General features: G+C 46.5%; 1 protein-coding gene across 1 annotated transcript; it reads left to right on the forward strand.

Annotated features, from left to right (window-relative positions):
* The first annotated feature begins 35486 nt into the window (after positions 1 to 35486).
* Izumo1r (IZUMO1 receptor, JUNO) lies at positions 35487 to 40476 on the forward strand. Its single transcript, XM_048433761.3, has 5 exons — positions 35487 to 35873; positions 36896 to 37039; positions 37647 to 37835; positions 38574 to 38709; positions 38845 to 40476. The coding sequence occupies exons 2-5, from the start codon at positions 36902 to 36904 to the stop codon at positions 39111 to 39113; spliced, it is 732 nt and encodes a 243-aa protein (XP_048289718.3). The 5' UTR covers positions 35487 to 35873; positions 36896 to 36901; the 3' UTR covers positions 39114 to 40476.
* The last annotated feature ends 23517 nt before the right edge of the window (positions 40477 to 63993 follow it).

The raw sequence follows: 63993 nt of genomic DNA on the forward strand, positions 1-63993 counted from the left end.
AGCCCCTGACTGGTCGTTGACTTGGACATGCAGCTAGCTTCCCAGAGATCTCTCTTCTCCTTCTTAGGTGTGGTTTTCCTTTCACTGACATGCAAGGATCCTCAGATCAGACAGTTGCCGTACGGTTTAGATAGCAGAGGCTTTCAAAAATGGGGTGATTACATGTGAGCTATAAGTTGGTAGTTAAGTCATCTCTCCCATGCACCGTGCTTCTGGTAGAGCAGGGGTAGGGCTGAGTGGATGAGCCCTCGGTGGGGCGCCCCTTGTCTTCGCTGCCTTCTACAGTCACTCAACAGTGGTCATTTTGCCCTTGACAGGATGGTCATAGCACCGTGACCTGGGAACTCATCACAGAGATTTGTATGAACTTAATCCTTTGTGAATCAGTCTAGTGGCAGAGGGCAACAGCAATCAGCAGTACTGAGCAGAAGCGGAGAGCGTTCATGAGCTGCGGAGAAGCCAAAATGTGAACGTCTCCACCGTGCCGATTGGATGGCATGAAAGCGTCAGATAAACACCTGGTCAGAGATTAGAAACCTGGTGCCGGAGAGGTGGCTCCGCAGTTTAGAGCACTGTACGCTCTTTCAGAAGATCTGGGTTCAATTCCCAACACCCATATAGGGGATAACTGTCTGTAACTCCAGTTCCAGAGGATCTGACATCTTCTCATCTCTGTGGGCACCACATGTGTGTAGTACACAGACAAACACGGGTAGGCAGACACACATAAAATAATAATAAATTTTAAAAACTAAGAAGTTAAAAATCATCTAGAGCAATGGTTCTCAGCCTGTGGGTTGCGTCCCTTTGGGGAGTCACGTATCAGATACCTTGCATATCAGATATTTACATAATGACTGATAACAGCAGCAAAATTATAGTTATGGAGTAGCAATGAAATAATTTTATGGTTGGGGTCACAACATCATGAGGAACTGCATTTAAGGGTCCCAGCATTAGGAAGGTTGAGAAGCACTGTGCTAGAGGGAACCAACAAACATGAAGAGGAGACACAGAGCACAGCTGAATGAAGAAGGAGGTTCCAATCACTGGACATTGGAGACACAGAATGCTGCTGAATGAAGACGGAGGTTCCAATCACTGGGGGTGTTTATCCTTAGAGGAAAGATGAATCTGGGTACAGGTATGACTTCCCTGTGACAGATGAGTAGAGTCATCACACGGGCTTCCAGAGGCAGAGACTGGCATCAACTGGCTGTTATAAGGAAGATGTTTCTAGCTCAGTAGATGGAAAGATGCTCCGACAACTCAGGATTGATAATCTCACACCATCAGCTGCTTACTGAGCAGCTCTGACGCTGTGGACACTGAATGAAGAGTTTTATGTGTTTTATTAAATCTGCACTTTTCGTCAGGACAGCAAACAGCTCTCACACGAAGCCCACTGGGATAACAGGAAGAAATCATCAAATGAAATCCATTTACAATACCCTGAGGGCCACAGGGTCCAGGGCTGTGTGAGTAAACAGGGAGTAGATTTCCAGGGCACACCGGGCAGGCAGGTGCAGTCCCAGAACAGAGCGCTCAGCCAGAAGAGCATCCTTCAGGGAGAGCGGCTTCAGAGGCGGGAGTTGTACCCTGCATGGGGACTCAGAATTAGCAGGAAAGAGATTAGATTAGGAGAGAGGTGTAGCCTATTCACTGAACAACCCAGCCACTTGCTCAAGCACATTTCTGTCCCCTGGATCTTCGGGGACAAGTCAGCTCCCGGCAGCCATGGACCTCAGTTTTGGGTTTTGCGGCTGATCACAGTGAAGCTCCTATCTTATAAAGAGAGCCCTGGTGTTCTTGTCTGGGCTCTACACACCGTATGTGGTCACCTTTCACCTAACATACTGTGTACATAGCAAACAGCTCCCAGCCAACCCTGTTCATGGGGACAATCACCTTGCTGGAGAAATGATGGAGGACTCATGTCAATTGTCCCCCCAAACAGCCCTCTCCTTTCTTTCTTAATGTATCAGGATCATAAGCATTTTGAGAAACAATACCTGATTGGTAGAAAAAGGACTAAGATCACAAAACAAAATCGAGAATGAACCAAAGGGGCTGGAGAGATGCCTGCAGGCATGTGGGACTGAGTTCAATACTCAGAACCCATGCCCAGAAAAACCAGGCTTGGTGAGGCAGAGACAGGCAGATCCCCGGGGGTTGCTGACCAGCCATCATAGTCTACATGAGCTTCTGGCCAGTGAGAGACCGTGTGTCAAAGCTAAGGTGCATGGTACCTGAGGAATGACAACCGAAGTTGTCCTGTGGTTTCTATGTGATTGCACACATGCATATAAATACATACATGCACACCAAAACAAAAGAACTGTTCAAAGTTTGGAATAAAAGCTTAAAAAGAAAATCTAGTATCAGAAGAAACATATGTAGGATGAGATAAAAGCACTTAAAACCACTTTTATTAAGAATCTCACAAATCTGAAGTGAGATTTCTGTCTGTGGAACATGAGCAGGCTGTATTAAAAATAGGATATTCAGAAAATAATTGCTTTGGATTTAGAAATGTAATTTCTGCTATAAAAATTTAATAGCTGCACTAGATAATAGAATTAAGGAAAACTGTCAAAAGCCTGAGCAAAAGAAAAGAGTTATAGAGAGAAGACACAACAGGCCAAATGGGGTCTCAACATCCGCCTAGAAAAGCAGTCTAGGGAATAAAAAGAGCAGGCATCAAGGTGAGGAGAAAAGAACAGAGAAACGGACTGGTATCTGTGGTATAAAGTATCTCTATCAGAAGCTACACAAATGGGGGTCTGTAGGCAGCTTGGTGGGCAAAGTGCTTGCTCTCCGAGCATGTGGACCAGAGTCGAGATTCACACCCTCCACCAAGAGTAACCCAACACTGGGTGGGCAGGCTGGGTCTCACTGGCTAACCCATCTAGACAAAAATGACAAGACCCAGGTTCAGTGAGAGACCATATGTGAACATAGGTAGAGCGATGGAGGGAGGCATTCAGCATGAGCCTCAGCCCTCCCTGTGCATAGTCATGTGCGCATGAGTGTACTTCTTTCACATGTATATAGCACACATGTGCACATACACATCTGTGAAAATAAATGAAACGTAGACAGATTCAACTAAGTAAATTTTCCCTGTTCCTCTACTTCCACAAGACAAAACAAAAGCTTCCATAAACTCATGCAGAATGGCCCTCCTTCAGAAGAGCAAGCCTTAAGCTGGTGGGACATTGGAGCCGGTGATGGAACCAGCTGGAAGTAGTGAGAGAATGGCCTGAGCTGCTGCCTTCCCAGTGCTAAGACTGCCCCCACATGTGCTTAGAGATGAGCTGGAGACACACGGAGCGTCTAAGTCCTCCATAGCTAAAAGCTACAGCTGACCAAATAAAGAGGCCCAGATGGAGCCAAGGCCTAGAGCACGCTCAGGCAGAACACAACTCCGGGGAACTGCTGTCCCTGGCTCGGGTAGCACTACATTCCAGAAGGCTCTGCTGATGCCTTTGTCCTCTTCCTTTCCCTAGTGCCTTTCCCAGAAGCCTACTCAGAACAAAGGAATGGTTGTAAGTACAGCATGTTCCAGAATGTTTCCTGAAGGGCTGGGTGAACCTGAGCCGAGGTTCCCATGAGTGCCCTCTCTCCAACGTGTGCACAGCTTCTTCCCTGAGCCAGCTCTGCCTCAGACAGCAAGATAAGAGCTTGTTTGAAGATGTTCAGGTGTCAGGGATGAGCTCCCGTGGTCTTTCCAAAACAAAACAAAATGAATTTGGGATTTACTTGGAAATTGAACATTGAAGCTCAAAAAGAATGTAATGAAAAAAGATAGAATTATTCCAAGAAAGCAATAAAAAAGCCAACTAGAAGACGATGCACGGGAAGCTTTTGAACAGTTGGTTCAAGTGAGAATTGAAATAAAAAGACTCCCAGAAACAAGTGGTCTGAAGCCTTGGAAACATGTAGTCATTTATTAAGGAAGCCCCGTTTTTCTCTCGACAAGAGAAAAAGGAAGAACCTTTCAAAACCAAGGAAAACACAAAAGAAAGACCCACACAAAGGAGCAGCAAAGAAAACAGCATGCTTCTGACCAGGTGGGATTCAACAGAGTCCATTAGGCTAGTGGTATGGGATTTCCTAAGTATTTGGCTTATAATAAGCTTTATGTAACTATAATATTGGCCGAGATATTTTGCTTTTGGAACAAATCTGCAGAAAAAACAGGAGAGACTTAGTTCTAAGTGTAGATAGAGGTTGAAGAGAAGTCAGCACGTAAAGTGCCTGCTGCCTGCTTCACAAAGTTTGCATTAGAAACTCAGGAGGGCGTGGTAGCAGCCTGTAACCCCAGCAGTTAGGCAGAGACAAGAAATTACCCAGAGCAAGACAGCTCACCAGACCAGCTCAAAGGAGGAGTGAGAGACCCTGTCTCAATACATAATCTGGAGCGTGACAAGGAAGACACCTAGGGCAACCTCAGGACACATAGCATCATGTGTGATACACTACACACACAGATATACACACAAAGCTATAGTAAAAGTACAAATAGAATTCAAGTGGTACAATCTTATGAAAAAGGATTCCCTACAATTGACAAGGGTGGAGGCAGGAGATGGGCCACTGGGGGGCCCTGAAGTCCTGCTTCCCCAGGACCTGCCGTCTTATCTCAGGTGCACTGGTGCAGAGCTAAGATCTGAGCATGCTGGTTTAGTCTGCGGTGACTCAACAGTGTACCGCACACTCTCACCTGTGAGTCAGGCCCCACCAGCACAAGCTCGTAGGATCTCAATGGGAACAGTACCAGAGGCCAAAGCTCACCCTCTGGCAGAAGGAAGCCATGGGCTTCTAACTACAACAGGAAGAGCCACAGAGAGAGCTAAGACAAGAAGTGGTATCAGAAATTCTGGAAAGTTCTTGCTACCAGGAAGCTTAGTGAATGGTTCAATGAAAAACATTTAAGATTTAAGTCCCTTATCTATATCACACCCCACACCCTCCAAAGGCTCAGGGCCCATTGCCAGAGAGGGGTAAAAAAATTTAAGAGCCAGAGGTCAGGGAGGACCATGACAAAGCCGTGCCTACTGGACATGACAGGACCTCTGCATTCATGAACACACAGCCGGTTGACAGTCCAGCATGGGGTACGGAGGATCTCAAGAGCCTCCATCCCTCGCTGAGGAGCTATTGATGGTTGATGGCCTCTAGAGGAGGGAAAGTCAGATTTCTTCAAGGTCGTGGTCCCTGGTAAATGGGCCATACTCTGGGGGATGACCCTACACCCCCAGGTGAGCATATGAGCTGAGTACAAGCAGGTCTTGGTGAAGTTTTCTAAAAGAAAGGAGGGCTGGAAAGACGGCTCAGCAGTTTAGAACTCTGGATGTCCTTCCAGAGACCCAGGTTTAATTCTTAGTGCTCACATGTTGTCTTATCACCATCCACGACTCTAGTCCCAGGGGATTCAACATTCACTTCAGGACTCTATGGGCACCAGGTATTCACGTGGTGGACATACATACATGCTTACAGGCAAGGCATTCGAATACATAAAATGAAAAAATATTTTGAAGAGGATGTGAATTTGGGAGGGGATTGAGGGTGGATTTAGGATTTAGGAAAAGTGATGGGAGGTGAATGTGATCAAGGTATACTGTGTATACACACGGCATTCTCAAAAAACAAAATATGCTGTGTGTACACATGGCAGTCTCAAAAAACAAAATATACTGTATACCCATGACATTCTCAAAAAACAAAATATACTGTATGTATGCATGCATTATCAAAAAAATAGGCTAGAATGTCTTAAAACAAATGTAGTTTCTTAGCCTGTCATGTCCAGATCACGGGGTCCCCCAAAACCACCAAAGAGTCTGAACTCACACACAAAAACCAAGAGCCTATATTCAAGCTTGAGCTGGCCCCTCCGCGTGTCTGATCCAGCAGTGCCAAACCGGGGCGGGATGGGTTTTTTCTTTTTCTTTCTTTTTTTTTTTTTAATCATAATAGAGGTATGATAGGTGATAGGTGAGCAGATTTTAAAAGTTTAGGATTCCATATTGGCTGGCACGTGTCTAGGGGTGTCCTGGTGAAAGGGGATGGGTGTGTGTTGGGTTAAGGCAACTAGTGATCCTGTCTACAACGTTTGGAACACTAGGTATTTCCTTTCCTTTGGATCAGTAGGTATGTTCCCCTGAATGTAGAGTGGCCTGCTCCTGGGTGGTCTCAGTTGGTGGTCTCTCCTGGAACCACATGTTGCCTCAGGGTAGACTGAAACTCAGCCCTTCTCTTTGACTGGCTTCTGTTGAGCCTGTCATGGCAACAGTGTAGCCAAGCTACCCTGGGCCCTACAAGTCCAGTTTATAGAGTTATGAACTTTTCCAGGGGTCAAGCAGAGGGCCCAAGGGTTTACACAGAGCCAGTTTCAGGGAGATCAGTGTGGAGGGACCTGGAAGTCCTGAGGTGGGTCAGCAGTGGACCAGGAGTGAGGGTCAGGCTGAACAGAACAGAGGGACAGCTTCAAAGGCCAGCTTGGTACAGTGTAAAGCCAAAGGAGTCTCAGTGAAGGGTTTTAAAGTTAGGCTGGTCCTGGCCATGTCTGTGAGGAATCTTCTTAATTGGTCTGAATGCAGGAGGAAGACCCACTCTGAATGTGGTCAGCACCATTGCACAGGCCAGAGCCTGGACAGAACAAAAGGAGAAAGCCAGATGAGGACTAGCATTTGCAGGTTAATTCATTGCTCTCTTCTCTTGGGCAATACAACCTGTTCTCTCAGGCTCCTGCCTCTGTCATTTCCTGCCACGAAGGGCTGGAATTGCAGCTTTTGTCCAGGAACGTTTTGTAGCAATAAGATCCCCTAGCAGGGAAATGAAGGTCATGAGGTGGCTGCCACAGGTTGAGGGCAGATGTTACAGCAGCATTACAGAGAGATTTGGGGGCTGAGGGGGCTCCCCTTCGTAGTCCGTGGAGCATGCAGAACCTGACCTGTGACCAGGAAACTGACTGCTCGGTTGAGCTACCTAAGTCTTGGAAACCTCTGCTGCCTGTCATCTTTCTAGCCGGGACACTCCAGGGGTCATTTCTGCCCTTAGGGGCAGCTCTGGTTCACAGCTCCTGCAAACTGAAGGGAAAAGGTTTCTCAGACTTACCCACCAGAAGCAGGAACCTTGCCACTCCCTCAGAGAGCCTCTGAGGTGCCATAGGGGCCCGTATCTGCAATCCTGGCTGACTGTTAGGAGGTGGAGGCAGGAGGATCAGGATTTCAAGGCATGCTCTGCTACACAGCAAGTTCGAAGCCAGCCTAGACTACACAAGACTGAAACCAGCAAAACGAAGGAGTCTAACTGTTAGAGTCCTCCCACACTGGCCTCTCCCTCCCCGTGCTCGCTGACACGCTGCATGAAGGCCTGGGTTCCATTCCTAGCAGTGGATAAACCAAGAGCTGTACCTGTAGAGGAGAAAAAACAATTAACAAGAATATTAGCAAGCCCCTCAGTGGGTTGTAATGAGGAATTATGACGCTTATGACGCAGAAAGTGCCTGACTCAGCGTGGGATACATGGTACAGAAGGTCGCGTTTCCCAGGAGACGCACAGCTGCAGTTGGGTGAAACAGTCTTGCCTTTGTTTCCCAGTTAAAAAAAAAAATGATGAAACTCCAAAAACCAGCTGTCTGCACGGTCTAGTCCAGGCAAGCGTCTTGTCAACAGCTGTGTGTGTGCAGTGGGCAGAGGCTTTCAGGCAGCTGACTCTCCTGTCTGTTACATGTTAATCTGTTCCAAGAACTTGAAGTCCCTTGGGGGTTCCTCTTCTATCCTCCTTGATTGTCCTGTTCATGTCTCTGTGCAGGCAGATGCCCAGAGACCACTAGGTCCAGAATATGGTGGTTTTCTATCTAGCTCCAGTACTTCCCCGCACTACTTCATAAGCTCTCACCAATTCAGCAGAACCTGCAACCACGCCCCCCCCCACGTGCAAACAAAAGCTCGAGCTGCTGCTTCTGCTCTGGAGTCACCTGTGTCCCCCCACCCCCACCCCAGACTTGCAAAGACTTCCCCATGTGTGAGAGCAGAGAAAGCCAGAGCTCCTCCCCAGGGAGATGCCTGGGAGAGAAGACCCTGCGGGAAGTCTGCTTCTTTCTTTCTCTCTATTCTTGTGGCAGTCTATTTTTAGAGATGCCAGGATTTCAAACACATGCTTTGGCTAATAATGCTGACAGTTTAAATACTGCACAGTGCTTAAGGCAAGATATGAATTTATATAGAACTTGATATCCGTTTGGTTCTACAATTTATCAGTTGTGTGACCCCAGCTACTTAAATCTGTCTCATCTAAAGTTTGCCAGTTACGTTACATCTGAAAATAGGTAATCAATGTTGTTGGCATAGGTTGTATTAACTATTAAATGTAATGATATTTGTGACATTTCTAGCAAAATAATAGGCTTTAGTGTTTGATAAACTGTAGTTATTATTAGCAGTGAAATTTATACATTTCCAAGTTGTTTGTATCCTATCCTACACGAAATTATTTTTAATGCCGTGCTGTCAAATATAAAACTCTTATTTCCACTAGACCTGGTTTGCTTCCACAGCACAATTATTCTTATATTACCAACTGTGTACCAAGGCACAGAGCTAAGCCTCCTCTGTGACCACAGGGGCATCTCAGATCACAGAGATTTCATTTATGGCCACGTCCCCGCTGAAAGGAGCCTCAGTCCAACCTTACAGAGCGGTAGAAATACATGAGTCTTCTTCTTATACCCAGAAGCCAGGAGAGCAGTTTTAACTTGCTGAGAACTCCTCAGTAAACTACACTCTGACTCACAACCTCATTGAGGGGTTCTGAGATCGTCCAGCTGGGAAGCAAATGAAAGTTCAAAAGAGCCTCTAGAGAACTCTCCCCAAAACTCACACCTCCTGGGAGGCACCAGACAGACAGTCCCCTTGATGCGGTCATCAGAGGTTAGCAGAGTGGTGGCTGGTGAAGGCTGCCCTGCCCTGCTGAGCAGGGCACAGAGCAAGGGGAAAACTGTCAGACACAGCTTCATTGTGAGCAGCACAGACGCCCCGGAACCAGGCATCGTCAACTTCAACGACTTCTAAAGTGCTGCTGCTGCTGCTGCTGCTGCAGGGCAGCAGGAATGAGAGAAAAGTGCACAAAGATTATCACAAGAAGGAGGACAGAAGACTGGAAGCCTGCAGGAGAAAAGCCCTCTATACAACCAGCGTGGGAGAAGCAGGCACCAGGCATAGGTTGATCAAGGGCTAGACTAGCTGTGTGGCTGGATCTTTCTATACTCTGTCCTCAGTTTATTAGGCACTCCCATGCTTAGGCACGCTTTTCTCTTCCTAGTTGACTCTCTGACTTCTAACCATGGTGCGCTCTTTTGTTATGTGACGTGAGAGCCAAGAATGAGATGCTCTCTGAATGTGGTCTCCAGCTCAGCACTAAGCTCTTTTCCTTTCTTTCTCGGGATACTGGCACAAACCTGCGCGGACTTTCCTAGACACACCGACCCTTTTCAGGGTTTCTCCGACCCCCTGCTTCACAGAAGAGGCAGGACTTTTCCCTCCATCTCTGCTCCTCTAGTTCCTTTCAGGGGTTTTTGACTTGCCTTGTTATTGTTTTCCTCTCAAACTTTGATAAAACTGTTCTTGAGTTTCCATCTGAGTTTACTTTTTAAGTTCTTTTTATTAATAATGGAAAAGCAGTCTGTGTGCAGCACCAGGCAGTCTCTACACATCATTCCATTTATTCCCTGTCGACTGCTGTCTGGAATGTGGGTATTGCCACCAATTTACAGATGGAAATTTGAAGCCCAGAAGGGTAACTTATCAACAGTCAGACAGTCAAGGGCAAACCCACAGCTAGAACTTCAGCACCCAACTTCTGATCCCACATGCTTCCTCCTTGGCTAGGTGATCCATTACTACCAGCAGTCGTTGAAATAACCCAACAAGGATGAGCTTTTCACGCATCCTAAACACACATATTGTAGAGAAATAGACCACGTCTCTATATAAGACTGTCTGCCGAGCTGATGCAGTTTTTATGATTGCATGTGGAGAAGCCACCAAAGCTCTTCATATCCCTGCTACAATTACACAGTCATTTCTTCCTTAGTCCCCCCAACTCTCAACTGTCATTGACATTCCTGGCTGCCTTTTGCCAAGGGAGAGGAAGCCATTAGAGATGGTATTAAAACCAATGACTAAAATGTTACAAAGAATCACCAGGTTTGCAGGGCTACTTCCCCACTGCAACTTTCTTCACAAGGACAGATTATTAAAACACGGAAGATATCATAATGAGTATTATGGAGGGGTGTGGAAAGCAAGATGCTAACTGTGCGACATCCCTGCAAGCCTCATGGCCTGCAGGGAAATGACATGGGGAGGTTGAAACTCGGGTCAGCAAAGCAGTCAGTTCCAGGGTTAAAACTTCCGGAGTCTGACACCAAGTTATTTATTTCTCACACATTTAAACTGTAAAACTTGGGGAAAACGTTTCCACGTGACGATAATCACATCAAAGCTTTAGGCATGACTGCACCAAAACACCCACGCAAAACACATCTCTTTAGCAAAGGACCTGTTTCCTTCCCACAAGAATGGACGCTATTGACTGAGAAACAGTGCTCAGGAGTCTGCGCCTAGGGAGGAAGGGTTTGTAATAAGCATAATAGCAAATTCTTTGCAAAGTACATGAGACCTCTTTCATGGAGATGAGCTCCATTGATTGCGAGATAATGCTCAGGATTCTGGGGCATTCAGTGAAGTCTGGCTTTACAGAATTGCATAGATTACCAGGTATTAACATATCCATTTCCAGACTTCTAGGAAAACAGGTGTCAATTTCTTCTGTCAAAGAGAAGAGCCTTCATGTTTAATGATTCTGGTTTCTAGTGCTATCTGTAAACTCGTGCCCTCTACAGGAAACTGTGATGAGTCAGCATCCTAAGTCACACACAAAAAGAATCAAGACGAGGCACACCCAGATCTCTTTCGCTTCCCCCACGCACCCTTTCACAGGGGTCATGAAGCAAGAGTGTCTGTCTCTTGTGAGCCTCAGAGGGTTAGAGGAACTGTGAGCTGTGGGGAAAGGAACAGAAAGAAAGTCATTGTTTGCTAAGGTTCCAGGCCCACAATAAGCATTAATTTATTGAATCCTTAAATGATCTTTTTAAAATTACACATATCAGTGTCTCTGTGCGTCTTTTTGCATGTCTATGTATGTGTCTATATCTATGTGTATGTGTGAGTGTGTGTGTGTGTGTATATATCTGTGAGTATATATCTATCTATGTGTGTTTGAGGTTGTCTCTGCATGTGTGTGTGTTTGTGTCTCTGTATGTGTGTGTATGTCTGTGTGTGTATATGTCTGTGTATATGTGTGCATCTATTTGTGTGTATATGTGCTTGTGTGTCTGTGTGCCTGTGTGTGTGTGTATACCCATGTGTAAGTGTGTACATACCACAGCACACACATGGAAGTCAGAGGGTAACCTTCGGAAGCCACACCTCCTGTTCTCCCATGTGGGCCCTGGGGATCCAACTCAAGCTGTCAAACTGATGGCAGGTGTCCTTGCGGACTAAACCAAATCCCTGGCCCTTAATGTTATTAAGGAGACTTTTAAAGCCAGTATAATTAACCAGACACTATAGGCGAGGACAGCAAGCTCAAAGAGCTCTAATCAGTTTCCCAATACCACATGTGACACAAGCGGAATCCAAATCCAGTTGGTGAAACCAACACAGCTCAGGATGGTGCCACCCGTGGAGCTGACATGGGCTGAAGGCGGGGCTTACACTGAGCAGTATTTGTTTTCTTAGAATGGAGTCCGTGCATCGGGTCAATGGCTGGACTAGCCAGCCATGCAGGCCGTTCTCTGTACTAGAACTCACCACCTGCAGAGTTTATAACCCAGGGCCGCTGAGGTCACCCAACAGCAAAGCACTTGGTGGCTGTTGCTGCACTCCTATGTCTGCTGTTGGCAACCTTTCCTTCATCCCTTGTGCTGTGTGCCTGTCACTTCCTCCTTGGCGGCTGAGAGCCGGGAGGAAATGTATTTAAGTCTAGCAATAACTTGCTGCAGCTGTTTCAACTCAAATCCACCATGTTCTCTTCCCAGCTGACCCGTGCCCTCCTACTCCAGGCTGCTCAGATTGGGGCATAGCTTCCTTCCACTTTCGGCCCGTCAGAGAGGCAGATGAGGCCTCTGGACCATGGTGCCACTCCTCGTGTGTGGGAAGCTGGATCCTGCACACAATCTCACCACACCCAAAGCTGTGCCACAACAGACAGCTTATGTCGGAGTAGAAGTCAACACCAGAGCCCAGGAGGTCTGCTTTCTCCATCCCCTCCTGGGGATTACCTTCCTCTTGAAGCACAGCCCAAGCATGTCCACCAAGAACATTAAGTCCCCAGTCCATGAACGTTCTACTCCATGACAGCCCTCCAGGCTTTCTGGAAAGCAGAGCCGAGCATTGTCACAGTTGCTTCTCCCTAGGACACTGCCAGGGCCTGCTTTGTCTGTGTCGGGCAGGTTCAGGTGCCTGCTATGCCTTCATGGAAATGTGAGGCAGCCATGGAGCAAGCTTGTGGACACGTGGCTTTAGGAAAACTCCCAGAGCATCCCTGAAGCACATTCGGGGTGTGTGGGGCAAAGACGGTGAAAGGCTGGGACAGCACCTGCAGACCTTTGTGGTGCCCGTGTGGCTGAAGAAGGACAAACAGTGGCCAGCATAGGGCGGCTTAGCCTGCCCAAGCCCCTGCAGTCTGCCTGACTGCTCACTCACTAACTATGGCTTCTTCTGTGAGCTCCACCCCGACCACAACACCCACCCATCCTTTCCTTCATTTTTATCTCTAGAGAGAATTTGGGGAAGACCCATCACAGGCTTATCTGTTCCTAGTGAGTGCTAAGGAATTCATGAAAGCCATATCTTCTAGCGGCTCCCTTCTTTTCTTTCCTATATAAATCCAGCAAGTGTTCAGCTTATAACTTGCCTGAGCTTCGCATCTCCCTATTCAGAGTCCCTGTGAAGTGATGATGGTCACTGATAACACTAACTGGGCCCTTCAAGTGCTAAGTAGTGCCTGCTCTCTTAAGTCATTTTACTTCTGTCTTATATGAATGTGGGCAGATAGGCCCAGTCAATGCCCTCTGTTTTTCAGATAAGAAATCTTAGCTATAGGGGCTTCTGCAAGCCGCCTGACATCGCATCACTGTTGAGAGAGGCTTGAGACTTGGATGCAGGTCTGAGGACCCAAAGCCCCCTTCTTAGCCACTGCACCATCTACATAATGAGGAAGCGGTGGCCATAGAGAACATGCGAATGTGGACGATGTTCTTTCTGCTCTAATGATGGGATTGTAAGCCTCCTAGAGCTGTCTCTAATGGAAACCGTTGAAGTTATTCATTCCTCACTGTACTCATTAGCGGCCATTCTCCAAGTCAGCTCGGCTCAGTCTCTGTGAAAGGGAAAAAACACACTTTTTCCAGAGGAGATGAAGGCGGAATCCAATGAGAACAGTGGGAAATTGAATGTTCTGGGAATAAAATCCCTTTTATTTTCTGGTAGCTTTTGTAAGGAGAGGGAGGGCTGAGCCAGTGCTCAGAGAGGAGCTCGGATTTGCAGAAATGGAGGAGATGCTGAACAAGAGGGCTGAGAAAAAGCAGTCAGAGAAACAAAAAGAAAACACAACTGTCAAGGGGTGAAAGAGGGTGGGGACTGCTGTGTACATGGCCTGAGAGGAAAGAAGAAGAGGCAAACAGCTAAAGTTGATGTGGAACAAGAAGCAAGGCTTCAACTACAGGGCTGGGAAGAAAGAGAAGCATATGGAGCTGTTCAAATCCCACCCCGTCCTCCTCTTCTTCCTCCTCCTCCTTCTCTTCCTCTTCCTCCTCCTTCTCCTCTTCCTCCTCCTTCTTTTTCTCTTCCTCCTCCTCCTTCTTCTCCTCTTCCTCCTCCTCCTCTTTCTCCTCCTCTTCTTCCTCCTCCTTCTCCTCCTCCTCCTCTTTCTCCTTCTCCTCCTCCTCCTCTTTCTCCTTCTCCTCCTCCTCCTCTTCCTCCTCTTCCTCTTCCTCCTCCTCTTCCTCCTCTTCCTCTTCCTCCTTCTCCTCCTCCTCCTCTTTCTCCTCCTTCTCCTTCTCCTCTTTCTCCTCCTTCTCCTCCTCCTCTTCCTCTTCCTCCTCTTCCTCTTCCTCCTTCTCTTCCTCCTCCTCTTTCTCCTCCTTCTCCTTCTCCTCTTTCTCCTCCTTCTCCTCCTCCTCCTCTTCCTCCTCCCCCTCTACCTCCTCCTCCTCTTTCTCCTCCTCTTTTCCCTTCTCCTCCTCCTCTTCCTCTTCCTCCTCCTCTTTCACCTTTTTCTCATTTTCTCTCACTCATTCTTTGACCTCTCTTCTCTCTCTTCTCCTTCCTTTCTCTGTACTGGACACATTTAAAACATGATCTTACTCTGAAACACATTGTAGTTTGAAGAGTAGCATAATAAATAGAGAAGCAAACATATCTCAACTGTGTACTGTCAAGGGGGATTAAGAGCCCCTGGGTACTATAAATGCATCCCCTCTTATGACAGGGAGGGTTATGAAATGTATTGCCGTCTATATGTCTAGGCAGAGCAACTGAAACCCAGGGTGAAGAGAGGAAGAGAAGAGAAGGAGAGAAGGGTAAATGTTTTAGTTACTGTTCTATTGCTGTGCAGAAAGATCATGACCAAGGCAACTATTATAAGAGAAAAACAGTTAATTGGGGCTGGCTTACAGTTTCAGAAGTTTAGTCCATTGTCATCATGGAAGAAAACATGGTAGCAAGCAGGCAGACACTGGAGCAGTAGCTGAGAACTACATTCTGATCTTAGGCAGAGAGAGAGAGAAAGAGACTCTAGGTTTGGGTTTCAAAGTCCATTCTCAGGGATACACTTCCTCCAACAAGGCCACACCTCTTTATCCTTCTAATCCTTTCAAATAGTGCCACTCCCTAGTGACTAACCATTCAAATGCATGAGCCTATGGGGCCATTCTTATTCAACCCACCCAAAAAAGAAGAAGGAATGGACAGAAAGGAGATTTAAATACCATAGCTGATAAGTCACTGAAGCCAATTTTAAATACAGCATATAGCATACCAACCTGAAAAGCATTTATAAACGGGTCACTCACTAAATATAGTTAAACCACCACAAGTCGGAATGGCATGCCTGTCTAACCCAAAGTTAATGCTAACAATTAAGTTGTGCATTGCCATGGTATTGGGTATTGTGAAGGGAAAAGCCACATGGCTGCCTAAAGGAGTGGAGCCCTGGGGCTTCCACTCTAACCAGAGCATCTCTGGTTAGATGCTCTAACTCAGAGCATCTCTATGTGCTAAGCTTTGGGTTTCAGCGGGGATTTCATGTGAAGAACAGGGAGGCCTCTTAGAGAGTGCTTTTCTCCTCTTGCTCCTCTTGTTACCACATTGACCCCTAAGTTAGTCTCTGTAAAATTTACAAGCTACTTAATAATCAATAGACATATTAAAATGAATTGGATTGATATTATGTGTCTGAATCCCAGGAACAGTCCACATTGCCTAGAAAGACACAGTGCTCTGTGCTGGTGAATGCTGGGTTAACAGTGTAGTAGTTAGCTTATGTTCTCTACACGTCCCCCTCATCCACACAGTGTGATGCTCCTCATTCCCTCGGTGAGAACCAGCTTACTATCCCAGATGCACTGTTTCCTTAATCCTGTGCTTTTTGTTCATGTCTGGCTTCCTACTCAGAGTGGTCATTCCAGTTTGCATCTTCACAAATGTCCTGCACTCAACAAATGTGGATCTGGATGACACAGTAGGACCTGTATCCCCTGGCCTGCCATTCTGGTGGCTTTGCTGGATTATGCTGCCAACTCCTGTGTCATAATTCTGTATGAGATGCAACTCTGAGTCTCTGTTCATGGTTTTGAATCAACAAAGCCCCACAATGACTTTAGATCACACTTGGAAAGTAGAACAAGGACTATCTCAAAATTCAAATATCTGATCCCATCATCCTCTCTGGTTCTTTGTTGCTTCTGAGAAAGGGACCTATAGGTCCTCAAAAAGGGAAAATGGGGACATGTCATCTCCTTGTCCAACCCACATACGCATTTGTGTCTCCTTTATCTCTCCCCCACACCCAGCATGCACATGCAGCTACATGTTTTGAATGTATGCACATGCATGTGGATGTCAGAAGACAACCTTAGCTCTCATTCTTCCATCCCCACCTTCTTGTTTGAAGCAGGGTATCTCAATGACCTAGAACTTACCAAGAGGGCTAGACTAGGTGAGCTCCAAGGGTAAGCCAGCCTCTACCCCACACCGATTATGATTGCTGAGATCATAAGTGCATGCCACCTCGTAGATTACAGAGATCCTAATTTGGGTCCTCATGCGAGCAATTTACATCTAAGCCATCTCCCCAGTCTGTGTGTCTCTCTTCTCCCTGATGGCCCTAGAGTGTTAGGTCATGGCTTCTCATCACTCTGGTGAGGGATTGTGCTTCAGCTTTCCCAGCTTTCTGGTTTTTAATATACTGGACACAGGGTTATGGATGTAGTTGATTCTAGAATGGTCTTCTCTTAGACCATAACAGAGCTCAGTCCTGTTGATCATTATGGGTAGATATCTCCTCCCCAGAAAGACCTTGTAATCCTCAAATGGAATCAGTTGCAACACAAGGAAGCTATCATGATATCTATGTCTTAGTTAGGGTTTCTACTGCTGTGAAAAGACGCCATGACCATGGAAGCTCTTATAAAGGAATACATTTATTGAGGTAGTTTACAGTTCAGAGATTTAGTCCATTATCACTATGGTTGGGTACATGGTAGCAGGCAGGCAGACATTGTAATTTTTTTAGCCACCCGTAAGGCTGCACTTCCAGGTTCTGAAGCTGGTGCATGTACCTTCTGTGTGTGCATGCGTGGGTCGCCCGCCATCAGCATCATCAGCGTCTGATGCAAAAGCCCCCCCATGCAGGTGCAATGCATAGAGTTGCCCATCATCAACGTCTGACATAGGCACGTCTTTCCCCACTTGCACATGTGCTAGGAAGCTTTTAAAAGCTGGACTTGCCATTTCTACCTCCTCCTTTCTGTCCACACCATTTCCCCCCGAGCTCGTGAGCACAAAACCCTCTTAATAAACTCCTACGTGGGTTCGTTCGCATCTTGTATCCTCTTTTCATTTCCGCCGGACATCTTTAGACATGGTGTTGGAACAGTAGCTGAGAGTTCTACATCGTGCACAGGCAACAGGAAGTGAACTGAGTCGCTGCATGTAGCTTGGGCATATATGAGACTTCTCAGCCCACCCCCACAGTGACACAGTTCCTCCTACAATGCCATACCTTCTCCAACAAAGTCACACCTCCTAGAAGTGCCACTCCTTATGAGCTTATGGGGACAAATTATATTCAAACTATCATAATAAACTATTTGATCTGTTATTTTTTGGTTCTGAGAGTTGAACCCAGAGTCTGGTACATATGAGGCAAGCTCTGTACCACTGAGCCACATTCCCGCCTTTCAACTGCCTAACATGCTACAACTTATTATTGTTTTTCTGTTTTTTTTTTTTTGTAATTTTATTAAATTATAAACAGTTTCCATTTACGCCCCTCCTCCCAACGCCCTCCCACTCCCCCCCTCCCTCTCCTCCTCCCTCTTTGTCCCCAAGGGAAGTCAGGGTCTCCTGCCCTGTGGGAAGTCCAAGTTCCTCCCCCCTCACTCCAGGTCCAGGAAGGTGAGCATCCAAACAGACTTGATCCCAAAAATCCAGTATATGCAGAGGAAACCAGTCCCAGTGTCATTGTCAATGGCTTCTCGGAAAGACTGCAGGCCAGCCACATTCAGAAAAACCAGCCACATTCAGAGAATCTGGTTGGATCACATGCTCGTTCAGTCACGGTCCATCTGGCCTTGGAAAACTCTCATTAGATCCGACCCCTTGTATCAGTGGGTGATAGTATCCCTCGCAGTCCTTCGTCATTTTCTTCCTCCTTTTGCTCCTCGTTTGGATCTTGGGGGGCTCAGTTCGGTGCTCCAACGCGGGCCTCCATCTGTTTCGTCATCCAATGCCAGATGAGGGATCTATGGTGATAAGCAAAATATTCATCAGTATGGTCACGGGCCAAGGCCGGTTCAGGCACCCCCTCCTCTGTCCAGAGAACAATCTGGGGAACTCTCCTTGGACCTGGGATCCCATATATAATCAAGTTTCCTGTAAGCTCTAATATGACTCCCTTAGTTGAGATATATTCTTCCCTGATCCCACATTCATCCTTCCTCCCTTCCCCCCATCCCGGTCAACCGAGCTTTCTCCATTCCTCCCCTACTCCCTTCTCTCTAACCCTCTCCCCTTCCAACAACCCTCCCACCCCCCCCCATGCACCCAAGATTACCTGGGACTCTTGACTATTTCCTACCTCCTGGCGGATAGGTAAATAATCTTCATCAGGTTCGTCTTCTTATTTAGCTTCTCTAGGATCACGAATAATAGGCTCAAAGACCTTTAATTATGGTTAGAATCCACTTATGAGTGAATACATACCGTGTTCCTCTTTTTGGGTCTGGCTTACCTCACTCAGTAAAGCGTTTTCTATTTCCATCCATTTGCATGCAAAATTCAAGATGTCATTGTTTTTTACCGCTGAGTAAAACTCTAATGTGTATATGTTCCACACCTTTTTTAACCATTCTTCTATTGAGGGGCACCTAGGCTGTTTCCAGGTTCTGGCTATTACAAATAGTGCTGCTATGAACATAGTAGAACAAATGCTTTTGTAGTATGATCGGGAATCTTTAGGGTATATTCCCAAGAGTGGAATTGCTGGGTCCTGAGGGAGGTTGACTCCCAGTTTCCTGAGAAACCGCCACACTGATTTCCACAGTGGCTGCACGAGTTTGCATTCCCACCAACAATGGATGAGTGTTCCCCTCACCCCACATCCTCTCCAGCATAGGATATCATTGGTGTTTTTGACTTTAGCTATTCTGACAGGTGTAAGATGGTATCTCAAAGTGGTTTTGATTTGCATTTCCCTGATCGCTAAGGAGGTTGAGCATGACCTTAAGTGTCTTCTGGCCATTCGAAGTTCATCTGTTGTGAATTCTCTGTTAAGTTCAGTACCCCATTTTTTAATTGGGTTAATTAGAGTTTTAGTGCCTAGTTTCTTGAGTTCTTTGTATATTTTGGAGATCAGACCTTTGTCTGATGAGGGGTTGGTGAAGATCTTCTCCCAGTCAGAAGGCAGCCTTTTTGTCCTACTGACAGTGTCCTTTGCTTTACAGAAGCTTCCCAGTTTCAGTAGATCCCATTTATTCATTGTTTCTCTTATTGTCTGTGCTGCTGGGGTCCTGCTTAGGAAGAGGCCTCCTGTGCCTAAATCTTGTAGACTACTTCCCACTTTCTCTTCTATCAGGTTCAAAGTGGACGGATTAATGTTGATGTCTTTAATCCATTTGGACTTGATTTTTGTGCATGGTGATAGATATGGATCTACTTTCATTTTTTTACAGGTTGACATCCAGTTATGCCAGCACCATTTGTTAAAGATGCTTTCCTTCTTCCATTGTATACCTTTAGCTCCCTTGTCGAAAATTAGGTGTTCATATGTTTGTGGGTTAATATCTGGGTCTTCTATTTGATTCCATAGGTCGACTTCTCTGTTCTTATGCCAATACCAAGCTGTTTTCAATACTGTAGCTCTATAATAGAGTTTGAAGTCAGGGATGGTAATGCCTCCAGAAGTTCTTTTATTATATAAGATTGTTTTGGCTATCCTGGGTTTTTTGTTTTGCCATATAAACTTGATTATTGTTCTCTCAAGGTCTGTGAAGAAGTTTGATGGGATTTTGATGGGGATTGCATTGAATCTATAGATTGCTTTTGGTAGAATTGCCATTTTTACTATGTTGATTCTCCCAATCCAAGAGCAGGGGAGGTCTTTCCATTTTCTGGTATCCTCCTCAATTTCTTTCTTCAAAGACTTAAAGTTTTTGTCAAATAGGTCTTTCACTTCCTTGGTTAGAGTAACCCCAAGATATTTTATGCTATTTGTGGCTATCATGAAAGGTGATGCTTCTCTGATTTCCCTCTCTGCTTCTTTATCCTTTGTGTATAGGAGGGCCACTGATTTTTTGGAGTTGATCTTGTATCCTGCCACGTTACTAAAGGTGTTTATCAGCTGCGGGAGTTTTTTGGTAGAGTTTTTGGGGTCACTTATGTAAACTATCATATCGTCAGCAAATAACGAAAGTTTAACTTCATCCTTTCCAATTCGAATCCCCTTGATCTCCTTATGTTGTCTTATTGCTATTGCTAGAACTTCAAGCACTATATTGAAGAGGTATGGAGAGAGTGGACAGCCTTGTCGCGTTCCTGATTTTAGTGGAAAGGCTTTGAGTTTCTCTCCATTCAGTTTGATGTTAGCTGTCGGCTTGCTGTATATTGCTTTTATTATATTTAGATATGATCCTTGTATCCCCAGTCTCTCTAACACCTTTATCATAAATGGGTGTTGAATTTTGTCAAATGCTTTTTCAGCATCTAGTGAGATGATCATATGGTTTTTTTCTTTCAGTTTATTTATATGATGGATTACATTGATAGATTTGCGTATGTTGAACCAGCCCTGCATCTCTGGAATGAAGCCGACTTGATCATAATGGATAATTTTTCTAATGTGCTCTTGGATTCGGTTTGCCAGTATTTTATTGAGAATTTTCGCGTCGATGTTCATGAGTGAGATTGGCCTGTAATTCTCTTTCTTGGTTGTGTCTTTGTGTGGTTTTGGTATTAGGGTAACTGTAGCTTCATAAAAGGAGTTAGGCAATGACTCTTCTGTTTCTATATTGTGGAATACGTTAAGGAGTATAGGTATTAGCTCTTCCTGGAAGTTCTGGTAGAATTCTGCATTGAAACCATCTGGTCCTGGGCTTTTTTTGGTAGGGAGATTTTTGATAACAGCTTCTAATTCTTCGCGACTAACAGGTCTATTTAGATTGTTCACCTGTTCTTGGTTCAACTTTGGTATATGGTACTTATCTAAAAAAATGTCCATTTCTTTTACATTTTCCAACTTTGTGGCATATAAACTTTCATAGTAAGATCTAATGATTCTCTGAATTTCCTCTGTGTCTGTGGTTATGTCCCCCTTTTCATTTCTGATCTTATTAATTTGCATGTTCTCTCTCTGCCGTTTGATTAACTTGGCTAGGGGTTTGTCAATCTTGTTGATTTTCTCCAAGAACCAGCTTTTTGATTCATTGATTCTTTGGATTGTTTTCTCTGTTTCTATTTTGTTGATTTCAGCCCTCAGTTTGATTATTTTCAGTCTTCTAGACTGCCTGGGTGAATCAGCTTCTTTTTTTTCTAGATCTTTCAATTGTGCTGTTAATTCTCCAATGTGTGCTTTCTCTGCTTTCTTTAATTGGGCACTTAGTGCTATGAACTTTCCTCTTAGCACTGCTTTCATAGTGTCCCATAGGTTTGAGTATGTTGTGTCTTTGTTTTCATTAAATTCAAGGAAGAGTTTAATTTCTTTCTTTATTTCTTCCTTGACCCAGGGGTGATTTAGTAGTTGACTGTTCAGTTTCCATGAGTTTGTGGGTTTCCTGGGGGGAGCATTGTTGTTGAATTCTAATTTTAGTCCATGGTGATCTGACAAGACACAGGTAGTTACTAATATTTTTTTGTATCTGTGGAAGTTTACTTTGTTACCGAGTATGTGGTCAATTTTCGAGAAGGTTCCATGAGCTGCAGAGAAAAAGGTATATTCTTTCCTATTTGGGTGGAGTGTTCTATAGATGTCTGTTAAGTCCATTTGATTCAATACCTCCAATAGGTCTCTCAATTCTCTGTTTGGTTTCTGTCTGATTGACCTGTCCATTGGTGAGAGAGGAGTGTTGAAGTCTCCTACTATTAGTGTGTGTGGTTTGATGACCGCCTTGAGTTCTAGAAGAGTTTCTTTTACATATGTGGGTGCCTTTATATTAGGAGCATAGATATTCAGGATTGAGACTTCCTCCTGATGAATTGTTCCAGTTATGAGTATGAAATGTCCATCTCCATTTCTTCTGATTGATTTTAGTTTGAAGTCGATTTTGTTAGATATTAGAATGGCCACGCCTGCTTGTTTCTTAGGTCCATTTGCTTGGAAAACCTTTTCCCAACCCTTTACTCTGAGTAGGTGTCTGTCTTTGTGGTTGAGGTGTGTTTCTTGTAAACAGCAGAATGTTGGATCCTGTTTTCGTATCCAATCTCTAAGTCTGTGCCTCTTTATAGGTGAATTGAGTCCATTGATATTAAGTGATATTAATGACCAGTGGTTGTTGACTCCGGTCATTTTTTTTTTTTTAGGTAGTAGAGTGTATGTGTTTTTCTTCTTTGCTTTGTGTTTGTGAATGGTCGCTAGATGTTCGAGTTATTGTAGGCCGTGTTGGGAATGTTGGATTCCTTCGGTAGTGATTTTCCTTCTAATATTCTCTGTAAGGCTGGATTAGTAGCTACGTATTGTTTAAATTTGTTTTTATCCTGGAATATTTTGTTTTCTCCGTTGATAGTGAACAGTAGCTTGGCAGGGTATATTAGTCTGGGTTTGCATCCATGGTCTCTTAGTTTCTGCAGTACCTCTATCCAGGATCTTCTGGCTTTCATGGTTTCCATAGAGAAATCCGGTGTAAGCCTGATAGGTTTACCTTTATAAGTTACTTGACCTTTATCCTTTGCAGCTCTTAAAATTTTTTCTTTAATATTTATGTTTTGTGTTTTGATTATTATATGACGCGGGGATGTTTTTTTCTGATCTAATCTATTCGGTGTTCTGTATGCTTCTTGAACCTTCATAGGAATATCGTTCTTTAGGTTGGGAAAGTTTTCTTCTATAATTTTGTTGAATATATTTTCTGGGCCTTTGATCTGCAGTTCTTCTCCTTCTTCAATCCCTATTATTCTTAGATTTGGTTTTTTTATTGTGTCCCAGATTTCCTGAATGTTTTGTGAAGAGAATTTGTTGGATTTGCCATTTTCTCTGACCAGAGCATTTATTTTCTCTATGGTATCTTCAGAATCTGAGATTCGTTCTTCTATCTCTTGTATTCTATTGGTTATGCTTGATTCTGTAGTCTCCGCTCGTTTACCTAGGTTTTCCATATCCAGCCGGTTCTCGTTTTGTGTTTTCTTCATTGCCTCCATTTCAGTTTTCAATTCTTGGACTGTTTCCTTTACTTGTTTGATTGTTTTTTCTTGGTTTCTCAGGGTATCACTCACGGATTTACTTATTTCTTCAAACTTTTTGTTATATTTCTCATCCATTTCTATACTCATTTCTTCAAACTTTTTGTTATACTTCTCAACCAGTTCCTTAAGGGAGTTATTCATATCCTGTTTAAGGGACTCTATTGCTTTCATAATGGCACTTTTTTCCACTTCATCTGGGTTAAAGTGTTCAAATCCTTCTGTTGTAGGGTCGTTGGGATCTGATATTTTCATGTTGTTTTTCAGATTGTTGGAGGAGGTCTTGCCTTGGCGTCTGCCCATCTCTTCGATCCAATGCTCTCTATTGGAACTTCTGGTATCGGGTCAGGTTCCCTTGTTGGGCAGGGAGTTCACTGATAGAATGCCTACCTTTCCCCAGGCAGGGTATTGAAGCACAGGCACTCCCTCTTTCCGGGATGCCCCTACAGAGCAGGCCCAGTGTGCAAGGCAGCTGAACTGGGGAACTTTTATGGCCTCAGTGGGAGGGGAGAAATATAGAAATTTGTACCTGGATGGAAGCTGGGATGGCAGGCGGGAGAGCCTAGCAGTGTGGACACAGCACTGCAGGCTGACCTGGGAGTCTATGGGGTCGGGGAAAGTCCTAGCTCCTCATCGCTGGGCCCCTGCCGCGGGCCCGAATCAACTCACCACTCCGAAGGCCCTCTGGATGGAAGCTGGGATGGCTGGCGGGAAGCTAGCAGGGTGGAGCAGGTAGAGCAGGCTGACCTGGGGGTCTATGGGGTCGGGGAAAGTCCTAGCTCCCCCTCGCCGGGCCCCTGCCGTGGCCCGAATCAACTCACCACTCGGGAAGGCCCTCTGGATGGAAGCTGGGATGGCTGGCAGGAAGCTAGCAGGGTGGAGCCAGCAGGGCAGGCTGACCTGGGAGTCTATGGGGTCGGGGAAAGTCCTAGGTCCCCCTCGCCGGGGCCCCTGCCGTGGCCCGAATCAACTCACCACTCGGAAGGCCCTCTGGATGGAAGCTGGGATCTGTTTTTCTGTTTATGGCAGATACCCTAGCTTATTTGAAACTCATCCACCAGAATGCACATGCAGTGGGTGAAGGCAGTTTGTTACCCAGTCCCCTCCCTTGTATTTAGTGCCTAAGGCAACACTTGCTACATGGATAGAATTTATGCAGTTTTAATAATAAACAATCCATGAGACAACTGCGATCTGCCTTTTTTTCCCTGCTTCTTCTGGAGAAAAATGAGAAGATGGGTTGGGCAGGGGGAGAGAAGCAGAGGCACCGTAATTACAGAAAGATAGGGCTGAAGTCTCTGTTGACAGCGCCAGTCAGTCCTGAAAGCAGCACTAGTACACTGGGCCCTGCTGCATTTGACTCTCTCTGGAGGAGTTCTGAGTGCTAATGAATAGGCAGGCTTCTTATGGAGTAGGTGTGTCTTTGGGCCAAGGGAAAATAACTCTACCATTCATATACACCCACAAAGACCTGGCTTAGGACAAAGGCCTGGAGTTCTGATAGGTAACCCCCTCACACTTGTTCAGCTGGAAAGTTCAGTCTGTAAAGCTGGGAGGGGGATGTATTCTAAAGAAAGTGTGTCCCAGGAAGTGAGGGGGAAAGAAGGCTCATTTCCAATGAAAATGAAATTTATGCCCTGGCAATGCTGAAGCATGCATGGGCAGCCTGTATATGGCTGTTCTGTTGAACTTGTCCATATTGGGTTTCATGGTCTAAGTAGATAAGGGTGACTCTTCCTCGGAAGGGCACCAGATCTCAACACAGATGGTTGTGAGCCACCATGTGGTTGCTGGGAACTGATCTCAGGACCTCTGGAAGGCAGCGCTCTTAACTGCTGAGCCATCTCTCTCATTTCTAATACCTGAACTCAAATGAAGGCCTGGGCCAGGAAAAGTGACAGTGATGTCTACAGAGAACTCCAGTGACTCAGTGGTCTCATTCTTCATCTGTCCCACTGTGGGGGCTGCTTGCCACTGGATCCTATTACTATTCAGATTAGGAAGGCAGATGCTGAGAATTACCAGAGAAACAGGATTATCTGCTGCTTTTAGCTCAGAACCAGCAGAAAATTACTTTAAGAAAATAAGCAGAAAAGAAAAAGTTACCAAACAAAAAGTCTACTAGGACTGAAATGATGAGTCTTTGGGTCTTCAGAACAGGGAGCAGAGTTAAAGAAGCTTCTTACAAAGGAGGAGAAGGACTGGCGGGGACAAAGACCAACAACTGTTTTTTCTAAGCATTTGCTTCATTGAAATATTGAACAAAGCCTTCAGCGAGTTTATTTTGAGACTGTGCCATCCACCTTACATAGCTTTGTTTCCTTGGGTGAGATTCCAAAACTAAATGGAGGCAGTTGAGCTACAGAAATGCTGCAGAGGAAGGAGCATTGTGGGAGACTCAGCCAGAGCAGAGTGTGTGATAATGGGCTTCACAAATACTACTTAAGGAAAATCTTTCTCTAGCTAAAAATTCTACTTTGAGTTCAGACAATTTATTTTTCTTTCTCCTCTTTATCTTGATTCTTTCTTCTTGATTTCCTTAGCTCTACAGAGCAACAGTTCCAGCCAACAGAGGTGCCGCCCCTTCAGGTGCAAAGGATCTCATGCGGGGCCCTTCAACAAGCCCTGTAACAGAGAGCTCTCACTGCTCTTGCCAGTGGTGGCCTGCACTCTAAATTTCACAGACAACTGTACTACCAGGGAGAGAAAGAAAAGAAAGAAAGTTTGCCTGTTAGTAAGCCTTTGAATACAAGTGGCAGAAATCCAACTCGGAATATAGTAGCCTCTGCCCCCCAATGAATCTTTGCAGTATTGGATGTCCCATAAGAGGGTTGGGAAATCTGAGGTGCTTCTGGGTGTTGGGAAGTGATACCAGAAGCCAACTGCTGTCAGAATCACGTTTTCCTGTACCTGATCTTTCTCTTGCAATCATTCTCTCTCTTGCATATTTTTTTGATACTAGGCAGACATGAACATAGTTTTATGAAAGGTAAAGTCAGTCAGGCAGTCAGTATCAGCCAATGATAGTGTCAGTCAGTCACTGTCAGTCACTGTCAGTCATTGTCAATCATTGTCAGTCAGTGTCAGTCATTGTCAGTTAGTCAGTGTCAATCATTGTCAGTCAGTGTCAATCATTGTCAGTCAGTGTCAATCATTGTCAGTCAGTGTCAATCATTGTCAGAAAGTGTCAGTCATTGTCAGTAGGTCAGTGTCAGTCACTGTCAGTCACTATCAGTCATTGTCAATCAGTGCCAGTCATTATCAGTCATTGTCAGTCAGTGCCAGTCATTGTCAGTCAGTCATTGTCAGTCAGTGTCAGTCAGTGTCAGTCAGTGTCAGTCAGTCAATGTCAGTCATTGTCAGTCATTGTCAGTCAGTGTCAGTCAGTGTCAGTCAATGTCAGTGTCAGTCAGTGTCAGTCAGTGTCTGTCAGTGTCAGTCAGTGTCAGTCAGTGTCAGTCAATGTCAGCCAGTGTCAGTCAGTGTCAGTCAGTGTCAGTCAGTCAGTGTCAGTCATTATTAGTCATTGTCAGTCATTGTCAGTCATTGTTAGTCATTGTCAGTCATTGTCAGTCATTGTCAGTCAGTGTCTGTCAGTGTCAGTCAGTGTCAGTCAGTGTCTGTCAGTGTCAGTCAGTCAGTGTCAGTCAATATCAATCAGGCAGTCAATGTTAGTCAGAGTCATTGTCAGTATCAATCAATGTCAGCCAGGCAGTCAGTGCTAGTCAATGATAGTGTCAGTCAGCATCTGTCAGTGTTACTCAGGTGTTAGTGTTAGTTATATATTGTCAGTTATTGTCAGTCAGTCAGTGTCATCAGGCAGTGTCAGTTGGTCAGTGTCAATCATTGTTGGTCAGTCAGTGTCAGTCAGGCAGTCAGTATTAGTCAGTATCAGTCAGGATCAGTCAGTGTCTGTCATTGTCAATATCTTTCAGTGTCAGTCAGACAGTTGTGTTAGTTGGTCATTGCCAGTTAGTGTTAGTGATGGTCAGTCATTGTCAGCCTGACAGTCAGTGTTAGTCAGTCAGTGTTATCAGTCACTATTAATCAGGGTCAGTCAGGGTCAGACGTTAGTCAGAGTCAGTCAGGGTCAGTCAGGATCAGTCAGTCAGGGTCAGTCAGGGTCAATCAAGCAGTTGGTGTTAGTCAGTCAGGGTCAGTTGAAATAATAACTGGGCTCTAACTATGGAGGTGATGAAAATAAATACAAAGGAGGGAAGAGGGTGAAGCAGCAGAAAGGATGCCTGACAATGTCCTAAGGAATCACACTAATAGCTGGTTATCCAAATGATTAACCATTTGGAATTAACCTTGAAAACATACACTCAAGTAATATACCGACTGGGGAGCTTATACTTATGTATTAGCAATATCTATATCTGTATCAACTTTTGTAGATATATACATAAATGTATAAATATGTATGCATAAAAAACAATTAATGAAAAAGAGACTGTGAATCTTAAAAGAGCAGGATGTGTATACTGAAGGGTTTGGGGGAGAAAAACGAAAGTGACAATGATGTAATTACTTTAGTTTCAAAAATAAAAAAAAGTCTTAAATGCTAAAGGAGAATTCAATGCACCTTTCCCCCTTTTAATAAGAATAAGAAGTACATGAGTTTTACAAAGAGATTTGGACCAAATGGAACATTCCATTGTTCATGACTAAATTAACAACACACAAAATATCTCATGGTAACATCTACAATACTGTTTGAGTTTAAAATGGAACAAAAGCCTAGACAAATGGATCCACAAATCATCAGAGCACACATTTCTCCTTAAGCCATATTTAATATCCAAATAAAGACAACCAAGGGATATTTCCAGTTAGGATGACACAGTGACCCAGTGGACACCTGGGAATGCACTGGCCCTTCCCAGGGAAGAAATACAGACCCACGAGTAGCAATCAGCCTTTCCTCTGATGTCTGCTAGCGCAAACACTGTGATATCAACTAAACCATTATAACAGTTTGGTGGTAAACTTTGGTGGACACAAAACTAAGCATCTTGTTTCACCTCTCCAAGTCCTCCTGTAAACTGGATTTATAGTTTCTTTTGTTAACACATCCATTCATCCAGCAACCATGGTGCCAATCAGTACTGTGTTGTACACACCACATGTCGTTCATGTATGACCCAATCTTTACCCCTCAGGAGCAGACAGGCAACGACATGAGACTTGTTCAAGGTTTGGTCCAGGACCTAGAACTGGATAGATACATGAGGCTTCACAGCCACCTCCCCTTTGTGCCTGACGTGGGTAAGGCAAGGGTGCTTGGACAGACACAGCCCTGCTCCTTCCAAAGGACACATTCACCCATTTGTGGAGATGGTTTCATCAGACAAATTCCAGATTCAAAACAGACCACCATGCCAGGGACTTCCCACATAGCTGAGGATATGTGCCTTGCTTTGTCTTCAAGAACAGTACAGCAAGGTGACTCAATGGATCCTCTTATGCCCTGTATCCGTGGAAACCAGACATCCCACTGGGTTTGAGCAGAAACACAGAATCCTCAGCTCAAATATAAGGAGCACTGAGCAAGTGAAAAGTCTGTCTTCATAAACGGAGTCATTGAATATTTATAACCATTCGTATTTTCTGGCATTTTAAGTTTCATAAAAAAAACAAAAGGCTATTCAAGAGTTTCAGGTCTCAAAAGATGCTCCTGCAGGGTCTAGGATCACAAGACTCACTTTTCTAGGAATGGAAACTACTTAACGATTGCTCTACAGGGCAATTTACCCACATTCTCTTAACAAGATCATCTCCAGCTGTCATCTGTGCTTGCCACCAAACCTGACGAGCTGAGTCCAATCTCTGGAGCCCACGTGATGGAAAGCAAGAACCAACCCTTTGCAAGTTGTCCTCTGACCTCCACACTCATGCTCTGGCACGTGTGCATGTGCATACGCACAATCAATCTATCAACAAATACACAAGTACATGTAAATTTAAAAATCTTTACCATTTTATTCCTGTAAGGTACAAAATACATCGTGAAATTTCCCTGTCACTCACCATGTATAACAGAGACATAAAGAATAAAAACAAATCTGAAAAGGTATGTATTTACTTTCTTACTCATGAAATATTAGCTAATTCCATTCTTCAAACTTGAAATCATGTATGTGCCTAAGAAAAAAAATGAGTCATACTTTTTTTTCATTTGTTGAGCTGTGGAGATGAACCTGATAGCTCCTTCCAGGGATGGGTTCAGGGTGTGTTGCTTCTCAACGCAGGGACAGACAGAAAAACACTTAAAAGGAAAAAGCAGGAACTCTATAGGCTATCACCACACACACACGCACACGCACACACACACACACACACACACACACACACACACACACACACCACGTACTGTGGCCAAATACAAAAGTTTGGCTTTCTGAGAACTTTTGCTGGTAGCTTCTTGGTTTAAAAAATAAATCATAGGATCTTTTGTACAAAACTAATCTCTTGCTCAGTTAACAATATTCACCGTGCTTCCACCAGTGAAGATACTAGGTTGGCAAGCTGTCTAGTGCCCAGGAGATCAGAGCACAGAGGCCAGCACGTCCACCTGTGTCTGTTCAAGAGCAGAGTGGCTGGTTCATGAGAGAGGTGACCCTGAGAGCCACAGGAGTATCAGGAGGACTCCTAACTCAGATGTGGGTCTCTCCAACTAAGTCCTGGCAATAAGGAGTCAACTGAAAAAGAAATTCTGTGGTACATTTAGGACAAGGGAAGAACTTCCCATGTGGAAAGGAATCACATGAGGACCCAATAGAAAGTAGCACAGAGAGCTGCAGGCCTCAAAGACAATCCCATTTAGTCATAGTGTGGGATCCTGTCTCCTTACACTAGAAGGGCAAGGCTGTGGCTTTGATCCTAAAGCTCAGGTCCCTGGGATAGTAGAGAGGGTGAGTAGAGGGAGGGTATGGAGGTGATAAGGGTCAGCCTCTGGGTGACCATGCCTAAATGGGGCCACTGGGCTGTTGGCAGAGCTTTTTGTCCTGCCTGGTCCCACAGCTGTTCGTCCCAAAGAAATACACAGTGGCTTACATTAATTATATACTGGTTGGCCTATTAGCTCAGGCTTTCTTATTAACTAATTCTTACACCTAAATTAGCCCATAATTCTTGTTTGTGTTAGCCATGTGGCTTGGTACCTTTTATCAGTGAGGCATTCTCATCTTGCTTCCTCTTGGTCTGGGTGACGACTATGGACTGACTCTTTCCTCTTCCCAGAATTCTCCTGTTCTGGTTGCCCCGCCTATACTTCCTGCCTGGTTGTACCACCTATACTTTCTGCCTGGCTACTGTTCAATCAGCATTTTATTAAAATACAAGTGACAAATCTTTACAAAGTACAAGACCATTGTCCCACAGCAGTGGGCTGCATGTGCTCTACCCATCTGAAGTCATCCCAGTTCACCGTCACAAGTGTGGGAATGTTTCAAGATCCTCAGGGAAAGACTCAGGATGGAACTTGGAAAAATGTTTCAATGGCGCCACCGACGGGTTAGTGTCCCGTCCAAACACATTTTAGTTTCGAGTATACTAGGCTGACAGAATAGAACCTTTGCTGTACAGAATGTCCAGGGTGGTCACAAAGGAGGCTGCACTAGGGAGGGTCAAGGGCAGGCTTTCTGAAGAGTATGGCGCCAGAATGGAGCCCTGCAGGGCAAACAGCTGGGGAAGACGCAGGGTCAGGTCTTCCTGGCAAACAGCCTTGCAGGTGCAAAGACAGAGAAGGGTGGCTCATTCAGAGAGCAGAATGATGAATGCATAGGACGGGGATGGGAAGGGAGGGGAGGTTTCCATGGTAACCAGTGTCTGGACCATGTTAAAACACTCACATACAAAGGGAGAAGAGTCCACAGTATCTACAGGCTTCTGGCCCAGGGCAGTAGAGGAAGGAGTCCCATTAACTAGCCCAAGAAAGCAGATTGAGTGGGAAAGTGATACGAGCAGTGGGGTTTGAGGAGCTGGGAGGAGAGTGGAATGTCACTGGAGGTCTGGGAACATGAGATATTGTTGGGGGCTGTGGACCCCCAGACCTGATTTCTTGTAAAAAGCTTGCTTGCAGCTGCTCTGAGCAAAACAACTTGTTTTCCTGTGCTTGCAGCTGCTCTGCGCAAAACAACTTGTTTTCCTGTGTTTGCAGCTGCTCTGAGCACAAGACGGGAGTGGGTTCTGGTGGCTGCAGCTAAAAGGTCCCAAGAGCTGGGGCATGGCTAGAGCACTCTATAAGCTGCCCCTGAACACAATAAAGGGGACATTCTTGTATCAAGGACGGCCTGTGTCCCCATGTCTCTCTGTCTGTGTGTCTTTGATTAAATCTCCAGGCCCCCTTCCAGACTCGCAAACCATACCTAGCATGGCGTAGCATGTAGAGCAGATGCAGGCTTTACAAGATATTATGGGCCAGGAATGGAGAGTGTGGCTTACGTACCCATACACAGAAAATCAAGAAGTCATGCTGGAGGCCAGATGGCCCAGAGAGAAAGGAAGAGGCCCTGGGGCAGGCTCATGGGAGAAAATGGAGTGTCCCAAGGGATGAGGATGCTGAGATGTGGGTGGGAAACAAGGAGAATATAGAGTGCTGTGGAGCAAAGATGAGGCAGGGGGATTACCTTAGTCAAAAGCTACTGAGATGTGTCAAATGAGCTCTCAAGCCTTGCCCTTCAAATCAAGCAAATGGAGGTGGCTGGCAGCTATGATGAGAGTGGATCACAGAATGGTAAGAATCCGGGAGCCATGTCTAGGGGCGCCGTGGTGCACAGGTTTTAGAAGCGTGGCTAGGAGAGGAAGGTACTTCAGGGACAGATGAGGGCTGTGGGTCAAAAGCAGCTCCAGGGTGGGATCATGGGGCAGACTACACGCTGCAAACCCCGCATAAACCTCATTGTCATGGCAGATGTGGAGAACCAGCACAGCCAGCAGGGTGTGAATGTAACGGAGAGGCGGCTCGTGTATCTAATTTTCAGTCCATCCTTCCATTAGAACTCCGGTGTTTTCCATCTGCCGTCCCTCCACTCAGATGCTCTTCAGTACCTGGTAGGCTTCACACTCATTTCCGTTTTGTGATTAGACCCAAAGCATAGCCGTTTTCAAGTGGTGACGAGAGGCCCAGCATTAAACGTCAGAGAATGAGAGTGTGGGGGCGAGGGAGGAAAATTACAAGAGAGGGCAAGGGAGGGAAGGAGGAGAGGGGGAGAGGAAGGGGAAGTGAGAAGAGGGTGAATGCGGTGGGGGACAGCGGAGAATGGGAACAGAGAAGGACGAGAAGGAAGAGGAAGTGAAAAGGCGGCTGGGGCACAGCTCAGTGGGAACACGGGAAAGGCTCTCAATTCAATCCTTAGTACTGCAAAGAAAATTAGTAAGTAAGTTGTCTCATAGTTTGAATTAAACAAAAAAAGAAGGAAGGAAGGATGAGAGGAGACAGGAGAGATCACTCTAAATCGAGGGAAAAGGATGGCTCAGACTATGAAGAAAAGGAGAGAGGGATGGAGAGGAGAGAGTAGAAGAGAGGCGGGGAGGACATATTAAACTAGGGAACCGTCTGAACCAGTGCTGCTGCTGTTTTCCTAAGACAGTCATTATGGACCGTCCACTCCAGATCAGGCTGTGTCTGCCCGACTGAGTCCAGACGACAGGCAGGGGAGGCTCAGGCTGGTTGGTGTCCATGGAGGCAGAAGGCAGCTGCGAGAACAGAGCTATAGACGGGGACAGAAGACTCACAAAAGCATCTCCCCAGTCCCCGGGACCATGGAGCTTCCTGGCTGGCAGGGGCGGGGCAAGCTGTTCCTTCAGGGAGCCAGAACTAAGAGGAAATCCCGACACGGGTTCAGCGGGCAATGAGAGCATGAGCCAAGGAGTCACCTTTCTGGAGCAGGACAGTTACGGATTTAGAATAATCAAATGCCCTGGAATGTGGGGGCTGGCAGCATGGCTCGGAGGATGCAAGCATTTGTTATGAAACCCTGACAGCCTAAGGTCAATCGGTGAAACCTAAGTAGAGGTGGAACCAACTTTACAAAGTTGTCCCCTGACCTAGACACACATTCGGGGGCACACATGCCACACCCACTCATATCACACACACACAAACACAATTATAAATTCTAAAATTAAAAAGAAAATGGGCCATGGATTAGAATAGAAAAGTACATTGGGATTAAAAAGGGCCCACGCACCATGGAGTCTTATCTCAATGTATACAAAGATTTTAAATGTGAGAGTATACTAGGGATGTGCTTGAATTACTCGGAAGCACGCTGATTTCCTACTTGGAGATGCTCATGGAATGTTCTTGACATCCCTCAAGAACGAGATGCATGACTGGCTCAGAAACACCCCCAGAGGAAAAGGGACTGTGTAAGATCAAAGTGGTAGGTCAGGACTCACTGTGAAATCATCTCAACTTCCCTTCTGTTTGGAAGGTTTTGTAATAAAGCCCTGCAGAGTTTATCATCCTAGCTGTTGCCTGAATATTGCCTTGGAGGAGTCAGGGAGCCAGGTTGAAGGACCCACATGTGACTCTGGCTGCAGGGAGAAGCAGACATCCTCGGGAGGGCATTTGGATGGACAAAGGAGAGTTGGATGGCGCTCTCAGTCCAAGTTACAAGCTTGTTAAAGACCTTCGGTTATTAAGAGGGTGGGGAGCGAGCTCAAGAGTTAGAACCCTGAGCTGCAGAGAAGCCTTGCTGCTGTCTCTGACTTCCAAGTGTCCTGGGACATCCTAGCTTTTCTGCCTGTCTTCAAAATCACTGCTTTGGATGACCTGGTAAATGGTGGGAGGACAGGAGAGCCATCACCATCCAGCATTCCTTGCGACCCCAAAGGAGAGAGACTTCAGGTCACTCCATCCGCTGCCCCCCCCCATCCTTCAGAATAGCCTGAGCCTCTTCCCCTTGCCATTTCATCGTGTTGTTGTTTCCAGCTGCTTTCGAGCGGCTCCATCCACAGCCGGCCCCGATTTAGCAGACTTCAGTCAGAAAACAGATTTCTCTGGAAGGCTCAGCCACAATAAGGCAAAATGAGCTCTGCTCAAGGACCTCAAACTGCTTCTCCAGGGACAGATGCCGGGCTAATGGCTCTCTTGAAAGGCAGCCTCTGCAATTGCCCCTCCCTCCCTCCCTCCCTCCACCTGCATCCAACGCTGGCTATAATTTCGACTCATTTCCTCCAGCTTTGTCTTGGCGGTGGCTAGCCAGTTCCTCCTTGTCCCTGTCCCCTCCCTGTGAAGGCCAGTTTTCCATTTCAGTAATGACTGTGTGACTCATTTCTGGATTCTTGCTCTTGCCACATGCACAGCCATTTAGAACTTAACGTTCAACACCATTCTCTTACTTGTTAAGGCTCGCTGCTTCCTGGGCGTCTATGAAGTAAAGGACACGCGTGCCTGTCTCTGCTGCCACTGTGGACACTGAAGCAAAGAGACCCATCAGCAGAAATGCCTTTCCATTCGGTGTCTGACTCTCAGCTCTGCTGAAGACAGTATGTGGAAGCTGGATTGGTGGCCACACTGTCCAGTCCCTTCCCCCCAAATCCCAGCACACAGCTCCCACTCATACACAGTCTGACTGTGGCATCTGACTCCTATTTCAAAGAAGACTCGAGACCTAGACAGTTCCTACCCTTCGGTCCTGAAGGTCTCCCCCTCACCTGGTCCATAAGCGTTAGCTGTGAAGTCAAACAAGCATAGTCTAGATCCCAGCTCATTCTCTGAGCCTCTGTTTCCCCTACCTCTGAAGGAGTATGCTCATTTGGGGGATTCTTGAAGGCAGTAAGTTAGATTGCGTGTCAATGCCTTAGCCTCCAGCCCCACGATTAGCCCTTGGGGATGCTCAGTACTCGGTACCCAGGTGAGGAGAACACCACCTCCCCCACTCACTCCCGCACATAATTAATATGCTTTGCATACTGACTGGAAGCTGAACGTCTCGGACTGTTTATTTTGTCTTCCTCAGTGGGAAACACAAGTGTTTGTTTTTATTTTATTTATTTAGTATAAAACTTGGTGAATTGACTACTTCTCCTTTGGAGACAGAACATAAGAAAGAAACAAAAACGGGACATCACTGCCAATGGGACCTTTGGAGCCGAGGTCACAAGCCACACACTGTGCAAATGCATGCTGTCCCTGTGCGTGCCTAGGGCTGGCTTTTGTTTCAACTTTGCTGCTTAAACCCTTGGTTCTCCAGGACTCCTCCTGTCTCCTCGTGTTGTTTGCTCTGCAGTTGGCTCCTGATGCTGTGAGAGACACCAGGTGGAACGGAACAGGGGACGGGAAGGGAGCTCCAGAGAACAAAAGATGAGAAGGAAAGTCGCTAGGGTTCCCCTGCGCCAAGACCTTCTCATGACCTCTCTTTCCCAACAGTCCCTGCCAACAGCTCTCATCACAGGGCGGCAGAGAAGCTAATCAGTCCCAGGTTCTCAGGGGTTAGAAGCGGTGTTGCTGGCTGCAGGGATCGCTGGTTTCTCCACAAGACAAACCCTTGGCTGCTCAGCTCGAGCCTTGCTGCCCTCTGCACCTGTGTCTTGTAGAAACCGAAGAGGGATATAAAGGCAGCAGCGGGTGGAGCGCCCTCAGCCCTCAGCCTGCACCGGGAGAACCCTGCCTTGAATGTGAGTGTGAAAAGAATGCCCAAAGGCTGGCGTCTCCCCTCCATCTTCCCTTCCTGGTCTTTGAGAATTTTTGTTCTCTTTGCAAACTTAGAGTTGGTGCTGTGGGGAGAAGAGTCTTTGGTTTAGATTTGAGAATGGGTTCCTCAGTCAAGTCTGGGTCTCCAGTCCCTAGGCTGTCTGAGGTGCTCGACTCAGGCTAGACTGCCTGTGTCTAGGGCAGGTTTCCACCAGGCTTAGGGACAGACAGAGGAGCTGTGAGGCCCGGTGTGGGTGAGCTGAAGCAGAGTGAGCCTTTGCTACGGCAGAGAGGGATCTCCCTGTGCACCCCTCACCCCTCGCGGGGCCAGTACAACCCAGAAGAGAACTGGAAATAAAACGTGACAGCAGAGTTCCCAGCATTGGCTGGCCCGGCCGGATGCTTAGGGTAGCACCGAGCTAGACGGGAGCTGGTTGAAGTGAGCTTCTGCTTTGAGGAAAGGGCTCTAGTTGGAGGGACAGAGTGGTGATAAGCTGCTCTGAGAAGCTGTGGGCCTGGAGTGTACCCGTCCTAGGGAATAGAAATAGGATTGACACCTGATCAACCATGCCCTTTGGTCTGCTTGCTTACTGGGGACTAGTTACTTGGCCAGGAGACTGGCTGTGGGCTGGGATCAAAGCTCTAAACTCCCAGTCCATACATCACTGAGTTAGCAGAGCTGTATCTAAGTGTAGAAGGACTTGGAGCCATTCCCTACCTGCCCTCCTCTTCAGAGCTGGCTTTTTTTTTTTTTTTCGTTTTCTTTTCTTTGCCCTGTTGCTGGTTTGGTTTTTGCATCTCTGCAATGGTTGGTGGTGGGGTGTCAGATCCAGGTATTATTTTACCTGCCCTGCATTCCGTAACGCTCCTCTACACAGAAAGCTCAAAGAGCAGCCAGAATGTTCCAGTGACCTAAGGGAGCCTTGGAGCCCCTACTCCATCTTTAGTGCCTGGTGTTTTGGAGGGGTTGGGATGGCTGTCCTCTAGCCCAGGCTTTTCTCTGCAGCAGGTCATGGCACAATGGTGGCAGATCCTCTTGGAATTGTGGATGGTCATGCCCACCTTATCAGGGGACAAGCCAGTCAACATCTGCATGAATGCCAAGCACCACAAGCAAGAGCCTGGCCCAGAAGACAAGCTCTACTTGGAGGTACAGGAACAAGAGCTGGCCCCGGGGTAGCTTCTTAGGTTTGTTAGAGAAGGAATACAGGCAAGCTGGTCCCTGTACTCCGTCAGCCCATTCCATCAGGTTCCTTAGTCTGGGTTTCTTTACCCCGGATTTTGACCCTGAGCTGCTCTGGTCACTTGGGAAACAGGTCATGTGGTGATCCCAGAAGCCCTATTGGCTCACCAGGGGTCAATGCAAGCCTTCCTACCAACATGTACTGGCTAGACACAGGACTTAATGTGTTTCCTTGTCGGTCTCCTAAAGGCAAATACAGGGCTGTGGGGAGAGGAACGTTCCAACTATCAGTTCCTCCAACCCATCATCATAACCAGGTTCCTGACTCCCCACGGGACTTCTTTCTGTTTGCTTTTCTGGATCTATTTCCTCCCTGGAGCTGACATCAGGATGCTACGTTCTGCGGCAGGTAGACAAAGCGGAGGTCAGTGGTCAGGCGCCTCCTGTTCTTCAGGGCATGTTGACAGATACCCTACAGAGCTGCTCAAGATGTCCCTTCTCCTGGCACCCTCTGCCCAAGACCCTGAACCCCAGCCTCTTACCCACTGCCTGCTGCTTCTCCCTCCACGTCCAGTGTGTCCCCTGGAAGGACAATGCCTGCTGCACGCCCACCACAAGCTGGGAAGCCCACCTGGATGAGTCCTTGCTCTTTAACTTCAGCATGATGCACTGTGGACTGCTGACCCCCGTCTGCCACAAGCACTTCATCCAAGCTATCTGCTTTCATGAGTGTTCCCCCAACCTGGGGCCTTGGATCCAGCCGGTGAGCAGATGGGAGGCAGACCCGGGCAATACCCTGCCATTAATCCTAGGCGAGTCGGGCTAGGAGATGCTGTCCCTCTAGGGATGAAAGCAGAGCCAGAGGCCTGGGAAAGAGATGAAGAGGGAGCCGCCTCTGTCCCCGAAGGATAGCATGGGGACACTGTCTGATGTGGGCACTAGGATGAGATGCGCCTGAGTGTGACTTCCAATCCCTACTTACACACCAGATAGCCCGGGACAAATAGCCACTCAGCTTCACAGTTCTCATTTATATAATAATAATAATAATAATAATAATAATAATAATAATAATAATAATAATAATAAAATACCTCGGACTAGGAGATGGCTCTGTCAGTAGTGCACTTGCCACACAAGCATGAGGACCTGAGTTCAATCCTCAGAACCCATATAAAAAAGCTAGGTGTGGAGGTGAGCTGTTATAATCTCAGCACTACAGAAGCAGAGGCGGAGGCAGAGGCAGGTGCGTCCTCAGGCTTGCTAGCCAACCAGCCTAGCCTGCTTGGTGAGCTCTGGGCCAGTGGGAGACACCGTCTTTAAGCCAACATGAATGGTCCCTGAATAACAGCCCTTGAGACTGTCCTCTGGCCTCCACTCAGACACACACACACACATTCACCTGTTCTTCCAGAATGTGCACACGTGCACAAGGCAAAGAAAAATACATAAGGACTGTATAAAGGATTAGACATTTCCCCCTCTCTCTTGCTGCACCCAGGTGGCCCCGGACAGGCAAGAAGAGCGGGTTTGGGGCGTGCCCCTGTGCTGGGAGGATTGCGAGGAGTGGTGGGAAGACTGCCGCTCTTCTTACACTTGCAAATCCAACTGGCGTCGTGGCTGGGACTGGAGTCAGGGTAAGTGGACTGACTGGGTCCTTGGTGGCCACCAACCTGGGTGAGGGTGCAAGCCTTCTTCTATCCCCCATGATAATGGGGACATGGAAGAGAAGGGACAATGGGAAGTGAGGAAACCATCCTCAACCCCTACAGGAAAAAACCGCTGCCCGGTCCAGGCGCCTTGCCGCCCTTTCTCGGATGTATTCCCCACCCCCACTGATCTGTGTGAGAAGATCTGGAGCTACACATTCAAGGCCAGTCCTGAGCGCAGGAATAGCGGCCGGTGTCTGCAGAAGTGGTTTGAGCCCACCCAGGACAACCCTAACGTGGAAGTGGCCCTCCGCTTTGCCGGCTCTGCCTCAGCCCGAGAGCTATCTTACAGCCTCTCAGCCTTCTCTCTGTACCTGCTGCTCCATTCCTGAGGGTCCCCTCTCCTACCCACATTCCTTGATCCTGCTGGGTCCTGGCCATGTCCTTCCTCAGACTGCTCAGGGTGAGAGCTTCCAGGTCCCGTTCACTGCTTGGCTCTGCCTCCGCTGGCCTGGACGGCTGCTGGTACCCAGCAGTCTAAGGCAACTTGTTTTCCCTGCCTTTAGGAAAGGTACAACTGTAGGACTCCCCACACTTCTCATGTCCACACCCCTCCTGTTTGCTGCACAACAGACAACACTGGCAGCCAAGTGACCTGTCCTGCCATGGCACCCTCAGTAAACTGACAGGGAAGCTCTCCTTCCCATGAGCCACTCTTTTCCAGTCCCATGAGTACCAACCCAAGATATGTAAAGAGGGAGCTGATTTGTCCTCATTAAGATTTTAATTTCCTTGACTACTAATGGGGTAAGAATTTTTTTAGTATTGGTCATTTGGGATGTTTCTCTGTCACACTGTGTGTGTATCTCCATCCTTTCCCTCTGTCCCTCCCCCTTCCTTTTCTTGAAAAATACTCTCCCGTATCCCAGGTTAGCCTGGAACTCAAGGATGACATTAAACTTCTGATCTTCTTGCCCCCACCTTCCAGTTGCTGGGATTGTGCACATATGCCACCACCCCTGGTTTCATGCCGTGCTGGAGAGCTAACCCAGGGCTCTGCACAGGCTAGGCAAGCACTCTACCAACTGAGCCATATTCCACCCCCTCTTCCTCTTCCTCCACAGTCATAGCATTCTAGTCTTGGATTTTGGACCCTTGAGCTCTATCTAGGCTGACTTTTCCACTGTTATTGTACTTTCCCCCAGTTGAGAACTGAACCTAGGGTCTTATGTGTGCTAGGCATACACTAAATCCCCAACCCAAGATCTTTCCACTTGCTCTGGAACATTTGGTAATTCTTTTGGTCTTTGTATAACACTGCTTTGATTTCTCCCCCATGGAGAGGAGTGAGGCGCTGGACCGGATGATTTAATTTACAAAACCAGGAAAGGAGAGACATCCAGGAGCCCCATTTACTGTATCATGGAAGGAGCAATAGCCAGCAGAATGAGACAGAAATGCAGAATTAACAGTAGAAGGACCATTGGCTTCAACTCTCTCCTATGAGCAGACTCAGTGCGGATCTGCACACTAGGGGTCTTTCTGAGTCTGAAGCTGACCCCTCCTAGCACCAGATGGTGACTTCCCTGTCACTTGTGTGTGTGTGTGTGTGTGTGTGAGAGAGAGAGAGAGAGAGGGAGAGAGAGAGAGAGAGAGAGAGGGAGAGAGAGAGAGAGAGAGCAGGAGATTGTCTCAAGATTGCTGGTTCTTGTCTGAAACAAACTCTGTTCATCAATAAACTCAGCATGTATCCTTCCTGTGCTTGCTTATTCATGAAACAAATATGTCCCCAGGAGAACACTAGAATCACCAAACCAAGCGTGGAGCTCAACAGTAAGAGAGGACAGATGGCAGCAATGGTGGGAGCAGACTTGTAGATGGGATGTCTGGAGGAAAGGACCCAGCTAGATGGGTACTAAGAGGGGCTCACCAAAGCAAGACTTGAATTCCCACAGAGAACAGAGAGAAAGTTCTCAAAGCATGCCGAGGCAAAAAGTATATACACCTTCAAAATTATATACAGGGAGCCAGGCATGGTGGCATGCACCATGGCATCTGAGGCAGGTGATTGCTGCAAGTTTGAAGGTAGCCGACATATAATATAGGAACACCCCACCTCCATCTGTCTCTTCAGATCGAAGGACCATGGGGAATGGGATCTGGGGGAGTCTCGCTCATACAGTCAAGAGCTTAATGATTTCTGAAGTGTTTTTAGATATAACTGTAAAATTCACCGAAGTAGAGTTAAGACTGAGGTGAAGAAAACAAGACTCATCCTGTTAAATAGTCAGATGGCCACTTGCTGCTCAAGAAGTACTCTAAGCATGCAGCATGTCGTTTGAATTTCATGGAAGCCTTGATGCATGGCCCTTGTCTCTGTTTCTCTGATTAGAACATACCAGCCAAGTCTAGCGCTCAGCTCCAGCGGACCCTAGGTTCAGTCAACACAGAAGTTCCACCTGATTTCACAACTTTAGCCTATACTCCCAGTCCTAGCCAACCTCTATTTTCAACTGATCCCCATCTCCAGCTGACCCCCATCTCCAGTTAATCTCCCATCTCCAGCTGACCCCCATCTCCAGCTGATCCCTCATCTCCAGCTAATCCCCATCTCCAGCTAATCCTCCATCTACAGCTGACCCCCCCATCTCCAGCTAATCCTCCATCTACAGTTGACCCCCCACTTCCAGCTGACCCCCCCACCTCCAGCTGACCCCCCCATCTGCAGCTGACCCCCATCTCCAGCTGATTCCAGACTCGAGTTCGCACTGAAGATCCTGGCCTCCAGTGGCCTGAAGTGGAACCGATGTTAATAGGGGAACAAGGGTAGAGATGGGGGACAAACCTGGGAGAGTTCATGGTGGCTAAAAGAGACAGATTCCTGCCCTCTTTTACTTTTGAGATAGTGGAAGTTTTCATCAAAAGAGAACTGTTGAATTTCAAATTGTTTTGACCAGAGAGCGAGTTAACACACATGGGCCCAAAGACTTCCAACACACGCTCAGAGACCCAGCCACCCCACCTTCCTCTACTCCAGGCCCATGGCTGAGCAGTGCCCACTCATGACCGTTTATCTACACAGTTCATTTTAACTGCCTCTTCTCTTCCACTGTACATTCAGGCTACCTTGTCACACTCTGCCCTGCTAGTTTCTTGAATTCATCTTCTACTCTCTCTCATTTCAGCGGTCCGTGTTTAATTATTTCCAGTGATGTTTTCCATTCCCTAGTTTCCCACAGACTGCTGTTTTGGGTGTAATATCTTCTCAAGTCTCACTGAAGATCTAATTAAAATCTTTTTCAAAAGCTTGGCTCCAGTCTCTAAGAGACGCACTTCCAAGGTCTCTCTGTTCTGTTCTCTGATGTTTTCCCATGCACGGCTGGTTTTCCAAGTCGGGTGACTTTGGCTGTCTGTTCACAGTTAAGAATGAAGGCTGGGGTCATTTTGTAAAGCTGATTTGGTTTCCTGCATGGCTGTCTATATGCTGCTGGGGAATTCTAGATGTGGTCTGGCTGGGGCTGTCCGTGGAAGACTCTGCTGAAGAGCACAGAGAGGAACAAACGTCACCCAGAAGGGTCCCAGGAAAGGCTGTTCATTCGGGGCACGCTGTGTAAGATGCTTGCATTTTGGCAGAGAATCGAAGGCAGGGAAGAAGGCTTTGGATCTGCCCTGAAATGTGTACCACTGCGCAGGGCATGCTGGACATGAAGTAGTTTGAGTCCCATATGACTGGGTGAAATAATATTTGGATTTCAACTACTTGGTTCCAATTGAAATCATAGACCTGAGGGATGACCCAGTGGTCAAACACACTGAAGGCACAATCATGGGGTCCAGAATTCACACCCCACTACCCACGGAACAAGTTAAGCACCTGGCAAGCACCTTTAATCCTAGCTCAGAGGGACCCCAAACCCCTTTCTGGCCTCCATATATTCTCACATGTGTACATCCTCACATACATGTACTTATACACCCATCCCCACCCACACAAATCATTAAAAACTAGGGAAATTAACAGTTACTCATCCAGCGCTTGCTACTTGTGTGACAGGAAGGAAGATATTCTGAAGAAACACTGTCCATCCGTCTGTCTATCAGACTTCTGAAACTGATCACCACCATCATGGGATTTCCCTAGGAACGCCATGCTGAGAGGAGAAACCTCTGATGCCAGTCAGAGGAGGAACTGGTCTCCCGGAAGATGTCACACAGTTCTGACACCTTCGCAGATCACCACACAGGGAAGACGGGAGCAGAGACAAGAGTGTGCGGAACTACTCCTTAACCGTGACTTCTTGGATGCTTCCTGCTCTCTGTTTAAACTGAAACCTCATGTCAGGGCTGCAAAGGCAGACTTGGCCGAGAGGTGTTTCCGGGCCCCTCTGCTCGTCTTCCATATCGGGACACTGAGTACATCTCCTTCCGGGGTCTCCCAGCGCATCTGTCTCCTAAGTGGCCAAGTGAGGAACAGGTAGGATTCCTGTCCTTGGAGATTAATATTTTAGTGAACGGTAGTATAAAAAAGGTAAGAAAGCAATGTTTAAAACCTCCAAGGACTATAGACAAGGGACTATAAAAAAGGAACACGGGGGACCCTGGGAGGTAAAGATGAGCCAGTCCTGGGATCGGTTCTTGGGATGATTGGGGAGTAAAGATAAAGCAAGGGAACAGAAGACGGGCAGAGGATACATCCAGAGCTGAGCGCAGGTTAGTGGGGCATCATGCTTTCTCTGTGGAGACAAAGACAGAAAGGAGTTTAAAAGGAGTTTCAGAACGAAATGCTTCAGATATAAACCTCTGACTCAATTAGCACCAGGCTTTGGCCGTCTGCTGAGTTTAGACACTCAAATTTGGGCCCTGGGGGGATTTCTGGCCACAGTGTAGGGTCTGGGCAGCTGGTCCTCATGGCCGGCTTTCCGAGTTCACAGCCCAGACAGCTTATCTTTCCTCAACCATATGGCGAGGATAAGCTTCCTAGAGGACCAGACTCAACCCAAGGGTGAGATTCAGAAGGCTGGGAGGATTATTTTCAGGGTAACGACGCTTTATACAGAGCCTAAAAGTTGGCACTAACAACAGAGAAAGTAAAGGAGCTTAAAGCGCTCCCACCTCTCTGAGCCCCACATTGGTCCACAGAGGCTATGGCTGGTGGAGGATACTGGAGCAGCTGCTGCTGGTGAAGCTGATGGGCTCTGCCCTCTGACTGCTTCAGGCAGGAAGGGCCCAGTACTTAGCAGGCCATGATACTCCCATTCAGTGGCAAGCATTGGGAGGGAGGAACAATTTCTCCTAGGCTAGAATCTGGTACCATAACAAAAGCATCAGCAAGCTGGGTCAGATCAGAGACCTGAACAAACAGGCAGAAGATAGCTTGGTTCAGCTAATCCTTGGTGGACACGTGTCATGTATAGCCCCCTCCCTCCAGCCCCTCAGAGTACCACAATGGCTGCAGGAAGTTGTGGGGTGCAATGAGGTGCAAGGGGTTCATTAGTAAATACTCACTGTGTTCAAAACCCATTTCCCAGCTCTGGGAAGCTGAGAGTACTTCCCAGTATATTTGTGTAACAAGTTTAATCAGTGCCCTTTCAATAACACATAGCATGCGTCATGAATTGCTACCCGGGAGAACAGAGCTCTGATCTCTGAAAAGCTGAATCTGATCAAATAGAAAAAAAAAAAGATGGAAGTGTCCAGTGATTGGTTAGGTGTTGTGGGCTCAGAGGACACTGGGGTGAACCACTCCCTTAGCCTCAGAGAACTGAGCAGAAAGATCGTCATTGCTAGTCAGAAGAATCTGGCCCTAGAAAGAGGCGTGACACCCTGAATGGCCCTAAACATTACTAATGGATAGCTCTCTAAGGCTGACTCCAAAAACCCTGCGCACAGCTGTGGCCAAATGCCTACCTTGATATCACACAACACTGGCACCCACAAAGCTCACATCCAAGCAGAGAGCCAGAATTTGGTTCCCAACACCACCTCAGGCTACTTCTAACACGCTCTCTTCTGACTTCCTCAGGTACTGCACTCATCTGAACAAAACCACACACATATGGCCACAATTAAAAATAAAAAATGAAGTATTAAAAAAAAACACCCAGTCATGTTACAAAATAAAAGGTCAATAAACATCATAATGTTTTAAGCAAGTTGAAGAGTTTGTGTTGGGTGCATGAGGCCCATGCACTGCAGGCTGGACATGCCTGCTAGCAGGCTTTCTTGTATAGAGCAAGATATATCATTGCCTTCCTACAAGACTCAATTGCAACTGTCAATCACTGGGAAGAAACAAAGTCATTCGGAAGAACTGCTTGTTCTAGGAATTTTAGAGAAAAGTATAGACCTGTGTAGAATGCCAATGGCCAGGACACTTTGGCTCCTGTCCATTCTCTCCCACTTGAAAGTCTGCTGTACTTGGCAATAAAATTGCCTTATCTTCGACATTCCCTCTGAGTTCTTTTAACCAAGAGACATAAAGATCAGGGAGGCAAGTGGAACACGGACAGAGACACTGGTGGGACACCATGGGTCCCTGCTACAAGGAAGGAAAAAGATGTCCACAGTGTCTCTCTCCTATCTGCTCTCAAAAACCTAGCAGCAAGAAGCATCTTTGACACATCATGGAGCGTCACTAACAATCCCAGAGCACTGGTAAGGAAAAGCTGTAGCCTACGGTGGTATTTCTCTCCACATCATGCCTTGGATCCTGCATCTGGAGCCTGCCACATTTCATGGTACATCTACTTCATGCTGGGAACATTCACACGTAGTTCGTCTGCCCATCTGTGCTCCTGTTTTAGAAAATGGCATACTACCCTGAGAACCTCTGTCACAGCTGCAGGAGATGAAAGGACACGCAACCAGGGCGATGGACAGATAGAGTCACTGGCTCTTGAAGCAAGGGGCAGGTGCTCCCATTTTTCTATCCTACAAATCATGCTAATTGGATGCCAGGAAGAAGGGGCCTCCATGCCACTTGCTCTCCACCAGGACCACTGTTCTAAGAAAACATCCTTCTCGACATCTTGCCTGTAATGAAGTCACTTCCTCAGCCAGGCAAATGAGATCTGCTGAACACTTTATTCCTGTCTTGTTGCCTCTCCTGGGTGGGGATGGAGAACAAAGTTCATCTTCACTCCCTGTGGTGGTTAATATTGATCCACTCAACAGTATATAGACTCACCAGAGAGACACACCTCTGGGCAAGTCTATCAGCTGTCCTGAATGCAGGTGGCACCATCCGATGGGCCGAGGTTCCAAACTAAATAAAAAAAGAGAAACAGAGCTGCAGCCAGCTCTCTCTTCTTCCTGACTGTGGTGCAATGTGACCATATGGAGGGCAGAAAGTCCTTGTCTCTACGGAAGCACTGGAGAAGTCAGAACATGTTAAACACTCTGCTCATCTCCATAGGGAGAAGACACTCGGCAGTCCTCCCAGAATGGTGTGTGTGTGTGTGTGTGTGTGTGTGTGTGTGTGTGTGTGTGTGTGCGTGTGTGTGGTGTCACAACTTGGTGATCCCTTGCTACCTGTTCAGCTAGCTCCACCTATATCCCCCAGAATATTATATTTGTTTATCCCAGACCCTTTTACCCTAAATCTTGAGCATTGCCTTTAAATCCATTAAAGCCATCCTTAGGAGGATGTCCTTTGTACTTTACAGTCTAAGTGACTTTTATGATATCTTACGGTCAGGGATTGCCTGGCTTCCACACACATTATGTTCCTCTCAGTCGTCCTCCCTAGATCTTTATCTTGAGCACTGTTTTGAGTCAACAGCACTCATCTTCACGGAAGAAGCCAGATGTACTTTATAAAGAGCTTCAATGTTTGCTTGTACACACAGGACAGAGTTAATTATCAGAAAACGTTCTTCCAAAGTTGTTCTGTGCTTAAATGTGGCTAAAATAAAGAAACTAGTGTCAGGCTCTCAAAGTCTTGGCCAGCATTGGTGCCTCAGTTGTGCTAAACCAAGTTTCATTCCTGTCTCTTTAGGGACCGGTTCTCTGCTGGCCGGAAAGCCTGCAGGGAACCCACACGTGATGAGGCACCTCACACCGGGCACTGCAGCTCCCCTGCCATGATGGATTGTGCTCTTACAGGGCCAGCCAAAGTAAAGCCTCCCTTCCTCCAGCTGTCTCTGTCAGGCATCTTGTCACCGTCCTGGAAAAGTGACTGGTACACACCCCAAAGCCACACAGGGCTGCAGGTGAGCGGAATCAATTAATCTGGTTTGTCTTTGGAAGGGAACGGAGCCTATTATCCAGACCTTCAGGTGCTTTTCTGTTCTCACCGTCCCCTCTCCTCAGCACCAAACACCCCTGCCCGAGCCTCCCTTTAGGGCAATCCCTCCCTCATGCCCTGGTTGGGTATTGTGGTGTTGTAGCTTTAGGCCATGATGACTGGCGACTGCTTTCTCTAGCTTTAGCAGAATGGCTTTTCCCATCTAGGGATCACGATGGGAGTAGGAGCCTTGAGACGCGGAATGCTGGAGGAAATGCCAGCGGGAGGAAGATTCCACTCTGAACTGCCCGTGATGCTAGCAGCACCTGAGATAGAACACACTTTACCACCTAGAGGATTCACGCCCTCCATATCCCACTGTGAGCTATTGCAGAAGACAATTTCTTCTCTGGGGCTGTTTCTTAGGAAGGTGGGGACAGACACCACTCAGGTTACAACCCAGTGCTTCCTGTCACTGTCTGTCAAGGGAGAGTGTCATAGTTTCATTCTGAACCCCTGTTTCTCTTTTGAGCCCTTGGGATTCAGCACAAAGGACAGGTTACCTCATTCCCCAGCCCTCCTTCCCTCTCACTATTGAATCAACTGAAGGCCCAAGTAAGAAGCAGGCTTTGTCCTCCTAAAATGACCAGCAAGAAGCTCTCCAACTCTAGGTGGAAACAAAGATACCCCCAACTCCAGGCTGTTTGCTTGGCGGTTGCCATGGCAAGGGCACCAGCCCTCACTCCTTGCTAATTGGCAGAGATGTAAAGTCAGGCAGAAATGGAAAGTCCCACCATTTACAGAAAAAGCTTTGGGGACCCCTTCAGATTTGAGTTTTCTGGGGAAGTCGGAGTCAGGGTGATGGAAAGTGGGGGTCTTATGTGATTGATCTGTCTCTCTGGTGGGGCCTGTAGGGGAAAAAAGAGTAAGGAAGCTGACATCACTGACCAAGTCATGTCACCAACCTGGGACCGGAAGTACAGAGCTGTGCTCAGCTTCCAGCTTGGTTTTCCGATTTCTTATGGTTTGGGGATTGGGGGGAACACAGCCATAGCATCAGATAACAAAGTACTCCTGACTTTTATGACTTAAGCCATTTATTATCTTACATTTTCCCTGGGTGAGAAATCAGAATGTAGTTCAGCTGATCTTCAGGTTCAGGGTCTCTGACAAGGGTGTCGTCACCAGGTTCTGTAGTCATCAAGATGCTGAAAACAAAGATAGATGTGAGCAAGGACACCAGGGACCATAAATGTCGTTGGTTATCCAACCAGAGATGCTGGAAGGCAGTTCTGACTCCTCTCTTCCTGGAGCACCCTTGCTCGGTCTGTAGGTAGTGTTGTGATTGACACGCCAGTCCAGACACTAATCTCTCCCAGATCTCTAGATTTCCCTAGTTATGGCCCATCTCTTAAACGATTTTGGAGTTACCTCCTCAGACCGCAGAAAGTTATCACAGCAGAGGAGACTCGTCAGGAGAAAGCTGTGGTATCTGCGTGGTTACCATAATGGTGAAGACTCAAGGGAAAGCTACAGTGATCTCCTAGTGGTGGTAATAGGGCTATTCTTCTTTCCACGGTTGTTGGGATTCCTTGACCTCTTTGCTTTTCTACCATCCTTGACCTGTTGGCACTTTAAATTCTACTCATCAGACAGAGCAAACGATTTCCTATCTGGAGAACCACACAATACCACAATAAGAGAAAATAAGGAAAGTAACAAAGGAAGGTAATTACATAAACAGCATTAAGAGCTGTTTGGCCTTGGATAGAAAGTGACTCATTTGCTCTACAAAAATCACTCCCTGGAATGAGGGCTGGGTACAGTAAGTACACTATCCCATTTTGCAAAGCCAGTTGTGTTTAGAAGCAGATGTCTGTAAATTAACCTCTGCCTGCAAAACATCAACACACATTAGCATGTATTGTAATCTAGCCCTCAGAGTTTGGTACTGTGGTCCCCATCGGTGAATGGAGAGTTGTCAAGTTAGAATGGTTGGGAGACTCATAGTTTCAAGGTCTCTGAGTGACAGAGCCTCCCTTCAAGAGAGCGTGCAGGGTGCTCATACATGCCTACTTCTCATCCCCAAAGGCGCGAGTCTGTTTAGTGGTTAGAATGGCAGACTTATAGAAAGCACCTATCAGGATAGGTTCAGATAAACAGCAGAGCTCTGCCAATGACCAGTAAAATAAGGGCATCTGTTCCCAGGCCCATCTAGCACCTCTGGGTTTCCTCTGCCTCTCAGAACATTATATTGGACAGCAAGGACTGTCGGCTGCTGACTTCCGGGTCTCAGCTCTCCAGTCTATAGATAAGAAATCACAGTCCAAGATGGCTGAGTGACTTGACAAAAATGTCTCAGGTAGGTGACCGCTGAGTTAGATACCAGGCATTCTATTTCATGGCCTTTTCTGAAGGTCCCAGCAGGTCCCAGCAGGACCATCTTGCCAGCAATCAGTTCTGTGCCATGGGTCTTCACTCATTCACCCCCTCGCCAACGCAGTAGGTTCATTTCATTCTTGCCTGAGTTTTCAATGGCTTTAGTGGTAGACGTGACAGCCCCTATGCTGCACAGAGAAAGAAGAGATGGCTCAAGTCAGAGTTGACACAGCATCCCAAAGTCACATGGGAACTGCTGTTTGACGTGGCTGTCTAACTTCTGACATTCCGGCTGATGTTTTAAATCAAGATGTGCTAAGTGAAGTATCTGTCTCTTCCTTAGCCTGGAGCCTGCCATAGAGACCCTACAACCCTGGGAACTTCTGGTGAGCGCTTTCTTCACACTAGGAAACGTACACGATGCCTACTGAACAAGAGTTCTGAAATCGCAATGGCAGGTTTGCACACTGCAGCTCAGAGGAGCTTCTCATGCCAGGAGGGGCCACCCTGACTCCCCAAGGACAGAAACTCCGTGTCTCTCTTCAGCCTCGCACTGCATATCTGTCTGGGGAGATACCTCGGTCAGTAGAATGCTCACTTTGCAAGCATGAGGACCCAAGTTCAACCCCAGGACCCACCTTTTAAAGACTGGGCAAGATGGTACACACATGGAATCCCAGCACTGGGGAGACAGGTGGGTCCCTGGGCACACTTACACACATGTATTCACACACATATACCTCCACACAAATTACATGTATGCACATATATGTGAACACATGCTCACACACTAGCACATACTAAAGCGTATTTAGTGAGTAGAGGCCCTTCTTGAGTTCTGTGTGATGTTTTTATGGAGTCAATCAAGCCTGAAAGCAGGTGCAGGTGGCAGGTGGCCTGGGGGCACAGGAACTGGATCTCACGTCTAAAGTGGGCGTGATCCTCACTCCAGGAAGCTCTGTTGAGGTAAGATGACTGGATTCTAGGTCGAGGAGAGGAGAGTCCAGCCAGGTCCGCAGGCCTGGAATCCTTTCACTGCTGGGGCAGGATAACGTCGCTCCTCTCCACGCTTGCGCAGCACGCAGCAGGTGCTCGTATCTCTTAACACCCCAGAACTTAATCATCATCTTTTTGAGGAAAACGATTGCGCCTTTTCAGCGTTACTGCCACCGTCCGTGGCAGATGTAAGTACCCATACTTAATGAATTAATAGCTAAATGGCTGCCTGCCGGGTGCTCATCACTCAGGGCGCGATTTCTGCCCATGCCTTCCATCTCCAGCCCTATTTCCTGCACAGAGCAGGGTAATTGCTCCACAAAAGCGCCGCTCTCTGCTCTCTCCCAGGTGCACTGTGTTCTGCTGGAGAACGGAGGCTGCCTGCCGCACAGCAGATTAATCAGCCCCGTGCCTGAGAAGGAATGGTCTATTTGATTTGATGTGGCCAGCTGAAAGGCTGAGCTTCACAGGCCCGGGGCGTGTCTCAGGAAGGAGCTGTTCCCTGCACAATTCTTCCTGGGCTTGCTGCTGCTTTCCAGAAATGGACCTACGTTGTTTATAATAAGATCAGGGACCGCAAGAAACCAGTGAGACAGGATGCTTGTCGTACAGTAGGAATGGCCCAGTGATAGTTAGCCAGTCCCTCATTCAGTCTTTCTGCTTTCTACTCCCCTGCGACCACGGGGCAGGTGTGAGCCCCTTTCTGCCACCACTGGGCAGGTGTGTGCCTCTTCCTGCCATGCCTGGACAGATGTGTTCCTCTTCCTGCCACACCTGGACAGGTGTGTGCCTCTGCCTGCCACCACTGGACAGGTGTGGGCCTCTTCCTGCCATGCCTGGACAGGTGTGTGCCTCTGCCTGCCACCACTGGACAGGTGTGGGTCTCCTCCTGCCATGCCTGGACAGGTGTGGGTCTCTTCCTGCCATGTCTGGACAGGTGTGGGCCTCTTCCTGCCATGCCTGGACAGGTGTGTGCCTCTGTCTGCCACCACTGGACAGGTGTGGGTCTCTTCCTGCCATGCCTGGACAGGTGTGGGTCTCTTCCTGCCATGTCTGGACAGGTGTGGGCCTCTTCCTGCCATGTCTGGACAGGTGTGGGCCTCTGCCTGCCACCTCTGGGCAGGTGTGTTCCTATCCTGCCACCACTGGACAGGTGTGGGCCTCTGCCTGCCACCTCTAGGCAGGTGTGTGCTTCTCTCTGGAGCTTGCAGTCAACTAAACACATGTCTGAAAATGGAGATCCCAGTTTGGACATTATAGACTATTCTGACTTGCCCCTTTAGGCATTGAGGAAGAAGGCAAAGTTTAAGGAGCATATTCTTTCTCTCTCTCCCACCTCCTCTCCTTTGTTCCATCCTTCTATCCCCTCTCCTTCCCCTTTCCTTCCCTCCCTCCCTCTCTCCCTGCAGTGCAGTGACTCTCTCCTTTCTCCTACCGGAAAGGGCTCTGTTTTGTGTGCTGTCATCCTCCGTCTCTGCTCTGTGGTCATCTTCTTCAAGGTGGTGCTGACCCCTCATTTCTCAGGTGGTGAGACTCCTGATCTAGTCCACATGTCATCAGAGCTATTAGAATAGCGGGGGAGAGCTGTAAAGAGAGACAGTACAGACGTGTTTGTCAATACTCTGTTTCCCAGACATTTAGCTAATAGTCCTTCCCAGTGGTTCTGGGCTGCACACACAACAGGTCTTCCTTAAAAATAAAACCCAATTTCCTCCCTCAAGCAGCAACCGACTGAGTAGGAGAGTCAGGCAAGCAGGAAGGAATCTGCAAAATGTCTCAGAAAACTAAGCATCCCTACTTCCACAGAAGAAGGGCTCTGATGGTGACCAATCTTCACGGCAGCCTGATTGGCACCTAAAGCATCTAGAGCCTTAGAGATTCACGTCTGTGGGTGTGTCAGTGGGGGCATTTCCAGATGGAAGAAGACCTATCCCAAACGTGGGCAGCACCATGCCATGCCATGGGATCTCGGAATTAATAAAAATGGTCAGAGGGTGGCATAAAGACAGCTGAGTGGGTGAAAGCCCTGGTCTTATAGCATGCCGAGCTGAGGTCCACTGTGGAAGCTCACTGTGGATGGGCAGGACGGACCAACAGAGATCCACACTCATGTGTGTGTACATAATAACAAGACATTTTAACCTCAGCATTGCTAGACTAAAGCCCCTTTTAAGTCACTTTCTGTCACAGCAAGACTAGGAAGTACCAGAATTTCTAGCCTGCTCTCGGAATGTGAGGATGTGATCCCGATTCAACCCTTAACAAACAGGAGATAAGAGGGCCATGCTGGAGTCATGCATGTCTGGTGGCCTGGGCTGCCACCTGGGGTGACAGTGTCCTCCAAGCCTGAGCTGCTGCCGAGGGCTGTGTCTGGGTCTGTGATCCAGCGGCAGCTTGGGTCTCTGTTGATGTCTGTGGCCTGTGCCACTTCAGGGGGCCACAGGGAGCATTAGTGATGCAATCAGGGGGCTGTGCTGAGTAACCAGAGACTGCGTTCATGTTTCCTGGCCGCCCAGACCTGAATAATCACACAGAAACTATATTAATTACAGTACTGTTTGACAAATAGCCTAGGTGTATTCCTAACTAGCTCTTACATCTTAATTAACCCATTTCTATTCATCTGTGTATCACCACAAGGCTGTGACCTGCCAGTAAAGTTCTGGCGTCTTCTCCTTCGGCAGCTACATGATGTCTCTTTGACTCTGCCTACTCTCTCTATGTTCGAATTTCCTGCCTGACTTTACTCTGCTAAGCCACTAACTGAAACGGTTTTCTTTACTAACCAATAAAAGTAACACATATACAGAAGGACTTCCCACACCAATGCTGAGCTGGCCCTGCCCATCCAACCCCACCCGAGGCATGTGACCCCAGGGACCAAGACTGACCCTACTGTCCAGGGTCAGTAGGAGTGAGTATTGGAGACACTGCGTGAGTGGAGGAGGTCCACTGGTGGGCTGCCTGTCTGTGGTTCTAGCAGGGCGTGGTCTACTACTACCCAGGCCCACAGTCAGTCCTTGCATTGGCGTGCCCTAACATCTACCTCGTATAAGACCTGCAGGAGCTCGTGAAGTGACCGGTCCTGTGGAATGATACTGGCAGGATACCCAGGACTCGGGTGGCCATGGGACATTCCAGAGGAGTTCTGATGAGGATCCAGTGATGATGTACCAGAAACCAGAGCCTTGGACCAGACCAGTGACTCATTGCAATGATCATTTGCTAGTAAAACTGATTGGGCCAAAGGGTACACTATGTGACACGCTGTTCCCAATGCCACCAGGATGAATGAAGAGGTGTTGGAGAGGCAGGAAGACAGAGGAGCAAGGAGGTTTTTGTTTTGGTTTTTTGTTGTTGTTTGCTTGCTTGCTTTGCTTTGTTTTTGGTTAAGTTTTTAAACCTTTTCTTTGGGGAGCTCTTCAGATGTGAGAAGAAAATATGGGGGGACTGAGAGGTGAGCAGAATTGGGGTACATGATGTGAAAATTCCAAAGAATCAATAAAGAAATTATGCTTTAAAAAATAAGAAGTAAGGCATACAAAAGTTAATAAAGATGAGATAAACAACTTAAATAGACCTATAACCCCTAGTGAAATAGAAGCAGTTATCAAAAGTCTCCCAAATGAGAGACAGAGAGAGAGAGAGAGAGAGAGAGAGAGAGAGAGAGAGAGAGAGAAAGTACATGCCAGATGGTTCTAGCACAGAATTCTACCAGACTTCCAAAGAAAAGCTAATACCAATACTCCTCAAATTATTCCACAAAATAGAAATAGAAGGAACATTGTCAAAATCATTTTAAGAGTCCACAGCCACCTTGATATCCAAACCACACAAAGATTCAACAAAGAAAGAGAATTACAGACCAATTTTCCTCATGAACTTAGATGCAAAAATAATCAATAAAATACTGGCAAACTTAATCCAAGAACACATAAAAAAAATTATCCACTATGATCAAATAGGCTTCACTCCAGAGATGCAGGGATGGTTCAACATAAGAAAATCAGTAACTGTAATCCAGCGTTTAGGTCGGTCCTCTGGCCTTAACTCTGGCATACTTCTCTGTCCAGGCACAGGCCTCACCGGTCAGAAGAAGAGGGGAGTGGCTCATATGCCAACTGAATGGCCCCACTCCATAGGTTCAGTTCCCAAAGACACATTCCACTGCCCTTGATGTCCTGCCATACCTCTGTCCCCTCCTGTTTCTGTGCTCCTGGCCCCAATTTGGGGACACTTCTGCTCCCCAGGAGCAGACCACACCATTCAGAAGAACAAGTACAAGGTAAGCAAGCCAGGAAAACACATCAGGCAGAGACTCCCTGATGGACTGAAGACCACGCCCTGCTAGAACCACAGACAAGCAGCCCACCAGTGGACCTCCTCCACTCACGCAGTGTCTCCAATACCCACTCCCTTCCTCATCACCATATCCTAACTCCCAACTCGGGCAGAGACCCCTGCTGCGCAAAGGCCAAGCTAGCCACTAGAAGTCTGTTTCCCAACTTGGACAAAGATTCCCTACTAGACCAGAGGTCACATCAACCATCAGAAATCCAGACCACAAAGACCAAACAAAAACCAAGGAATAAAATACCCATCCAGCAAAGACAAAGTCAGAAATCAGCATCGAGACCTATAATCATCCCCAACCCAGATGCCTAAATGTCAGAGTAAGAACACAATGACCAAAGTCAGGGCAAGATGGCACCACTAGAACCCAGCTACCCTACAACAGCAAGACCTGAATATTTCAACACAGTTTGAAAGACCAAGAAAATGGCCACAATCCACCACATAAACAAACTGAAAGGAAAAATTGATATGATTGTCTCATTAGATGCTGAAAACACCTTTGACAAAATCTAACACCCCTTAATGGTAAAAATCTTGGAGAGATTAGGGATAAAAGGGACATACCTAAACATAATAAAGGTAATTTATAGCAAGTCTATAGCCAACATCAAATTAAATGGAGAGAAGCTCAAAGCAATTCCATTAAAATCAGGAACAAGACAGGATTGTCCACTCTCTCCATATCTCTTCAATGTAGTACTTGAAGTTCTATGTGGAGCGATTAAACAACTGAAGGAAATCAAGAGGCTACAAATTGGAAAGGAAGAAGTCAAAGTATAATTTGCAGATGATATAATAGTGTACATAAGAAACCACAAAAATTCTATCAGGGAACTCCTGCATCTGATAAACTTTCACTGAATTGGCTAGATACAAGATTAACTCAAAAAAAAAACCCAACAGTAGCAAAACATAACAAAACAAGATAAAGTAAACAAATGAACAAACAACAAAAAACCCAGTAACCCTCCTATATACAAATGATAAATGTGCTGAGAAAGAAATCGGAGAAACAACACCCTTCACAATAACCATAAATAATATAAAATATCTTGGGGTAACTATAACCAAGCAAGTGAAAGACTTGTATCACAAAAACTTCAAGCCTTTGAAGAAAGAACAGACAGGGATGTTGATCAATGACATCAAATCGAAGACCTAGAAATAAATTCACACACCTATTGACACCAGCTTTTTTGATAAAGAAGCCAGAAACACGCCATAGGAAAAAGGAAGCATCTTCAACAAATGGTACTAGTCTAGCTGGATGCCAGCCTGTAGAAGAATGCAAACAGATCCATATCTATCACCCTGCACAAAACTCAATTCCAAGCAGACCAAAGACTTCAACATAAAACCAGATACACTGAACCTTATAGAAGAGAAATTGGGGAATAGCTTGGAATGCATTGGCACAGGACACACCTTCCTGAACAAAACACTCATAGTGTAGGCACTAAGACCAACAGCCAATAAAGGAGGCCTCATGAAACTGAAAAGCTTCTGGAAGGCAAAGGACACTGTCAACAGGACAAAGCGGCAGCCTACAGAAAGGGAAAAGATCTTCACCGACTCCACATCTGACAGAGGTCCAATATCCAAAATATATAAAGAATTCAAGAAACTAGACATCAACAAACCAAATAATCCAATTTAAAAATGGGGTACAGATCTAAACAGAGAATTCTCAACAAAGGAATCTCAAATGACTGAGAAACACTTAAAGAAATGTTCGAGATTATCTCGAATATCATCATAGAATCTTCGTCTGGCGACAGATGGAGATAGAGACAAAGTCCCTCATCAGAGTAACAGACTGAGCTCCCAAGGTCCAATTGAAGAGCAGAAGGAGGGAGAAGATGAGAAAGGAAGTCTGGACCACGAGGGGTTGATCCATCCACTGAGACACTGTGCCTGTTCTAATGGGAGCTTCCCAAATCCAGCTGGACCGGGACTGAGTGAGCATGTGACCAAACCGGACTCTGAATGTGGTTGAAATGAGGGCAGACTGAGAAGCCAATGATAATGACATCAGATTTAGATTCTACTGTATTTACTGGCTTTTTGGGAGCCTAATCTGTTTGGATGCACACCTTCCTAGACCTGGATGGAGGGGGGAGGGCCTTGGACTTTCCACGGGGTAGGACACCCTGACTTCTCTTAGGACTGGAGAGTGAGGGGAGGGTAGTGGGAGGGAAATGGGAGGATGGGAGGAGGTGGAAATTTTAAATTAATTAATAAATATAAAAAATACAGAAAAAAATGTTCGAGATGCTTAGCTATCAGGGAAGTGCACATCAAAACCACTTTAAGATTCCATTTTATACCTGTCAGAAGGGGTAAGATCAATAGTGCAAAGTAACATCTCGGGCTGGAAAGGATGTGGAACAACAGGGACGCTCCCGCATCGCCGGTGGGAGTGTGAGCTTGCAAAGACACTCTGGAAATCAATATGATGGTTTTCCAGAAAATTGGGAATCCATCCACCTCAAGACCCAGCTATACCAATCTTGGGTATATACTCAAAGGACACATCATCCCACAAGGACACGTACTCAACTCTGTTCATAGTAGCTTTATCCATAATAGCCAGAAACTGAAAGCAACCTAGATGTCCCCCAATTAAAGAACGAATAAAGAAAATGTAGTACATTTATACAGTGGAGTATTACTTAGCTGTTAAAAACAATGACATCATGAAATTTGAAGGCAAATGGGTGGAACTACAGTAAAAACATCCTGAGCAAGGTAACCCAGACCCAGAAAGACAAACATGGTATGTACCCACTTATAAGTGGACATTAGCTGTTAAGTAAAGGATAACCAGGTTACAATCCACAGACCGAGAGAGGCTAAAATTCAAGGATGGCATAAGAGGAGACACATGGATCTCCTTGGAAAAGGGAAATAGGATCTATTTTGTGGGTGGACTGGTGGTGGTTGGGAGTGGGAACAGGAGGAATCAGTCAGGGTGGGGAGGGATGGCGGGAGAGTGTATGCCTGGAATTGGAGGGTGATGTGGAAGCTCCCTGGAGTCTACGAGGGTGACCCTAGAGAGAACTCCTAGTAATGGGGGATATGGAGCCTGATCCAGCCATCTTCTCTAACTAGGAAAGGCTTCCAGCAGCATGACTGCAGCACCAACCCAACCACAAAACCTTTGACTTACAATCTGTCCTGCCTGCAAGATGTGCTGGGGTAATGGTGGCGCAGAACTTGTGGGAGTGGCGAACAAATGACTGGTCCAACCTGAGGCCCACACCACAAGAGGGAGCCCATGCTCCCATCCTGACACTGCCTGGAGGGCCAGGAACCAGATGCTGGACAGACCGGGGAACTAGGATAGAACCAAACACAACCAGGAAAAAAACTGAATCTATGCCCCTAGATGGGTGCCTAGCCCAGCTATTGTCAGGGAGCTGCCATTCAGCAGCTGATGGGAGGAGATGCAGAGTCTCAGAGCCAAACACTGGACTGAACTAGGGAAACCCCAGAGAAGAGAGGTGGAGGACACCACAAGAACACAACACACACAATCAACCAAGCTTGGCTAAGAGGGACTCAGAGACTGAAGTGACAATCATGGACCCTGTGTGCGTCTGAACTAGGTCCCGGGAATATGCCTTATGGTTGTGTAGCTGGGGGTTCTTGTGGGACTCCTAACAGCAGGAGTGGGGTGTCTCTGACTCTTTTGCCCACTCTTGGAATCCTTTTCCTCCTCCTGGGTTGCCTCATCCAATCGTGATAGGAGGGTTTGTACCTAGTCTCATTGTAACTTATCTGCTATGTTCATACTTAGTTGATACTTCTGGGAGATCTGTTCTTCTTCTTCCTTTTTTTTTTTCTTTTTAAGGAAAATGAAGAAGCAGTAGTTCTGGAGTAGAGGGAGTGGGGGAGACCTTCAAGGAGTGGAGGGAGGAGAAACTGTGATCAAGATGTAATGTATGAGCAAAGAGTAAAAAGAAGAAAAAAGAAAGAAAAGAAAAAGAAAAAGAAAAAAGAAACTAGGCCATAAACAAGTAAAAAGGTAGAAATGTCTGGTTTGGCCACGAGGGAAAGGGATGAGTGTTGCTCCCACACAGAAGCATCCTGCTATCCAAAGTCCAGAACATTTAGAGGATTTCAAGTCTGGCGTAGTGGGATCAAGGGCAGGAGGGCAGGAAAAAGCTCTTGTAGGCAACAGGCACAGTCTAGGAGTCCAATAAGGGCCTGTGGAGTCTGGCTTCGAGCCAGTTCAGCACAGCATAGAAAGCCATTGGAAGGCTACAAGACCTGAGCAGGAAGGTCAGTTTAGGAACTGCTGATTACCCAGGGAAATAAATGAGGTTCCATGGTACAAACTGAAGGAAATACTCGGGCTCAGATTTGTGCAATTGCCCCTTACACTCTACCTAGCATTCTACTGACTTCACCATGGTGCAGCCCATGTGCACAGCCCTGGTGGGGTGCACAGATTCCTGATTGTCTGCGTGGAAGTCGAGGTGAGAGCCTCAAGCTAAGACACGGCACACGCTACACAGAAACACTGCCCTCTCCCACAGTCAGCAGAAGAGTTCACTCTTCGGGATGGTAGTCTCAACAGGCCTTGGCCAGCATGGGAGACAGAATGATGCTTTTGCTTCTGATGTGTGCGAGTGTGTGTGTGTGTGTGGGGGGGGTAATCAAAACAAATCTTGGCTCTTCAGCATGTGACCAAGAGATGAGATTTGAACTTAACTTTAGGAGCCAACAGGTTAAGGACAGCGTCCATCTATGCCACTGCACAGCTCAGGGTCAAGGACAGCGTCCATCTATGCCACTGCACAGGTCAGGGTCTGTGCTTCTTAGCATCGCCAGCATGCTCTGTAGGAATGGTCATCACCCCTAGTTGACTTGGCTGCTCTCTAAACCAACAAGCTCCAAGTTTGAAAAAAAGCCGTAAGAATTTCCACACAAAGAGAAAATTAAATACTTGAGAAAAGTAAAGCCCCCCAGGGTTGTGAAAAATGATTGCATTTTGAGTGTGCAATGCTTGTCTCTCAGCTGGTGATGCTGTTTTGGAAAGACTGTGCAGCCTTTGGGAGCTGGGGCCGAGCTAGGGAAGGGTGGAGCGGTTCCGTGTATAGCCACACACTGTCTCTCTCTTCTTCCTGGCTGCTGATGACATCTCAACCTGCTGCTGCCTCTGCACCATCAATCTGCTCCTGCACCATGATGGACCCTCTCCCCTCAAACCATGAGCCAAAATAATCCCTTTTTTCCTTAAGCTCCTTCTTGTCCATTGTTTGGCATGGTAATGAAGCCCAATAACCAGTATAGAGTGGAGAACCTTGTGGCACAACACTGGGCACAGCTGGCTTCCTTGGTTTATTTGGGTTTACTTGCCTTCTTTTATGAACAAAGTCAACGGTCTTCTATCGATAAAGGGCACATCTACGACACAGCTACTGCCATAGTGTTTGCTTTATCTTCATCTGTTTACTTTAGTTTTTCAGCAGCCCCGGGGTGCAGAGAACGACTTGGATGCTCAGGGAAATCCATCCAGCTGCACACAGACTGGAACAGGTTGTGATGAAGCTGAGCCTCCTCTTGTCTGGTCCTAGCCGAGCAGGATGCCCACTCTGCCATCTCCTGCTGTCTCCTGCCATCTCCTGATTCCTGAGATACAGGAAGAGACACGTGGCTAGCTGCAACTTCTCCACTGAGGACTCCTCCCAGAGGAGCACATCCAAGGACAAAGAGGCTCAGTGTCTCTGAGGAAGCAATTCCAGGTCTTCAGACTTTACCCTAGGACTGCTCTGCGCGGCCTCCTTTCTGCAGAATAGAATTGCTTCTTGCTGTATTTTCCATTCACTGCCTTCTGTTGAGTTTAGTTGGAAAATTAAAACAAATGAAATTAAAGTGTTATTTTAAAATCCTACCTCTCCATTCTACATCAAAAACAATCCCCCTTTCTCTCAACCCTGACAACAGAAATTCATTTCTTCACTCCAAGAGAATCCCCAATTGGTAGAAATAAAATGTACTTTTGAACAACAAAATAAAATTTATTCATTGCTCAAAAACCATTTTTTTCTCAGGGCTAATTCATGGAAAATGGTCTATCATGCTTTCCTGGTGGCTGGCTCCCTGTGTGTATGATTTTCGTGTTGCTGTTTCTATTTTCCCACATGCTAAAGTTTGAGGTATTGCCACATTCCATGGCCCCCCAGATATGTTTCTTTCTAGTTCTGGGGTGATCTACAACCAACTAGTCACAAATAAATTTTCAGTATGAATGTTTCATTATTTTCCCTTCAAAGAAAAGAAAAACAAGCTGCCCTGTCTCACTGACATTAGGCAGTACATCCTTGACATTTTTTAAAGGCTGCTCCCAAGCCTTTGACAAACCTCTGCCGCTAACACATAAACACATCCACTCTGCTTGCTGATTGTCCTCCAAAGCATACTCGATCAAAGGGCACGCTTCCTGTCTGCAAGCCCCTCATGAATTCTCATTCTGCCTAAATTGAATGTTTTGTCAATGTCACAAATTAGAGACCTTTCTGGCGTTCCCTACTTTAGCTCAGGCTTCTAGTATCTGGCCAAGCACATTGACTTCCTCTTGGAAGTCAGCATAGACGCCGCTTGCCCACGTTCTCAAAAAGGGTCCATTGAAACAAATGGTGGGAATGTGATTAACAGAAGGGGAACATTAGACAAATTGTTCATGAGACTGACCATTACCAGACGAATTGTGATGCTCACAAATTCATCTGTTGGAGCCCTCACTTCCAGAGTGACTGATGATGGGCCTTTAGGGAGGTAATTATGCTGAAGTCATGAGGTAAACCATAGACAGAAAGGACTAGAGTCCTCATAGGAAGAGGCAGAGGCACAGGTTCTGTCAAGAAAAGTCATAAAAGGACACAGACACATGCCGACAAGCCAGGATGAGAAGCCTCATCAGACACCAGCACTTATAGCTTCCTCTTGGACTTCTGGCCCCCCAAACCATGAAAAAACAAACTTCCATTGCTTGAGCTCTTTGGTGTCTCATCAGCCAGAGCAGGCTAATCTAATATCACTAAACCTTTTTTTTTTTTTTTTTTTTTTTTTACCAAGATCACTTAACCAACAGAAGTGAGAAGTGGAGAAAGTTTGAGAAACAGGTTTGAAAAACAATGAGGAAGTGGAGGAGGAACTATTAGCAAGCTAGCTCAGGATTTCTTTTCCAGAACAATTTCAGATTATAGTAAAATTGGGTGTAAAATATGAAGATCCCTCATGCATCACTATACACACACACGCACACACACACACACACACACGCACACGCACACGCACGCGCACACACAGAGTCCACCATCATCAGCATCCCAGTCTACATAGTTCTTTTGCTGCAGTTGATGAGCCTGAATAGATATGTCATTACCTACTAAAACCATAGGTTTTAATTCTTGGTGGTGTACATTCAATGGGTTTGAACAAGTGTATGTAATAGGTATTTACCGTTATAGTATCCTGTACATCTTGATTCAAGCATGGAAATAAGACAGCCTCCAAGCAATGTAAAAATCTAAGCCAACCTTATCATTAGGAATGAGGCCAAATGCACGGTGATCATCAGTATGCACAGTCCAAGCTGAAAATAATCTTAAAGCTTCATTTAGATGGATGAATAATGGAAGGGTTGGGTCAGATAAATCCTTCCAAGGTAATGAGTAAAAGTCAGGGAAACAGGAAGCAGAGGGAGCTAATCTGATTACAATGGATCACACTAGAGCAGTGGTTCTCAACCTGTGGGTCCCCATCCCACAGGGATCTAATGAGCTTTTCACAGGGATCACACATCAGCTATCCTACATATCGAATACTTATATTATGATTCATAACGATGGCTAAATTGCAGTTATGAAGTAACGATAAAAATAATTTTACAGTTGGGGTCAGCACATCATGAGGAACTGTATTAAGGGGTCGCAGCATTAGGAAGGTTGAGAACCCCTGCTCTAGAGAAATGCCAGGCAGCAGAAGCCACCCTGAGATGACCTACCCATTGCAATTAGCAAAAGAGCAAAAAGGCCACTATTATAAATACTCAAATAATTTAAAGGAAATGTGTTTATTAACAGATGGATGATTCTGCAGCAAAATAGAAATTACTTTGAAATCTCAAATGGAAAAAAGTGAGATCTACTTAGTGGTGACTTTGAGCGGTCAGGCCATTCCTCTAGAGAAACGATGACTTGCAGAACACAGCTGAGTGACCAACAGAATGTTGGGCTGGGCGCAGTGGGGCAGGATTACAAACCCAACACTCAGAAGGCTGAGGCTCGGGTGCTGATGGGGTTTTGGGGAGAGCCTGGGCCCAGGCAGTGCTCACATCCCCAGTAGGCCAATTAAAGCTACAAGTAACACCAGATAAAGGAGATTTATTCAGTCAGGCCAGATATTTGAAAGGGAAATTTCAGAAGGCAGAAGACTGTAGAAGGACCCAAACCCTCGGCTTACCATTAAAACGTGCCAACAGCAGAAACCTCCAGGGGCCAGGCTCGATGGAGGAGGAGCTGGGAGATGAAAATTTTAAGCAGAGAAATCTCGGTGTCCTAAGGTAGCAGAACTCCGTTGCATTCTGTCTCTTCTGCAGATAGCAATTACTATTCATGGTAGCATATTAGTTAATTATCCTTTTTACAGAAAGAGAGAAAAAGAGATGCCGGCCAAGAATTAGGCATGTTCTGCCACTACAAATCATGCTTTGGTCCTTGTGGCCGTGTTCTCACACACACATAAACAGGGTTAATCTCAAGCAAGCCAGGTCCTTATCATTCTTAAACCACAGTGAATGTGGTGTACCATAGAACAAAGGAGAAAACCAAACAGGTGTGGCCACTGACAAAAGCCATTTAACACAACTCATGACCCAGAAGAAATGAAGCAGATACCCTTAGTGAGAAAGAAGGTGTCTAGAACAATATCAGGCTCAGTAGTGAAAGATGGAATCCTTTGGCCACATGTAAGAAACAACTCAGGAAAACCCATGATAGGGCCACTGTGAGCGTGCGTCTAATTCTGGTCCAGGGACCGTAGGAGGTTGAGTGAATTATGACCCCTCTGCTTTGGTGATGGAACAAGAAGAAAGCCACTGTGTTGGAGTCATCTCAGTGAAGACCACCCAAGTAGTATCTATCAATAAACAGGTTCCATGGACAGAGCACAGAGCCTGAACTGGGTTGGGAAAAGTCTAGGGAATCTAGCATGGGAACTTTGTGGAAAGGATCCCTAGTGAACCAGAGGCTAAGAAACAGTGTTCCAGGGACCCAAATGTTTCTTTTCAGCCTGTGCTTAAAGAGGCC

This window comes from Myodes glareolus, chromosome 4, assembly GCF_982192425.1.
Source record: "Myodes glareolus chromosome 4, mMyoGla1.1, whole genome shotgun sequence".
NCBI lineage: Eukaryota > Metazoa > Chordata > Mammalia > Rodentia > Cricetidae > Myodes > Myodes glareolus.

Bases quoted from the DNA above. Each gene is read 5' to 3' on its own strand.
- Izumo1r (XM_048433761.3), top strand. From the start codon at position 36,902: ATGGCACAATGGTGGCAGATCCTCTTGGAATTGTGGATGGTCATGCCC. The intron at 37,040-37,646 runs GTACAGGAACAA...CTCCACGTCCAG, and splicing joins AAGACAAGCTCTACTTGGAG to TGTGTCCCCTGGAAGGACAA. The intron at 37,836-38,573 runs GTGAGCAGATGG...TGCTGCACCCAG, and splicing joins TGGGGCCTTGGATCCAGCCG to GTGGCCCCGGACAGGCAAGA.